This window comes from Erythrolamprus reginae, unplaced genomic scaffold (assembly GCF_031021105.1).
Source record: "Erythrolamprus reginae isolate rEryReg1 unplaced genomic scaffold, rEryReg1.hap1 H_2, whole genome shotgun sequence".
NCBI lineage: Eukaryota > Metazoa > Chordata > Lepidosauria > Squamata > Dipsadidae > Erythrolamprus > Erythrolamprus reginae.
In genome coordinates, this window is record NW_027248473.1 from 1,295,214 (window position 1) to 1,367,302 (window position 72,089).

The 72,089-nt window shown below is 43.6% G+C and overlaps 1 pseudogene; it reads right to left on the reverse strand.

Moving 5' to 3' along the window:
* Positions 1-13,615: 13,615 nt before the first annotated feature.
* On the reverse strand, positions 13,616-29,747 carry LOC139155467 (mucolipin-3-like; annotated as a pseudogene).
* Between the last annotated feature and the right edge of the window lie 42,342 nt (positions 29,748-72,089).

The window sequence follows — 72,089 nt, forward strand, 5'->3', positions numbered from 1 at the left end:
TAATATTTGTTTTAATTTTAATCAAATTAAGGGAGACTTGGGGAGGGGAGTGTGGGGTTTTATTTCCTTTTTTAAAGAAAGGGTGTTAGGGGGAGAGCAACAGTTTTGGTGGAATCGTGCCCCCAGTGGTGCCTGATCAAAACAGCGGATTTCCCCCCCGCTTTTCTCTCATTGTGAGAGAAATTCGGGGGGAGGCACCTGGGTGGGAAGATTCTTTTATAAAAATGAAGAATTTAATAGAACTCTGGGTTACAGGAGGGAAAAACGTTAAATGGAAATACTATGAGTGATCGAACAATTATGGCATTAAATATAAACGGTCTTGCATCGCCTCTAAAAAGGCACAGACTATTGAAATTAGCGAAAGAAAATCATGTCAATTTTTTATTTCTTACTGAAACCCATAAGGGACGGAAAAGAACGGATAAACTGATTGACAGTAATGAATGGAAAGGTATTTTCGAATCTAGAGGAAAAATAAACAGTAGGGGGGTAGCTATATTAATAAATCAAAGGAACCCATTTCAGGTGATACAAACAAAAGGGGACAAAGAAGGAAGATTATTATTTGTAAAAGGAAAAATAAACCAAATTACAATAACACTTGCGGTAATATATGCTCCAAATGTAAATGCTAACCAATTTATTATGAATGCAAAACGTAAATTGGATTTATTTTCAGAAGGGATGGTGATATATGCTGGGGATTTCAATGTAGAAATAATGGCTAGCAACAAAGAAAAGAAACAACTAAATTTAAATAGGTTAAATATGACAGACCTACATGCTGATAATTTAAATAGAGGAACATATTATTCTGTAAGACATAATAAGTTTAGTTGTATTGACTATATATTTATGAATAAAACAGGAAATATTCAAATCAAAAAAGCAGAAATTAAGAGTAATTGGATATCTGACCATGCACCCATAACAGCAGTTATAAAAATAGACTCCATTAGTAGACAAAGAATTTTGAGATATAACACAATTGTTTCAGTAAGTGAAAAAAATAGGGAAAATTTTCAGAGAGATATTCAGGAATTTTATAATATAAATGAAAATGGTGAAATGAGGCAATCAGTTATCTGGGACACGAAGAAAGCAGTTATTAGGGGTAATTTAATCAATATGGAGTCTTATATTAAAAAAAGTTGGGGAATGGAAAGGGAAAAAAGAATAAGGGAAATAGAATTAATAAGAGAAGATTTAAGAATAACAAGAAATAAAGAATGGAATGATTTGTTAAAACTTACAAAGACAATTAAAAGATATAGAGGAACAACAATGGAATAATATGAGGATGACGGTAAAACAGAGAATAGAAATATGGGGGGGGGGAATCAGGAAAACAAATGGTGAATTACCTCAAAAAAAGAAAGGAAAAATTAATAATAAATGGTCTAAGAGACAAAAATGGAGTAATGAAATATAGTAATAGAGAGTTAGAAAGTGTAATGAGAGAATTTTATGCAAAATTGTATGAAAAAGAACATGTTATGCTACAAGATATAGAGGTTAAAGAAAGGTTGAATGAAGAAAGACAAATGTTAAATGCAAACATAGCAAGGGATGAAATAATTAAAGTGGTTAAAAGGGTTAAAACCTGATAAAGCACCAGGCCCTGATGGATTTACAGGAGAATATTATAAAACGTATATAGAAATTTTGCTACCGCATTTGGAAAGATTGTATAATAATGTCCTCACAACATTAGATGTTCCACAAACATGGAAGAACTCCAAAATTGTAACAATTCCTAAACCAGATCGAGATTTAAAAGAACCCGGTTCCTACCACCCAATTAGTCTACTAAATCAAGATTATAAAATTTTGATGAAAATTTTAGCAAACAGATTGGAAAATATACTACCAAGAATAATTGGAAAGCATCAGTATGGATTTATAAAAGGAAGAAGAATATATGAACCTATGAGAAATATAGTGAATGTGCTGCACCATGCTACTAGAACTAAAAGGAAAATGGGACTATTAAAGTTAGATGTTTATAAAGCTTTTGACAAAATAAATCATGACTATTTATTTCAATTATGTAATAGCCTGAATATGGGGAAACATTTTGTCAAGTAATAAAAGAAATATATAAGGAAAATATAGCCTATGTTAGAGTGAATGGAAATAGAACGGAGAAGATAGAAATAAATAATGGAACCAAGCAAGGATGCCCCCTATCCCTGATGCTTTTCGTGATGGCAATTGAAACATTAGCTAATAAAATTAGAAAAGACAAACAATGGAAGGGATATCAAATAGGGAATATGGAATTAAAATTAAATCTATTTGCAGATGATGCTATAATAATTACAGAGATACCAGTAGATATGATTAAGAGAATGATTATAATACTTCAGGAATTTAAAACCAATCAGGGTTAAAAATAAATATGGAAAAATCAGAAATTATTTGTTTAAATACCGGGCCTAAAGAACAAATTGAAATACGGAAGGTATCAGGTTTAAAATGGGGGAATAAGAAAATGAAATATTTAGGGGTTTGATTATTAAAGAACCCAGAAAATATGGTGGAATTTAATTATAATTTAATATGGAAAAAAATTCAGAAACAAATTAATAATTGGGGAAATTTTTTTTTGAGAAGATTGGCTAGAGTAAGAGCATTAAAAATGATGATTATCTCAAAAATGTTATACATTTTACAGGTAATGCATGGAACCTTCCCAATAAGGAAATTAAAAGAATGGGATACTAAATTAAATGCTTGGATAGAAGGTAATAAAAGACCAAGAATTTAAAAAAAATGGCTGATAGCCACGGAAGGCGAGGGAGGTTGGGGAAATCCAAGTTTGGAGTATTACAGGGATGCATATCAAATAGATAGATTAATGGAATTACAATTATTAGAAGAGAAACCATGAGTAGAATTAGAGAAAGGAATTAATGACATTAAGAATCAAGAATTATTATTTAGGAAATGGAACAAGATCGAAATAAATAGATTAATAGATCCAACTAAAGCGATTATAGAAAGTTGGATGAAATGGCAAGGCAAATTAAAAATGACAAATTCTAAATTAGCGACGCTGCATGTGATAAATATAAAGAAAGAAAGTAACCTCACAAAGATAATATGGAAATTAAAGGAAAAAGGTATACAGAGAATTGAACAGTTATATGAAAAGGATGGAAGGATCAATAGAAATGAAATAGAGAGATGCCTTGGACAACAAAATTGGTTACAAGTTAACTCAATAAGTACGTATTTAAGTAAAAGGGAAAATAAAGAAATATTCCTCAAACAAGAAACAAATTTAGAGAAGATATTAAGGGAAAAGAGTAAGAATATAAAAGCCGGCTTTCCGGCAAAGCAGCGCGCTTTTCAAATGCGCTGCTTTCCTGCAACTCTTTCCTGGGCAGGGGGGGAGGAGGCCACTTCCCCCCCAGGAAAGAGGTGCAGGAAAGCAGCGTGTTTAAAAGGCACGCTGCTTTCCTGGAAAGCTGACTTTCCTGGCCGGCACAGGGCTTTCCCGCCACTCCCCCCTGAAAACACAACGGAGACAGGCAGGGCGAAGCGGCGTCATGAGGCTCAAGCAGGCAGCCTCCGCGCTTTTCTTGGAAGAGGAGGAGAGGGGGCGGATCGGGCGAGCGGGGGCAGCGCCAAGAGGCCAGGGGCACGCGGGGGTGGGAGGCACGATGGGGAGGCAGGGGAGGCCGCAGCTCCCTTTCCTTTTACTGTTGGCGCCTCTCCGTCCCCGCCCCCCCGGCAGGCTGGCAGGGGGATGGGGAGCGTGCACCCGTGGAAAAGGGTGGGTGGGGGTATTTTGGGGCGTGCGCATGCTCACGCGCGCAGCTTACGGGGAACGGTGCCTTCTTCCCCACTTTCCTCCCTCACTTCCTTTTGCTTTCAGAGTGAGAGGGAAAACCAAATAAAAACAGGAAGGAGGCAAGGACAGAAAATGGTGCATGGCTGCAAAACAGGAGAAGGGCTGAAAAGTTGGGACTGAAAAGTTGAGGGGACCCAAGCAGGGGCGGGTTCTAAGTGAGACCATAGCTGCCCCTGCCAAGTGGTAAGAGGATTTTCTATGACATTCAGCATCCCCCCTTCATCCCCTTATTGGGTGAAATGGACTGGTCAAACAGTTGGTTCTTCCTCTAACGTATGGGGTAAGTTGAGACTAGAGTTCAGAAGGTGTGGAGGGAGAATGGTTTTGTTGGTATGATACGCTGCACGGTTTGTGATTACTATCATTTTGTTGGCTTTTATATTTTATTCTTAAGCACTGACCCGCCCAGGAATGTTGGGCATAAGATGGGTGTCCACATTAGTCTCCTAAATAAAAAGAAGGGATTACTATGGTGTGATCTGCTGCCCAAGAACAAAATCAAGCCGATCCCAATGAATGAGGAATTTGCATTCAGCTGACTAGGAAGGGAACGGGGAATAAATCTCTTTGATTGAAACAGTTTGAGTGTAACAGAAGATGGAGGCAGTTGGGAACTTCTAGGACCTCACATCATTCAGGCAATCCAACCCTGATGTGACCTGAGTTAGATCCTCCAGAGAGATTTCCCCTCAACAATGTGGCTGTTGGGAGGGACTATGCAGATTCCCTCCTACTTGGCATGATCACCTCAGTTGTGGGCTTTTCCCTTGGGAGCAAAGAAAAAAGAAGTTGGAGGACAACACACAGTAAGGGCTGAAGTCTCACTTTCTGGCATTGCCATTTTGCCAGCTATGAACAAGCTGGAAGAACAGAAATTATCAGGCCAAAGCAAAGGAATGATTACCCAGAGGGAGAGACCTTTTTGTGGTGTTCTTAGAAAAGACTAGTATGGAGGCATTTTTAAAAATAATAAATGATAAACTATTAAAACCTGTTTGAATATTTTTCACTTTCAACTCCTTGTCATCTTCCTGGCTCAGGAAACAGATCTCCACTCCACATTCTCAAATTCATCTCTGCATCACTAGGAATAGGATGGGCAGGAACTGCTACAAAACCCTCCAGTCCAGCACCTGAATTTCCAGGGTTTTTTCCTGAGTTTAGTCATTGATGTCAATGATGGTAGAGGTGGCTGCTATGTTCCCAGGACCCCTTCTGCTAGCACAACTCTCTGAAGTGGTGATGTTATAGACCAAAATATTTGATTCCTTACCTCTGGTTGTTGGTCTTGATGCTTGTCTAGAATTTCCCACAAAGCCCAAACAGAATGATTGGAATGGGGGGGAGGTTCCCACCTCTGACAGAGTGCACTATTTTATGGTGCTGAAAAGTTGCCCCAAGAAATCTCTTTGGATTTGCGCAGAGGAAAGTTCTTTCTTAAGATCAGGTATGGGGTTACGGAGGCTCGCAGCTGGCAACTGACTGCGCGTTAGTCACAAAATAAATAAATAAATAAAATAAAATAAATAAATCCAATTGAGAGAAAAAACCTCGGACAAGAAACTTGAAAACAACTTTTTCTCTTTGGCGAGACAACCTAGATTCTATTCAGGATGACCCTTTTATTGAAAGCAGACACAGAAATGCAGGCTTCTACGATGCTACATTTCACATGGGTCTGTTACACCAATTCAAATTCATAACGTATTAAGCGTACAAAATATAACCAATAAAAATCACACAACCTGGGCTACATTTCAAAGTGCAGATTCATGAGAAAAAGAAAGCGAGAGCGAGAGAAAGGTCCCATCAGCCCACCTCGTGATATATAACGTTTGCACTTTTCTTAGGCTAGCAGCAAAGAAGGCAAGACAAGAGTGCTGGGAAGGAGAATGTTGCTAGAGAAACTGGGTCATCATACGTGTCATGCTCAAGGTCTATGCTTTTCGCATGCACATTCCAAGACACTAGTTCCCGCGTTCCCACAATCAGGAATTCCTTTGACCTGCTTGAGCTCTTTTCCCCATGCAGGAAAGTAAGAAAATTTCAATTGTGGATCCTACTGATCTTTTTAGAAAAACCTTCGATGAAATGTTGTTTTGAGGAGTGGGATCAGATGGGATGCAGTTGTCCTTCTTCCTACATAAGGTAACTGGCATCCTGCCAAACACATTCCTTGCTATAGTTAGAGTTAATTTGACTTTCCTTTGAAAAAAAGGGGAAATTTTTCCAGATTTATCCTGATCTGAAAATGCCCAGCATAATCGCCAGCACATTTTTGGGGCCCCGCCCATCTGCTCTGTGCACAGGATTAATTGCCATTATTTTGGGGTAGGACTAACTTTTCTTCCAGGGTCTCTGGTGGAGAAGGGATGTCCCAACTGCGTGAGATCTAGCCCCACCTGGCTGGCTCTTTAAGACCAAGAAAGCGGCCCTCTTGCAGGTCTAAATTGGGGTCCCCAATGAGATGAATTCTGTTCTAGCTCAGGGCAGAATGGACCTTTTGGGGGCCTTTTGGTAAGAATCTGCCTTCAAACTACTGAGTGCCACAAGATCCATCCAGGATGTGCCTTTGACTAGATTGACACAGCCACCTCACCTTCCAGCTGATAGGCCATCAGAAGTCGGGGCAGAGCCGAACTCAAACTTGGTATCTCTGAATCCCATTCACTTTCACGAGGGATCCCTCAACCTCTCACTCCTGGTTTCCACCAGAGAGCTCCTAGCAGCATTGCCAGCAGTGTCTTTCCTACAGAGAAATCATCCAGGCCACTGATTGTCCATGGGGAAGACCGGGGCACCCCCATACTTGCTTGGCATGCTGGGAAGATATCTTAAGGACAAGATTCCATTCTGAGCACCCAATTTTTCCCAAAATCACTGGATCAAGTGGAAAAGAAGCCTTAAAGGAGGGCTCTTTAAACTTAGCAACTTTAAGACTGGAGTCCCCCTGGACGTTGCGCACAGGAATTGTCATGACTTTCAGCCGGTCCTGGGGCTGCTATTGATGCGCAGTGGCAACCCATCCCTGAGTACAGGGTCTCCAACCTTGGCAACTTTTAAGACTTGTGGACTTAAACTCCTAGAACTCCTCAGTCAATTTCAACTCTGGGAGTTGAAGTCCGCAAGTCTTAAAGTTGCCAAGGTTGGAAACTTCTGGTCTAGTATAGCTGTTGGAGGTTAGGCTAACTCTAATGTTCCCCTCCCCTTCTCTGTCTTTGTCTGTCTATTTCTTTCTCTCTCTCTCTCACACACACACACACACACAAAATCACAAATTGTACAGTAGAATTTTAATAACTAATAAATCTAACTGCCGAGCATAGTTATGTCCTTCTTCCACATCTGCAGGAATCCCAAAGTTTCTCTTCCTAGCTAGTACTTCAGTGGGAAGGAGATAGATGCAGTGATGGGCTACCAAATTTTTTACTACCACACTGTGGTCGTGGCTTATGCATTTTGTTTCAACATCTTTCAGTGCAAATTGGGTATTCTGGGGGTGGAGTTCCATTTTTGCTACCCCACTGCCTCCCACCCACCGTCCGGGCAGTAGCCCACCCCTGATTATCTACTACATAAAGTGTATGTACACACACGCACACACAGCTCTTCTAAAATTATACCCATTCAACCTCATTTATTGCGACAGGAAAAACATACCCAGAGCCCAGAAGGGAAAAAAGAAAAGAAAAAAAAAATCAAAATTTTGCTACCGGTACTGAGTACCTGACCATACCCGTAGGAGCCCATCACTGGAAATAGGTGAACATTGTTACAGGTAATCCTCAACTTGTTACAGTTTGTTTAGTGATCCTATGGAAAGCTAGCACACAACCCTGTCTTAGAAGAATGAAATATTTGGAGAAATATTTAAAAGGTAGAATATTATATTTCCCTAAAGGAGAAACATGCTCTTGGAAAACAGCCCCCACCTTTCTTAATAGCCCCAGCAGGACTGGACCAGCCTATCTACAAGACAAAAGATCTTCAGCCTCAGTGATGCGACTAGCCCTCACGAAAGATCTAAACGAGGGCAAAATCATTCAGCCGCAATAGGACAAGCCCCTTCATTTCATTAGCAAGCTTCAACCATGCCTGAGACTCAGATAACTTACAAAGTTAACTATGACTGCTGCATAACCTGGGAGTCTGACAAGCCAACAGAATACATTTCTTGCACAGAAACAGGAAGCTTAAGGGCAAGGCCCAAGAGAGGGTATAAATACCTCAATCTCTCTCCTCCATATGTTGCCCAGGACCTCAAACCCATGTGGTCCTGTCCACCAATAAACCATCTTTACAATCAGCCTTAAAAAAGGCATTACTGTACATAATTTATCGTACGTTTGCTTATTTTGACTATACATGTCTTGAAGTACAGAACAACACAAACCGAGAGAACATAACCCTAATCCTCGCCCAAGTCAGTTCTTTCTTAGTATGTGTTTGCGGCCTGTAGCAACAGCGGTTAAGTTCTCTCTTAATATTTAAACAATATAGTGACAGTCTATCTATCTTTCATGCTTGTTCAGAAAAAGAGCGATTTCCCTCAAGCGAGCGGTCATGTATATCGCCTCGCCTAAATTTCCTCCTGATTTGTTGAGAGGTTCAAAACAAAATCAGGGGCAAATTTAGTTTTTTTAGTTGTAACTGAATTTGAATTATTTGGATTTTGTTATACTGTATATTGTCTTTTTTATATGTTGTAAACTGCTCCGAGTCCTCAGAGAGGGGCGGCATATAAATCCAATAAACTTAAACTTAAATTGCTATTACCGTCTGCTGCTACTGGTGTGCTGCGTATGCAGCTTTGGTTGTCTTGTGTATGTGTTATGTGTGCATGTCCCCAGCATGTTTTTGCTTCTGTACATGCACAGAAAGCAAAATGCGGTGAATTCTTGTGAGGAGACACTCTGAGTCTCCGGAGAGACGGCATACAAATCTAAACAATAATAATAATAATAATAATAATAATAATAATAATAATAGTAATAATAATAATGATGATGATGATGATGATGTCTGAGGGAGGGAAAAACACCTTTCCCTCTGGAGGCCGGAAATGGCCTGTTTCACAACTTCTGGTGGGCCCAATAAGCTCTTGTTTCACTCCCCAGGCTCCAAAGGCTTCCCTGGAACCGGGGAAGGGTAAAAATGCCTCCCCATCCCCCAGGAGGCTCTCTGGAAGCCAAAAACACCCTCCTAAAGCCTCTATGTGAGCCAAAAATCAGCTGGCCAGCATACACCTGCATGTTGGAGCTCACATGCCAGCAAATATGGCTCCGCATGCCACTTGTGACACCCATGTCATAGGTTCGCCATCACTGCCTTAGACTGTCTACAGTCGACCTCACCGCATTCCTTAGAGGTCTATAAGGGGACGTGCATAAGCACACCATCGTGCCTACCATCCTTGTCTTACTGTCCTATTGTCCAAATTTACCTGTACTTACTTTGCTTTTGTTTATATTTATACCAATACCTGCTATCTTGTATGTTTAGACAAATAAATAAATAAACATCTGGAAGACAGCAGTTCGGGAAATGCTGGGCTTGATCATGATTGTGAATCTTGGGGATCTCTTTTGCACTAAACTGATGCACAATTGCGATGTGCACACACCTGTTCCACTGTCCTTTCACAGAATAATAATAATAATAATAATAATAATAATTATTATTATTATTATTATTATTATTATTATTAATTTATTTATTTATAATGCCCTTTTAACAAGGGGAATGACAGCAAGCCATATACAACTAACAAGGACAGGCAGTAGGCAATACACACACTTAGCTGAAACACAACTAATAAAACCACAAAACTTATTAAAAACATTCCCAACCGTTCCAATTTCTTCCCCTCTTGCTGATCCCCAGAACAAGGCTGTTTCAGTCTGTTGAATCAAAGAGGAATGTCTTTAGTGCCGTGGTGAGTGAGGCTACTCAGGGGCTTCTCAGCTCAGGATATTTTATCTCCCAGTATTACTGGCAGGAAAACATTTCTCTACCCCTCCCCCAAGACTAGATCTACCATATTTGAACTGTAAAAAGTTTAATTTAATTTAATTTAATTTAATTTAATTATTTAATAATTTAATTTAATTTAATTTAATTTAATTTAATTTAATTTAATTTAATTTAATTTAATTTAATTTAATTTAATTTAATTTAATTTAATTTAATTTAATTTAATTTAATTTAATTTAATTTAATTTAATTTAATTTAATTTAATTTAATTTAATTTAATTTAATTTAATTTAATTTAATTTAATTTAATTTAATTTAATTTAATTTAATTTAATTTAATTTAATTTAATTTAATTTAATTTAATTTAATTTAATTTAATTTATAAGCCGCCCAACTCCTTCGGGACTCTGGGAAGTGTACAGCAATTTAAAACAATATAATAACAATTTAAAACCCCAAGAAAATAAATCATTCATCCTTTTAGCCGGAGCTAGATGGTATAACTCATCGGCCACAGGCCTGCAGGCAAAGCCAAGTTTTCACAGCCTTCAGGAAAGCCAGGAAGGTGGGAACAGTGCGGATCACAGGGGTCAATTGATTCCAGATAGTGGTCACTAGATGGCAGCAAAGAGACCTTTTAGTATCTTGCTATTTTGTGGGTCTATCAAAAAAAAAGTTTATTGAATGATCAGAACATTAAGGAAAAGTGGTTGAAGTCTTGAAAATAATAATAATAATAATTTATTAGATTTGTATGCCGCCCCTCTCCGAAGACTCAGGGCGGCTCACAACAATAATAAAAAAAACAATATTATAGCGAAACTTTAGTATTTTTATTTAATATTTAGGTAAGGATTATTTTGCCTTTACGTCTGCAACAAAACAAGCAGCAAAGAGAACTGAGCCATATCTGACTGCAGAAATCTAGATTGACTACTAGATGATAGCAGAGAAATGTGAAAAGATTACTGTATTTTGTCCTGCCATGTGGATGATTACAGACCAGCTTACCTAATCTTAAACAAAGTAAGGGTGGGAATGATTTTGCTCCCTGTAAAAAAGACTGCTCTTCGCTGATTTAAGAGATTTTGGTAATTAGATTGAGAACTATTGTGATTTTAAAACTGGTTCATGGAATTTGGACAGTGACAGTAGTGGATGTGAAGAAGTCAGAAGTGTCCATACACATAGTGAAGACAGAACAAGCAACTGCCATGAAGATCACAAATCTCTCTCTTGCTGTGCCTTCAACAAATTTGACTGCATGGATATATTAGCTGCAAAAATCCAGATCACCACAAGGCATCACAAGAGTTACAGACCCAAGCTTTTTGTACTACCAAATAGCCGTCTCGATATTTGCAGCCTAAATATGATTCTTGAAACATAGGATGTCCTTAAGAGGCAAAATGGAAGAGCAGAGCAAAAGGAAGGAAGAAGCCAGCCAACCAGCCAGAATAGACTGTCCCATTACAAAAGACATTTTGATGCTGTGTGGTTCAAAAGCTCCAGAATCTGTCAGACAAGTCCTAGCCCTTATCTTCTCAAACTTGGAAAGCTGCTTCACAATGGATGGAAAAGGGGATTAGCCGGCTTGTTTCATTTCCCCCAGTTTTCAAATGCATCCCATGCCATCTCGTCCCATCGGATTACCATCTGGCAGGTTTTATCTGTGGAAGCCCTATTGTAGCGATCATCTATCTATGTATCTACACTAAGTTGTCATTATAGGTAGTACTTTCCACATGTAAATGTCATCTGAATCTCTTCAGTTGTATCCAAGATTCATCAGGTTTTACTACACAGTGATCCTCCATACAAGTTTAGGACAGGAAATGGCAAGATTCATTTAAGAAATGCTATTAGCTAACATTTAAAACATGTCTGGGCATTTCTTAAAATAGTAATATATTAAGTTAAGAATGTTTTTCTGGTACAAAGTACCCAGGGCATTAATAGTGGTTAAGGCACCAGGCTAGAACTCAGGAGCCTGTGAATTTTAGTCTTGCCTTAAACATGGAAGCGATGGATAAGAGGCTGTTTAAGTTCCAAAAAAGGAGGTTTTACATAAAATTAGAATAAATAATGAAGCCAACCATCTTTATTTTGGCTGAAGAACTAACAGATTCACAAATTCAACAGATTTGACAAACAATAAACAATTGGGACTCAAAAGTCCTTTAGTGATCTGTCTCAAATCACAGAGAAAAGAACTGAAACCATCTGCTCTCTTTTATTTTTAAGGTTATTTAGATACCTATTAAAAACAGAAATTCTTGTATGATTACTGTATTTTTGGAGTATAATATGCATCTTTTTCCACCCTAAAGGAGGCTGAAAATTTGGGTTCATCTTATACTCCGAATGTACCTTTTTCTGAAGCTTTTTTTCCAGCCCTAACAAGGTGCTAATGATCTTCCCAGGTCTTACCTTGCTGGCTTTTTCATTGTTACTTTCTCCGAATAATATTTTTTCCAGCCCTAAGTCTTTGCAGGCTTTTTTTCATTGCTCTACTTGCTCCAAATAAGTTTCTTTCCAGCACTAACAAGGCACTAGTAATGTTCTGAGCTCTGACCAGCTTGCAGGTTCTTTCATTGTTACTCTTTCCGAATAAGGTTTTTTTAAGCCCTAACCAGGGGATAAAATAATGTGTGAAACCGACCAGATTAAGGACGCTAGCCAGATGAATACCTGATAGGCAGATTTCCCCTCCTTATTTTCCTCTCCAAAAACTAAGGTACATGTTATACTCCGAAAAATACAGTAATTCACGTAGAGAGTTATTCATACATTGTGCCTGTTACATAACATAGCAAGAGTAATGATAGTACATCACAATATAATTTCAGTTTTCCACTGTTCTTCATAAAAAGTTTAAGATGTACATTATATGGTAATTAGGACTCAGAATTAACATAATTACCAGCACATATTTCAAAAACATTTATGACAATTTTGTGCCTCTCATGTTTGAATTTCCTCTTTGATGATTTCTTACTGAATCTGTGATGATTGTCCAGCTCCAGAATCTCCAACTACTTTCAGCAATTTTTGCCAATGTTTTTATTAAGACATAAAAAAGGAGAAAAGGTACAGAGATGTTATCCAGCTGCACAAAATATATAATAAAGAGGAAGAAATCAAAATGGTCCCATTTTATAAATCAAACAAGATCTATTGATCTAAAGAAAATAATTTTAATAAAAATAAGTCACCCTGAATAAGAAGTGCAAGATTAGAAACCGTACTGTTATAAAAAACCCAAAGAATTAGTGGGGATAATCACAATTGCTCACTTTAGAAAAGTATAACTAATACCAAAGTTATCTTATGCACCATTATTTAAAAGGTTCACTGATATCTTTATTCCTCAACCCTCAGAAAATTTAAAATAAATCAGTAATTGCTTTCACTTTTAACCATTTGCAATTCTGAAAAATGGATATCTATCTATCTATCTATCTATCTATCTATCTATCTATCTATCTATCTATCTATCTATCTATCTATCTATCTATGACCAGAGGTTCTCAAACTTGGCAACTTTAAGACTTGTGGACTTCAATTCCCAGAATTCTCCAACCAGCTAAGTTTGAAGACCTCTGATCTATGACATTGGGGGATCATGGGAATCCAGAGCAGCTTTCAAACCAGTGTAGGGTCACTAGGCTTATGAGGAAGTGCCTACAGTTTCACTAGATTCAAGACTGATGTTCTGTTAACCTGCTTTCTATTCTCACAGCAGTCAACTTAATTAAATATTGAAGAAACAAAACTGTCAGATGATGCATCTGTCACCCAGGCCTTTAGTCACCAACCTTTTACAACAACAGAAAATATTTATAGGACTCTCCTCTTCTAATCTGTATCTTCCAGAGTTTGGCAGGTCTTTGCACTGGGCTATGAATGAATGAAGTTCTGTCTCTGGAAAGCCTTCACGCTGGTAATGCTAAAAAAAAAAAGTTGTTATGTAGTACAACTCCAGTGGATTTTATATGGCTTGAAAAACACAATTTTTAAAGAGGGGTGAGGAAAAATAGGAAAGGTCAGGTTTCTCCTGGTGAGTTAGAAGCCATTAAATAAGTAGAAAAGTGAGGTTCTTGCACCCTATTTCTCATCCACCTTCCCCCAAGTTTCCACATGAGATTGGGAGATTAGGGTGGACTTGTAATCTGCATTTTATCGGTCTTTAAACCCTGGTAGAAATGACAGGGGAACACAACTTTGAGCCTCAGGATTCCAGGCAGACTCTAGTAGCCTTGGAGGAAATATTCAGATGTCTTCCAAATGATGCTGCCAAATTATACTTTTTCATATGAGAGAAGAGGAAAATTCTGAAATCAAAGAGCAAAGCCATCTTCTCTGGACTCTTGTGATTTACATGGATACATCCATTCAGTTTTATTGCCCAGGAATGGTAAGAAAGTGATGTGGTTCTGCTATCTTCCAGGATGGGTTTTCAACCTCCCACAGCACTAGATTTTTTCAACTTCCAGTATGAAAGCTAACCAGAGCCAAATCTGCTTTGTCAAATCGTACGTTAGCTACCTGAAGATGCGGACGGCTGCTCAGGCAGTAATAAAATAATAGAGAGGGAGCAATGCCTTTGAAATATGGTGCTGGAGAAGACTTCTGCGAGTCCCTTGGACTGCAAGGCGATTAAATCGGTCAGTCCTAGATATCAACTCTGACTGCCCTTTAAAAGGCCAGATGCTGCAGATAAAACTCAAATACTTTAGCCACCTAATGAGAAGGAAGGACTCACTGGAGAAGAACCTGATGCTGGGAGAGATTGAGGGCAAAGGAATAAGGGGATGATAGAGAATGAGGTGGCTGGATGGAGTCACTGAAGCAGTCAGCGTGAGATTTAATGGACTTCAGGGGATGGTAGAGGACAGGAAGGCCTGAAGGAATATTGTCCATGGGGTCACGATAAATTAGACACAACTTTGCATCAAAAACAACAAAAATCATAGGAATTGTGTTGAATTAAATATCATTGTAATTCAATATAAACATAACATTAACTTAAAATCTTGTCTTTAGGGCCTACAGAGGACATTAGGAAGTTGGAGCACCCAAACTATCTTCTGAAGAGATTCCCTCATATTATAGGCAATGGGAAGGGAAAAACAACTGTTATCATAGTACATGTCCTCTTGCCCAAGGGAAATTAAGCATAGTAGTTCAGATTAAAGTAGAGTTGGGAAATTAAGCAATAGGTTATAGCCTTAAACTTCAGTCTTGGTTGTTCTAAAGAACTTGCTCAGTTCTTTAGAACCAGATAAACCATGCTAACAAAAAAAAATTAAACACAAAAAACTTATCACTCAGCTATGGAATAAATCGAACAGATGGCCTGTGATTTGGATGCATTATGCGCAGGCCAAGCCCACCCCAGTTCTGCAAAGGGGGGAAACATCGCAATACATTATATGACGGTAACATGACTCTGTGAGTTTGACATAGACTGAATAAATGATGACACTGCATCATGATGTCATCATGCAAATGGCCCTTTTTTGCTTACTTGCAGTAAATATGAACTTATCAGAGCTCTGTGTCATTTGTATGACGATGTTATGATGTTATGCTGAATTCTTGCAAAGGTGTAGAATATCTCTGTTTGCACAAGAGACTAATGAAATGAACAAAATCATTTGATATTCAGAAAACTATTTCAGAACTTTTGGAAATTCACATTTCAAAAATTAAATGTAACATCCTATAGTGTTGTTTATGTACCTTCACTGTTTCATACGTGTCTGTAATTAAGGCAATGAAGAGGCTCAGGACCATGTAGAAAAGAGGCTAATGAAAGAGTAGAGGTAGATCCGGCTGAACAGCCACACCAGGTAGCTTTTCTGTTGCATTTTTGCAAAAGTAGCAAACATGTCATCTCCATTTATCAAAGAGAAAAGACATTCAGAAACCATATTCAAGGTATGGAACTAGAAGAGAACAAATATTCAGGAACAAACAGACAAAAGAAAATTATTTCCATTTTTGCTCAAGTTGTTTAAAAAATACTGGTCAAATACAGTAAACTGCAAATAAATGTTACATGTTTTACTCAATACCAGCCCATGAAAATCTCTGGATATTACAATATTTTATTAATGTGCATCAATGCCTCAGATAATGCAGAATATATACCTATACGTGACAACTCTATATTCTGGTGATCATGTATAGTTACATAACTAAAGTGATAAATTGGCCCTTTCAGATATCTTGGCAGAGTGCTCATTTTGTTAACATTTGCGCAAGACCCTTCAGATACAAAACTAGATGACAAACATCCAACTCACAGTACCTTAGCATGATATGGGCCCAGCACAATCCAGCCACAGAAACAATAACCCAGATAGATCATAGCCGCACAGGAGCAAAATCGAATGACATCGGGCAATGCTGCACGGAGAGTCAAAATAAGCAGCTGAAAAACAAGGCCCAAGAAAAACCCAGAGATGCTCATTAGACTTTCCAAAGACATTCAGCATTGCCAGGTAATAACAGAAAAGAATACCAAGAGCATGAGTGTTCCAGAAGATCCTTACATTATATTTCTTAAAGAAGCTGAGGTAGCGGATAACTCCAAGCCACATAAACATGGTGGAAGTTCCTAACAGGATACTGCAGACGTCATAGCTTGTCAGACTCTATATGAAGATTAAGATGATGTTCAATAAATTACACTAACGGAATTTTAGGGGGGTGCCCATAAAAAAAGGACCTTTTACAGTAGAACCTCGACATACGAGCTGCTCTACTTACGAGGATTCCGAGATACGAGCTGGGAGGGGAGAGACATTTTTGCTCGACTCCCGAGCTCACATTCGGGATACGAGCGTTCCCCCCAGCGCTGCTTCGGAAGGCGCAATGGGAAGAAGGAAAGCGGCACGGCGGGTGGCCAACGGCAGGAGGCGAGAGGTGCCTCTTCGATGTGTGCAGACCCCCCCACCCCCAGCAGAAGCCAAGGAGCCCCAGAGTGGGGCAGCAGGGGAGGCGACCGCCTCTCCGCTCGCCAAGTGCCACTCACCAAGTGCCTCTTCGCGCGCTCGATCTGCCGGAGAGCCTTCTGCTGCTAGCCGCCCGCCCTCTTTCGCCCAGCGTCGCTTCGGAAGCCGCCGAACGCCGTCAGAGGGGCGCGATGCTTTAGGAAGGCAAGCAGCAAAGCGGCACTTGGTGAGCAGCGAAGGCTCTCCGGCAGATCGAGCACGCGAAGAGGCACTTGGTGAGTGGCACTTGGCGAGCGGAGAGGCGGTCGCCTCCCCTGCCGCCCCACTCTGGGGCTCCTTGGCTTCTGTTGGGGGTGGGGGGCGTCCGCGCACATCGAAGAGGCACCTCTCGCCTTCTGCCGCTGGCCGCCCGCCGTGCCGCTTTCCTTCTTCCCGTCGCGCCTTCCAAAGCAGCGCTGGGCGAAAGAGAGCGGGCGGCCAGCGGCAGAAGGCGAGAGATGCCTCTTCGTGCGCTCGATCTCGGGGGTTGGGGGCGAGCTTGCCACCAGGCTCGGCTGGGGGGGGCTTGGCTTCTGCTGGGGGGGGGGGCGGCGGCCAGGTCCGGCTCCCGCCGCTGACGCTCCCCGCGTTCGGCGGCTTCCGAAGCACAGGGAAGGGCTTAAGCCGCCGCCTTTTCCCTTCCCCGTGGGAGCGCCAGACCTCTTGTCTGCCCGGCCCGAGGCACGAAACCGCTGTTTATGCCGGGCGGCTCGCCTGGAACGCCAGCAATGCCGCCGGGCCGATTGCCGAGCGGGGGCGGGGCGCGGGAGGAGGCAGCGCCGCACCGGACCCCTCAGGCCGCTCCGCCTGGGATGGGGCTCGACCCGGGCAGAGCGGCCTGAGGGGTCCGGTGCGGCGCTGCCTCTTCCCGCCCCCGCTCGGCAATCGGCCGGGCGGCATTGCTGGCGTTCCAGGCGAGCCGCCCGGCATAAGCAGCGGTTTTTTTGCCTCGGGCCGGGCAGACAAGAGGTCTGGCGCTCCCACGGGGAAGGGAAAAGGCGGCGGCTTAAGCCCTTCCCGTGCGCCCCTCCGGAGGATCCCCATCCCGGGCGGAGCAGCCTGAGGGGTCCGGTGCGGCGCTGCCTCCTCCCGCGCCCCGCTTAAGCCGCCGCCTTTTCCCTTCCACGTGGGAGCGCCAGACTTCTTGTCTGCCCGGCCCGAGGCACGAAATTGCTGCTTATGCCGGGCGGCTCGCCTGGAACGCCAGCAATGCCGCTGGGCCGATTGCCGAGCGGGGGCGGGAGGAGGCAGCGCCTCAACAGCAGCCACGGGAGGGGAGTTGCAATCAGCTCCCCAATCCTCCATGTTACTTCACTCCTGTCCTGGCTAAATTGTGTGGCAGCAAACATGCTTTGGGGGTTTGGCTGGGGGGGATGGAGTTAGGAAGGTGCTACTTCTCCCCCCCAGCCAAACCCCCAAAGAATGTTTGCTCCCACACGATTTAGCGGCGAAGTAACGTGAAGGATTGGAAAGCTGAACCCGCCCGGTTTCAGCTCCGCAATCCTCCACGTTACTTCGCTCCTGTCCTGGCTAAATCGTGTGGCAGCAAACATGCTTTGGGGGTTTGGCTGGGGGGGAGGGAGTTAGGAAGGTGCAAAGCATGTTTGCTCCCACGGGGAAGGGAAAAGGCGGCGCCTTAAGCCCTTCCCTGTGCTTCGGAAGCCGCTGATGCGCCCCTCTGACGGCGTTCGGCGGCTTCCAAAGCACAGGGAAGGGCAATGAAAAGGCGCGATGCTTTTCTGGGCAGCCGGCTTGCTGGCCTGAGAAGCGAGCGATCCGGGAGTCCAGGAGGGGGAGAGAAAGAGAAAGAGAGAGGGGGGAGAGAGAGAAAGAGAGAGATAGAAAGAGAGAGAGAGTGAGAGATGCTCAGTGAGCCTTTCTTTGAAGTTGCCTTTCTTTCTTTCTTTCTTTCTTTCTTTCTTGCTCTTTTTCTTTCTCTCTTTTACCTTCCCTTCCTCTATTTCTTTTCTTTCTCCTTCCCACCTTCTTCCCTCCCTCCCTCCCTTCACTCATTCCTCTCTTACTCTCCCCTTTCATAAGTTTCCTTGCTTCCTTCCTCTGTTCCTGTCCCTTCCCTCTTTCTTTCTTTCTTTCTTTCTTTCTTTCTTTCTTTCTTTCTTTCTTTCTTGCTCTTTTTCTTTCTCTCTTTTACCTTCCCTTCCTCTATTTCTTCTTTTCTTTCTCCTTCCCACCTTCTTCCCTCCCTCCCTCCCTTCACTCATTCCTCTCTTACTCTCCCCTTTCATAAGTTTCCTTGCTTCCTTCCTCTGTTCCTGTCCCTTCCCCCTTTCTTTCTTTCTTTCTTTCTTTCTTTCTTGCTTGCTTGCTTGCTTGCTTGCTTGCTTTCTTGCTCTTTTTCTTTCTCTCTTTTACCTTCCCTTCCTCTATTTCTTCTTTTCTTTCTCCTTCCCACCTTCTTCCCTCCCTCCCTCCCGTCACTCATTCCTCTCTTACTCTCCCCTTTCATAAGTTTCCTTGCTTCCTTCCTCTGTTCCTGTCCCTTCCCCCTTTCTTTCTTTCTTGCTCTTTTTCTTTCTCTCTTTTACCTTCCCTTCCTCTATTTCTTCTTTTCTTTCTCCTTCCCACCTTCTTCCCTCCCTCCCTCCCTTCACTCATTCCTCTCTTACTCTCCCCTTTCATAAGTTTCCTTGCTTCCTTCCTCTGTTCCTGTCCCTTCCCTCTTTCCTTCCTTCCTTCCCACCCTCCGTCCATTCATTCACCCATTCCTCTCTTGATCGCTTAAAGCCGGTCCCTGGTGCAAAAAGGGTTGGGGACCTCTGTCCTACAGGATTGGGTGGCAGAGAAGTTGAACATATGTAAATTTAAAAGTTTAAGAAAGTTTACAAGTTAAGTGAAAGAAACTTCATTATTCATTTATATGTACATGTACATTTCTTCATTAAAAACATGTCTTTCTGCATAATTTAGACTAACTTTGTGAGTTTTTTGAGGGCTGGAACCAATTAAAATTATTTACATTAATTCCTATGGGGAAAAGTCGTTCGAGATAAGAGCTGCTCGACTTAAGAGCCCAGGTCCGGAACGAATTAAACTCGTATCTCGAGGTACCACTGTACATTCATTTTAACTCTTGGGGATACCATATTTTCTTTTCTTTTGACACTGAGATGGGAGACATAAAGTTCTGCTACGTAGATTAGGAGACCATTCTTGGGAGGTGAGTAAACCTTATTCCATTAAAAAGAAATGGGCTAAAAATGTCAGGGCTGTTTCCTGGTGGACAAAGAGCACAAATGCATTGCACAGCAAATTAATAGACTTTTGATGATATGCACAGATACTGCTCATTTCTAATTTCTAATGATATTACCATGGATAGGTAAAATATACAGCTAGAAAAATGCCTTCTCTGGAGCAGCAGTTTTCTCAATGTGACCATTTTCCCCAGTTGAAGACTCAAGTGAACTATAAAAATAACAAAATTCAGGTTGGTCAATAAGATTTCAATTGGGACTTCCAAAACTGGAACACAGGCCATCTAATCAGTATTCAAGTCACTTACCTTAGCTTGTATCTCCATCTTTAATGTAGAACCAACTATGGTAAGAAGGTCACTAACAATGATCATGATATACCATCCATTGACAAATTCCACTAGATCAGAGAAAGATACTTCTTTCTTATAGTGATGTTGGAAAAAGTCACAAATTCCTAGGATACGTGAGAGGGCAAGAAAAGAGAAATTGCTATTGAAAAGCTGCAATTAAATTTATTAAGAGATACTGACAAACATAAGCTTACCCTTTGTAGATAAATTCCTTTAATTACAGATCGTGTGCAGAGAATCAGTGATGCAAGACATGTCAGTATGACAAAACCATCAAAGATCATCATATAATGGGTATTCTTCTGTACTGGGGAAAAAAGATTGATTTACTTGTCTATGCATAATAGTCAACCTGATACACTCATAGAACACATACTCATTTGTTTCTGAGGGGAAATTTTCTTCGTGAAATTGCCTTGAGAGAGTGCTAATAATGGAGAAGAGGCCTCCATCTTACTTAATTTTTCAATACAGGGAAAGGTGGATAATTAAAGGATTCAAAGCCATCAAAAAGAATGAATGCTTCACACTTTTGGTAGTCTAAAGAGGACCCCTCCTCCCTCAAGTTATATAGTTATTTGCACTTGGGGCAAATTTCCCATTGTGGGGAATTCCCTTCTAATATACTGTAAATCAGAAGTGAAATTCAGCAGGTTCTGACAGATTCTGGAGAACCAGTAGCAGAAATTTTGACTAATTAGGAGAACCGGCAAATATCATCTCTGGCTGGCCCCAGAGTGGGGTGGGAATGAAGATTTTGCAGTATCCTTCCTTGCCACGCCCACCAAACCTCCCCCACCAAACTGGTAGGGAAAAATTTTGAATTTCGACAGTAATGTAAATATTAACCATATAGAAAGAGACTTTTTTAAGGACTATAGGTGAAATGATGTAACACACATATTCAAATTGCATGCTCAGTTGACAAACATACTTTTAAAAATATAGTTACTACAGATCATAGCAAATACTATATTTAACTTCATGCATCACTAGGCCTTCAATAAAACCTAATAAGCACTAAATAAGTAATAACAAAAGTATGTTTTTTAAGCTTACTTGATCCAGAAACATGCCAGTCTTTACATTCCTTGATGGCAATATCATTGTCTAGGCTTATTTTAATTCTTCCACTATGAGTTTTGTTATCAAAGAGTATCTGTAGATATTGTGGAGATAGAAAAGATGCTATTATTCTTATTTCTAAACACTCGTTAGTTCAGATAGAATCTGAATAGTTTATACCTAATGCTTGGTAATAAAATCAAAATCTATATCTATCTATCTACCTACCTTCCATCCATCCATCTATTTATCTATCTACTATTCTTCTCAAAAAAAGCCATAAAGTCTTATAGTTAGCTTGAAGTATAACTTTGAAGCAGTGATGGCATATAAAAAGCATGTTTTGTAGAAAACAGAAAATGCTTGGAGTTAGTTTAGTTCTGTCAGTGTACCATTCTCCCCCAAATCTAAGCAGTTTAAAAATAAGGTGGAGAAATAGAATAAAGGAAGACTATATCTGAATAATCCTCGAACAAAACTTAACAAGAGAACATGACCCAATGTCTTCATCTTTTTAATATTGTTTCAGAAATATTGCTATTCTTATCACTATGTGGGTTTTATTGCACTTTTCCATTTGAGGAGTATTCAAGTTGATCGCCAGCCACAGTCAACCAAAAATAAATAGAAACAAATTTTAAAATGTACAATTACAATATAGTTACACGCATAATAAAAGTATTAATATTATTGTTAATATTATTCTCAAAAAGCTAATACTATACAGAATTATGTTTTGAACTTAACTAAAAGAAGAGTAGGTGAGTTACCGCGAGAATTAATGTGAATTGTAGGACACACACACACACACACACACACACACACACAAAGAATAGCTGATTTACCAAATGGGTATTTGCAGCTGTGGGCAGGCAAATCTCTGGTAGCAATAAATCATTGGTGCCTGCCTCTTGATTAGCTTCAGCGTTATCATTTCACTTTATTCTCTACTTCTAAGTTGCTAATGTATATACTGCAATAGTCCACTTTAAGAAGAAGCTGACACAATCTAGGCCCATTTCTCCCATCCCAAACCTGCCCTTCAGAAAATGACTAATTACAAGTCTTCATCAGTTCAATTTTTTTTACTTGCTTCCTAGTTTATCTGTACATAAACAACCAAGCTCAGAAAGTTCCAAGGACTCCACCTCTGTACTTACTGTTAGTGTGAAATCATAGCAGTCTGGGAGTTCATGTTGTCGAACGGTCTGGAGATTAATGGCCTTCAGTTTGAACGTGAGTGTCAGAGTTACAAGTCTAGAACAGAGACCGGAGCTTTATTTCACCATTACCAAAAATATTCAAGAATGCCAGCAACTTTTATTTCTCCTCACCTCTGGAAGTCCAAAGTGAAATTGAAAGGAGTCTTCCTCAGTGTCCCATTTTCCAGAGGTAGTATTGGCTCCACATAAAGACACTCTGTGGGAAGACAGATGCTTTACGGCATATAGAAAATACTCAATATTTAATAAGATGAGGAAGACAGAAAATCAGTAATAAGGAAATTAAATCCAATCTGGTCACTAGTAGTCTTATCTAAATAATACGAGATGTAAAATCTTTCTTCATACTTGCAAGAAAAAAGCAGCTATATTTTTTCATTAATTTAATGCATATATTTACTGAACTTCTGCCTTATGGGAATTCTTATTTGATAAAGAATCCCTGAAAATATCTGCTTGTTAAAAATAAACCCAAAAAGGAAATTTTATACTTGATCCACAGATCAGTACCCTAATACCCTAATTTCTATGGTTACAGGCCCTTCTACTTATGACTGTAGAATGATGTTTCAATGCAGTTATGAATTACTTCCATCTGAATAAAATGAAGAAACAGTAATTCAGAAAGTTCTTGTACTGTAATTATTTGTATATGTTACACATTGGTTCATGTAATTGCATACATATATCAAGAAAAGACCCTCAATCTTTCAACAGTCCTTTAATATCTTTCATACCAAAGAGGTTTAAGCTAAGATATCCTTACAGAATTCAGCTTTTGGTATTGTTTGGAAATGTTGTGCACATATGTTTACTATATTAGTTCGCTAAGAGATTATTATTTATGTCACTATTTCCAAACTCCAAAAATAAGTCACAATGCTTCTGAATTCTCATAACAGACACTACCAATAATTCCATATGTTCAGTAATCAATATTCATGTTGAACAGTTAAGACTGTCCACTCAAATTTATTCACAAAGTTTCAGAGGCCAGTAGAGTCAGCCAATATATTTCGGTATTTGCCTAAAGCACATAAACATGAATGGCTCAGGCAGGTAAGCTAACTGGATTTGTAAGTGCATTGTAAGGTGACATTTTCTTCAATACTTCAGGGCAAAAGTAAGAGCGCAAAATAATCCACACAGCAAACATTTATGTCATCCAACAGGTTACTAATGCTTTCTATCACATGTCTACAGTCTGAGGGGACTGCCTCACTTTTCCTAATAGTAAAGTTCACCCTGAACCTGAATCACCAATTAGTGTTGGTGATGTTTGCAATGTTGAGTTGGCAAGACACTTTTGTGGATGAGGGACATCAATTGCTTCAATTTTGATTATACTACAGTATCTTGCAAGTAGATGCACCCTTAACTCTGTTCAATAATTACCAGTATGAAGAACCTGCTTCAGATACAATAAAGTCAACACACTGGGCTATGAGTCAGCCATTTTTATCAGCAGGGTATCAGGCCACTTGGAAACTAAACCACGTACACCCTAAAGGTGCTTTTTCAAGAAGCACCTGGACTTTCTGTTTTTTCTTTCAAGATGTTCTGTTTCTCATCCATGAAGCTTCTTCAGCTCAGAGTTGAAGAAGCTTATTGGATGAGAAGCAAAACATCTTCAAAGAAAAACCAGAAAGTCCAGTTACTTCTTGAAAAAGCACCTTCAGGACAACCATAACCTGGATGACTGAGAATCTCCATAGATATAAACAATGTACATCTACTGTATATGGAATATATTAGGCCTGACGGAAGCTGACATCATTTGAGTGAAATGGGGCAAGGAATTAAATGAAGCACCACTACTGCAGTTTTCATGACTTAAACAAGACTCTAATGTACAAGTAGTCCTCACTTACTAATCACAGTTACTAAGTGATATAGTCATAAAGTGAAACATCCCATGACAGTTCCACTGCAGTCATTAACCAAATCACCTCAGGTTGTTAAGCAAAATGGCATGTGACTTTTGTGACTTCCTGCCATTTTCCACAATGATTCTGCTTGTTGGAAACAAGCTGAGAAGGTGACAATGGATGTTGCAATAGCTGCAAGTTCAGGGATTGGTCTTAAATATACCTTTTCACTGTTGTCGTAACTCTGAACTGTTACTGAATGAAACAATTGCTAAGTGAGGACTATCTGCAGTAGTTGAATTTCTTCCTGTACAAATAAAACATCTGAAGTGTCTACCCATTATATTGTAATGATACTGGAAATTACTATGTGTTTGCTTTTAAACACTATGACTTTGCTCAAGTTGTCTCTCTTTCTGACCTCCGCCCACCGCACTCTCATTCTCCTTTCTCTCTCACACACAGAAACAATCTATCTGATTTGAGTAGTTCAGTATATCACCAGTTTCAATTTCTGGGTCAATATCGAAAGTGTCATTTCCAGGGCTGATAATTCCTCTCTTGTAGAAGTACTGACATATTGCCATGGGCGTCTCTTCTGATCCTTTCTTTTCGTAGGCGTGATTTCCAACCGAATTAGCACGCAGCTGTAAGAACTAAGCGACAAGGTACAACCAGTTAATGGAGCTGCCCGATAATTAAAACTGAACTAATTGGAGACGCAAGAGAATGTCTGCGATGGAACATACTGTTTTTCAGATTTATTGATCTCATGAATAGAATTACAAAGACTAAGGTTCAAATAAAACTCGGTGAAATGGATTCAGTCATAGAAAACCTCATTTTTATGGGCCAATTGCCTGTGTTACCTTTATCTCATGAGGTTACTATGGAATTAAAAGGTCTGCATCTCTTGCCTCATTAGAGCCAATGCAAGCTCTATGGTATAGGAAACCAATGTGATTTTCCTTCCATTCATATCTGTTTACATATACTGACTTGGCTTTTTCAAGCTTAGTTTAGGTTCAGTGTACAATATTTTATAAAATACTAGCTGAAAACCCAGCGCTACACGGGTATTTATAGACCTCAAAGCATTTGTCTGACAGGGAGCCATTGAGAAGGGTCTTTTGCCCCCTACTCCCATGCCTATCACCCCTGCCCTCCCCTTCCCATGTGATCTTCTTTCCGCTCTTTCTACAATCTTGGCACTTTGCCCCAAATCCACCAGGGGGCGGCATCTGCCTCTAACAGGGAGTCATTGAGAGGGGCATTTCTTCCCCCTACTCCCATGCCCATCACCCCTGCCCTGTCCCTCCCCCCTCCAACGCACTCCTCTTTCCCACCCTTTCTACAATCATGGCACTTTGGCCCACCTTCTGTCAAGAGAAGGGAATATCAAGTGCTTTCCCATTGGCCCAGTGGAGGGCAAATGTCATGGCTGGCTTTCTAGAGGAAGCTGTGACAGAAGTGAATCATAGACAATGTCCACTCTAGGACGCTGCACTCGCTCTCATTAATGGCCCAGATGTTTCAGAGTTATGCTGGAACACACACACACACTAAGGGGTACTAGGGTGTCTTACTCCCACAGTACAGTGATCCCCCGCTCGTTGCGAGGGTTCCGTTCCAGGACCCCCCGCAACGAGCGGGTTTTCGCGAAGTAGCGCTGCGGAAGTAAAAACACCATCTGCGCATGTGCAGATTGTGTTTTTACTCCCACAGCGCTAGCGAGGAGCCGAAGATTGGGGGCGGCGCAGCTGTTTGCCGCCGGCATGGGGGGCTTCCTAGCAGCCCCCCAAACCCGGGTTGGGGGTCCAGGGGGTGCTGGCAAGCCCCCCATGCCGGCGGCGACATTTTAAAATAGCCGCGCCGCCCCCAATCTTCGGCTCCTCGCTAGCGGGCAGGCAGGCGGCGGACAAGCCGTTCGCTGGCGCTGTCTCTCGGCGCTTTCGAGCTAAGTCCGGGAGCGAATTCGCTTCCGGACTCAGCTCAAAAGCGCCGAGAGACAGCGCCAGCGAACGGCTTGTCCACGCTGTCTCTCGGCGCTTTCGAGCTGAGTCCAGGAGCGAATTCGCTTCCGGACTCAGCTCAAAAGCGCCGAGAGACAGCGCCAGCGAACGGCTTGTCCACGCTGTCTCTCGGCGCTTTCGAGCTGAGTCCGGGAGCGAATTCGCTTCCGGACTCAGCTCAAAAGCGCCGAGAGACAGCGCCAGCGAACGGCTTGTCCACGCTGTCTCTCGGCGCTTTCGAGCTGAGTCCAGGAGCGAATTCGCTTCCGGACTCAGCTCAAAAGCGCCGAGAGACAGCGCCAGCGAACGGCTTGTCCACGCTGTCTCTCGGCGCTTTCGAGCTGAGTCCGGGAGCGAATTCGCTTCAGGACTCAGCTCAAAAGCGCCGAGAGACAGCGCCAGCGAACGGCTTGTCCATGCTGTCTCTCGGCGCTTTCGAGCTGAGTCCGGGAGCGAATTCGCTTCAGGACTCAGCTCAAAAGCGCCGAGAGACAGCGCCAGCGAACGGCTTGTCCACGCTGTCTCTGGGCGCTTTCAAGCTGAGTCCGGGAGCGAATTCGCTTCAGGAGTCAGCTCGAAAGCGGCGAGAATGAACGGCGTGGGCGGGCGAAGGGCGGGCGGCAGCGAGGAGTTTGCGTGGGCGGTGGGGAAACTCCTTGCTGATGCCCGCTGCTCGCCCTCCCACCAGCAAGAGGGGGAAGACCCAGGGAAGCCCCCCAGCAGCTGATCTGCCGGGCCCCATCTACGCATGCGTGCCCATAGAAAAAAAAGGGCACGCATGCGTAGATGGTGTTTTGACTTCCGGGTTCAAAAATCACAAATTACCCTGTTCGCAGTGGTTGGGGACGCAATAACAGGGGGATCACTGTATTTGTTTCCAGAGGGTAAATCATCTGTGTACCAAGTTTGTTTAAAATTGCTTGAGTCATTCCAGACTTATGCTGGAACATACAGCCGATAGATGGATGGATGGATGGATGGATGGATGGATGGATGGATGGATGGATAGATAGATAGATAGATAGATAGATAGATAGATAGATAGATAGATAGATAGATAGATAGATATTACCTGGTTTATTGCGAAAGAGATCTGGTCATAGACCTCTGTTTGCGTGTACACTGCATAGGTGTCATCCATGCTGTCCATATAGCCTTTCAGGAATAGATGCTTAAAGGATACCGTGTTTTCTTCTTTAAATGTAACCACCATTTGATTGCTTAAACCAAAATCTACAAGCTGAAAATATCAATAGAAAGGGAATTCTTCAGCTAAAATACTCAAAAAGTCAATTCTGACCACAACTACATTACATTTTTTAATTGATGGAGCATTCGTAGCTACCGTATCTTTCAGAGTATAAGACACACTGGAGTATAAGACGCACCTTAGTTTCGGGGGAGTAAAATAGAGGGGGGGAATCTACCTACCAGGTATTCATCTGGTTAGTGTTCTTAGTCAGTTCAGCTCGAACACATTATTTTATCCTCTGGTTAGGGCTGAAAAAGCCTTTTTCAGAGGGGGTAGGAATGAAAGCAAGCCTGCAAAGACTTAGGGCTGGAAAAAACCTTCTTCGGAGGGCATAGGAAGCAGAGAAGATTGTCAGCACCTTGCTAGGGCTGGGGAAAAAAACTTTGAAAAAGTAACATTCAAAGTATAAGTCACACCCAAATGTTCAGCCTCTTTTAGGGAGGAAAAGGGTGCCTCTTATCTGTATATTCCGAAAAATACAGTAGTTCTACCACCATTCCCTACTCATTCTCTTGGTAGTTTCATTTTACCCTGAGAGTGTGAAAGGTAAATAAATCAGGAATTGAACATATAGGAAAAAAGAGCTGGGTATCATCCCTCCGATTTACAACTTTTATTTTCATTCAGTGGTCTAAGACTCCTCCTATATTTATGTAACTATGTTACACTTATAATTTAGCCCAGTTCAATATCATGACTATTTTATTCTTTTTGATCTTGGATCTGTTTTGCTAATAAAAACATAATATAATATTAGTATAGTTCATATTGGACATTTTCATACTATATTCTGAACATACAGATTTCCTTATAGTTGGTGAACAATGAGCATTTAATTAGTAGAAGGCTGAAGAGTGACATATATAATAATGAAATGAAACTGCAACTATAATCTTGATATTGTTCATTGTCTCCACTTGACTAATAGCCTATTCTGTTCATTACCCCAATCCAGCATCCATCAAATATTTGGACTAAAAGTTCTATAATTCCTAAACGAGATAGCTATGTTAGCTGGTGCTTATGAAAGTTCTTTTGCAACAGAGATGGAGAACATATGATGAAGATACATATAATATTATTAAATTTGTCAATACTAAATACTTGACAAAAATATTTTCTTCCAAAATATTCAGTGTGTAAGAACACAGGTCATTTCAATACTTACAGATGGTCCTTGATTTACAATCACAATTATGACCAACATTTCTGTTGCTAAGCAAGGCAATTATTACATGAGTTGTACCTGATTTTATTTTTAAAAATGGGGGCGGGCATGGTTTTTAAATGAATCACTGCAGTAATTGATTGAATTATGCGGTTGCTAAATAAACCCCGCTTTCCCTATTGACTTTGCTTGTTGGAAGCCAACTGGGAAGATTGCAAATGCAGGTCACATGTTTCTAGGATGCTGCAACCATCATTAGTATATGCTGGCTGTCAAGCGCCCAAATTCTAATCATACGACCATGCCCTTGTAACTTTAGACAGTTGCTAAACAAATGGTTATAAGTCGAGGACTGCTTGTATTAAGGTCTGAAAGTTTCAAATACCAACCGTACAGATGGTTCTAAAAACACAAGTCTCTAAAGAAGCAGTAAATCAAAGGTTGTCACTCAACTGGTTATAATTTCTTGAATTTATATAGCAGTAGCTAAAAATGTGTAAGTAATAATTGTACTGCAGCTGTGTATCTCACCTGGATAGTGACCATAGCTATTTTCAGAATTTGTATGCCCAGCTTCCACGGTTTCCTTCCTCGGGCCCAGAATTTTTCACAGGGATTCATAAAGAAAAAATTAAGTTTTCTTCTTAACTGATCTTCCAGAAGCTAGCACATTGATGCATGATGTTTTACACTGTATAAATGTTCATCATCCTGAGTACTGCAGCTGCCTACAAGCACTTCAGGGTTTTCCATTTCTGGAACAGAAAAAAACATTAGCAATATTGGAATGATTAACCAAAAATGCTACCGTGTTTCCCCGATAGTAAGGCAGTGTCTTACTATCTTTTTACCCCCAAAAGCCCCACTGTGTCTTACTTTGGGGGTATGTCTTATATTGTCCTGGGCACCGGGGCCGGCTCGTCTTCGGGCTTTGGCCCGGGCGAGGCCTCTTCTCCTCCGGGCGGGCGGCGTTAGGCGTCCACCCACCCCCAGCCCCGTACCGCTTTACGGGCCGGATTTGGGGGGGCGGGGGGGACGCGAGGCAAAGGAAGTGAAGGGAACTACGGGCGCCGGGAAGGCACGGAGCCAGGTGCGAACGTCGCGGCGCGCGTGTCCTTTCAGACCCCCCCCCCGCCGTTTCCCGCCTCCACTCACCAAATTGACAGGGTGAAGGTAGCCGTTCCCAGAGGGCTCTTCTTGCCCGGGGTTTTTTTACGTGCCTTGCCCGCCGCCGCGCCCCGGCCTTTGCCCGGGGAGCGCCGCTAAGCCTTCTGCGCCTGACTCGGCGAGGCGAGAGGGAAGAAGGAGAAGCGCAAGTGGATGCGGAGCGCCTGGGAGGCATTTATCCGCCCGGGAGGCATTTATCCGTCCTTCGCTTTGACGGCGCTGGTCCGAAGCGAGCCGAGCGGGCGGACCAGCGCCATCAAAGCGAAGGACGGATAAATGCCTCCCGGGCGCTCCGCATCCACTTGCGCTTCTCCTTCTTCCCTCTCGCCTCGCCGAGTCAGGCGCAGAAGGCTTAGCGGGGACCAGCGCCGTCCTTCGCTTTGCCAAGCCGGGGAAGAGGCGGTGGCGCCGCGGCAAGGCGAAGGACGGCGCTGGTCCGAAGCGAGCCGAGCGGAGGGGAGCGCCGTCCTTCGCCTCGCTGCCACCGCCTCTTCCCCGGCTTGGCAAAGCGAAGGACGGCGCTGGTCCCCGCTAAGCCTTCTGCGCCTTCTGCGCCTGCGGCTGGGGGCATTGCCCGGGCCCTTCCAGTAGCGGCTGGGAAATAAGGAACAGAGCAGCCCGCCCAGTCCCGAAATGATCCCGTCGCTGCCGCCTGCAGAACCTCTACCGCCGTCCAACCTCAGGGAAGGAGGAGGCGGGCTCCCTCTCCCCTCCCTCCGCCTCCCTCCACTGTGCTCGCAACTGGCTGCCCTCCCGTCGGCAGCCGGGTTAACGAGAGGCTGGACTGTCAGCCTCTGGGAAACCCGGCGTGCCCGAAGGGGGTCTGCATCTCGGAGGCATATGCAGAGCGCAGGTGGCTGAGGGAGGCGAGGCGAGGCGAAGCGAATTCAGGGCGCGCGAAGGAGAAGCCGGCTCTCAAACCGATCGGATTACCTTCCGCGCCTTAACATTTATTTATTTTTTCCCCACCTGAGCGGATGCACCGGCACTCGCGAATCCGGTCTGCTCAAAAGCAATTTGGATCGGGAGATAGGAGCCTAAAAACACTCTTCTTTTTTTTCCTTTTTCTTTTGAAATACTGGGTTGTACAGACCCAACCTATATAGCTGAGCAGACGAATCCACTGCTGAATTAGCATTCGGCATCAAAACCTTTCTCCTTCTTCCCTCTCGCCTCGCCGAGTCAGGCGCAGAAGGCTTAGCGGGGACCAGCGCTGTCCTTCGCTTTGCCAAGCCGGGGAAGAGGCGGTGGCGAAGGACGGCGCTGGTCATCGGGCTCCCCCCCGGCAATACCCCCGTGTTTCCCCGAAAGTAAGACATATGTCTTACTTTCGGGGTATGGCTTATATTAGCCAACCCCCCTGAAACCCCCCATATGTCTTACAATCGGGGGGGTCTTACTATCGGGGAAACACGGTATGCATGTATTTGTGAGCATATCTAAAAGTCAAGGTGTGATTGTCTCCTTTAACAATGAGAGTTTCAACTCCAAACTACAAGTATTACAGCACCTTCCATGCCAACTTATAGCTCATCGATGTTATTTCATCAACTAATCACAGCAGTGAAAAAGATATTAACAGTGAAGAAAAATGAGTTCTCCCACAGTTCTCATGTTCCTATCATAGAAAGCACTATTTTTTGGAACCAAACATAAGGAGGTTTTTTCCATAAACACATTATTTTGTTTATCAGTTTTCCCGTTAAGATTTTACAGGATATTGTTTCAAGAGTTATTTCTCAAAAAAAATTTCCACATTTCTCCCATCCTCCCCCTCTCTTACGTGCACATTTATCCTTGGCTCTTGCTTGATTTCTGCGCTATCATAAAATGGCTGAGAATCACGGCTTCTGAATGGTCTAGAAGTCCAATAATGAATAACTGTGGGTTCTTTAAGACATGTGTATTATATGGAACTCCATTCTATGTCTTACCGTCATACAGATCACACTTTCAGAGAAAAGTCACAGAACCAATTTTTAAATCCAATTCCTTGAAATGCTGTGAGCTAAGAAACTTTAGCACATTGAGGGAGTTCCATAAACTTCCTGGGCTTTTTAGTATTAGGAACCCTAGAAATTACAATATATTCTGTTTGCTCTTAGAGTACGAATGTCACAGAATCTGCTTAAACTTCCTTCTAGTTCTATTGACCCTCTAGTTCCACAGAAGGCATGTGAATTATTTAGTTCTGTATTTGCAACATTGGCCTTAATGTATTACAAATTGTTGGTAGAGAACAACAATGTTAAAAGCAGGTGTAGCTCCATTCCAAAATAAGTGTGCTTAGAGGCAGGTCTCTCATCTGAAAAATGGAGCTTTCTTCCATTCATGTCTGGGTAGAAAGACAATAGATAGGAAGTAGATCCACTGTGAGAATGAAGACAAGATATTATCAACATCTTCAATACTGAAGATACCAGAAAACCAGGTTAACTAAATTCAAAGAATTTATTATTGAGAATTGTATGATGCTCAAGAAATATAATTGCATTACTGGTATTGCTATGAAAAACAAAAGAAGCAATATTTGGGGAACAGATTCCTGTCCATACGAAGGACAAAAAAGCTAATCTATAAAGCAGTAGCTCACTTCCCTTATCTTTCCCTCCTCTTCCCTCCTCTTCCCTGGTCCAGGATCTATATTGTTGTGAGCCGCCCCGAGTCTTCGGAGAGGGGCGGCATACAAATCCAAATAATAAATAAATAAATAAATAAATAAATAAATAAATAAATAAATAAATAAATAAATAAATAAATAATATTATATGTGGCAGATTCCTCAATTCATCTCTTTCTCTTTCAAAAAGCACCAACGCACAGTTGATATATTAAGATAAATGGGAGGAAAATCATTGTTATCTCATTTGACATTGGCATTTAAATGGGACATAATGTTGTGCTCATTTTAAAGCAGTACAAAAATATTTTCATATATAAATTATTTTGTGGGACCTATCATATTTGTACAAGGTGACTGTCTATTCCACAGGATTATTAATGTCATATCGATCCTGTAATACTGCCAACCCAATAGAGATGCTCATAATCTCACAAGATACAGTAAAACCCATGCAAAACCAAATTATTTATATAAATGTTGCAGTCAACTTATCAAATATAATGCTAAACATTCTCTTTATTGACTTCAATTGCCAAATCAGAGCCAGAGGATGTAAATGTATGCATAGAGTTAATTAGTGAATATACAGTCCATTTTTGGTATCATCATTTGAAAGTAATACGCCGCCTCCGAACTGATTTAACTATTGCTCATAAAATCATACATCACAATGTACTCCGTTGGCAACTACTTCACCTTTAACAACAACAACGCAAGAGCATGCAATAGATACAAACTAAATGTTAATCGCTTCAAACTAGACTGCAGAAAATACAATTTCAGCAATAGAGTGGCCTGGAATTCACACTGTTGTTTCTTCCCCCAATCCCAAAATCTTCAACCTTACCTTATCTACAATAGACTTCTCCCCTTTTCTAAGAGTGCATAAGTGCCTACCGTTCCTGTCCTAATGTCTCTTTATCTTTTCTATCTCTACTTTATACTTATATTATGTTAAACATACTACAGTACAATACTATATTTGTATGATAAATAAAATAAAATAAAATAAATAAATAAATAAAATAATCAGAATTCAGAAAAATCTTCAAAGAACGGGAAGGCAATAATGTACCGGTAATCAAATCCTTGAGTTGAATTTTATTCCTGATGACAACATAGGTAGATTCATAAAGTGGGTTTTTTTGCGGGGGTGGAGGGCTACAATCAGTGAAGGGCTATCAAACTTTTTACTACCGCACTGTGGGTGTTGCTTATGCAGGACACCCTGCATTTTCTTTCATCATCTTTCAGTGCAAATTGGATGCTCTGGGATGGAGCTCCATTTTTGCTACCCCACTGCATCTTCCCCCCCCCTCCCAGTCCGGGCAGTAGCCCACCCCTGGCTACAATATGGAAATGGTCTTGCCATTGCCTTCTAGGATTTTTTTTCAGCTAGTCTACACATGAGATCCTTCACAGACCAAGTGTTTCTAAGTGCTAAATACGCCCTACTCCACTGTTCAACTAGACAAGATTTGTTGAAATTTTGATTTAGTTGGCCAGATTTTTAAATTCAATACAATTAGTATATTTTTCATGTATTTATTAGATTTGTGTTTAGGAAGTTCAGAGTAGGTTTATAAATTAAATTAGAGTGGTAGATTTAGCTGGCCATCTATGGTTTGCCAACACTACTATACGAGTGTCTCATAGAAGCAGAATCTAAATTTCTCACACTGTCTCAATACTAGCCACTGATGATTATTATATCATACCCTATAACTAAAATCCATTTCAAAAAACTGAACTGTTCCAAGCTAAAATTAAAAAGCCAGATGAATTTGAAAAAGGGGCTATGATTAACTTGCACCACTCAGCTGAAGTTAAAAACAAAGTTCTAGAAAGCTTTTGTTCATTCACTTAGATATGCAAGTACAGTATTTTAACTTTTTCCACAATTTTGAAAATTATTCAACTATCCTTCAAATAAAAAATAGCCTCCAGAAAGATGTGGATTTTTGTTCTTTGTAGTTATTTAGCATCATCATGTTTGTGGGAATGATAAATAGCCATGATTCATCTGCATAACCAATAACATAGTGTCATTCATTAAAATGATTTCAAAGAAAGGACATATAAAATTAACATTACCTCTATAAGGCAACAATAATTCCATAACAATTTTAATCTGAATGGAAGGAACATATTTTAGCATCATCCAGAGGTTTTTTTTAAATTTAAGAACTCTCTAACTTCTCCAGTTGAAGAAACTTAACATCATTTACCTACTGTAAATCTACTGTACAAAGAAAGGGCACATAGATTTAATATTACCTCCACAATAAAACATACGACAGCAATACATTCATATAACTTTCATATAATTTGAATGGGAAGGAAGGGATTTGATTACAATCCAGAAGACTTCCAATTGAAGAAACTTTTTAAAATTTTCATTTATGTAAGGAGGAATCGAAAGCAATGCCCATCTATCTAAGAACTTAACCTTAATTAGAATAATGAATATTTCCATTAAGTCAACATAGGCTTCCACTGATGAATTAAATTAGTTTTTAACAGTTGATCGCTTCTATACACATTGCTATTGGAGTGAAAGTATAATTTCTGAAGGAAAAAAGGATGCCACCTTCATGTTTAGATGGCATATGCATTTATGCCCAGAGTCCTTCAGGAGTTGGGCATCATATCATTTATTTCTTATTTATTAATTGGACTTTTATGCCACCCCTCTCCGAGGACTCAGGGTGGCTCACAACACATAACAGAACAGTCAATCAATCAATCTATCAATCAATCAATCAATAGGCATGCAATTTTAGAGAAATCATTCCCTTCACGTAGCAGCAAAAGTGGGAGGATGCAAACTTAAGAGTTTGTCCCAAATAAAGCATCCCTTTTGAGAAAAATGAACAAACGTGATATTAAATAAATATTAAATTATTATTATTCTTATTTTAAAAATACTCAAAAAAATCACCCAAGAGGGAGAATAGCTTTTTTAGTTCAGCAGAAAGGCTTAGAAAAATTAAATTAAATTCAATACGTTGCTCTCTTCCTCCTTCCAGCCACAGCTCTCAGTCCTGGAATTTTACCGCTTCGTCCTTTATCGGTCCTTCATTGAAAGATTATCGGGGCCACCACAAAAAAGCAAGCTCCGTCGCCGGGAAGGGTCTGCCTTAAAAACACGGCCAGACCGTCTCGATGGCCTAGTTCTATAATTCAGAAGCGGATCCCATCCGAAGCAGCCCATTTTTTTCGCCTCTCTCTGTACTCAGGAAGCCCCTTCCTCCCGTCATTCCAAGGTAGGACAGAAGCGCCCGCCGGCCCCAGACCCACCTTTCCAAAAGAAAGTGGCACCGCTGGTGACAGGGCGCCCCTTGAGCCCCTAGAGCCGGGCAGGGGAGGGCATTTAAAAAAAAACCTCCTACTTCAGGCCCAGCAGGTGAAGCTGGTTCCTCGAAGCGAGCGAGGGAGCGAGCGCCGGGGTTGCCTTACATCGCCGCCGGGCAGAAGAGTCACCTGACTCTGCTACCACAAAGCCGCGCCTGGGGAGCATCCCCAGAAAAAGCCGGGTGATGAGCAGCCGGCGGAAAATTGCAGGCGGCAAAAGCTGCTCCTCTGCGCCAGCACCACGTGACCGAGGCTGGCTTCTGCCGCCCGCCTCCTCGGCCGCCTCCCCCTCCTCCTCGCCCCAAAACAAGGAGAAATCCGAGGCCAGTCAGCCGCCCCGCCCTGCGCAAACCGCAGCAGGCCTGAGGGGTTTTTGGAGAGAAGGCGGCATCTGAGTTCCCTCGCCCCGATTCTCAGTGCCTTTGTCTCTCTCCAGACCAAATCTCAACCAACAAATGCTCTGTCCTACACATTGGCAAAAAGAATGAGATCACCAAATACAAGCTGAATAAACAAGACCTTGCTGACAACCCTCACTCGTTAAGGACCTTGGAATATTCATATCAAATGGCCTAAGTGTCAAAGCCCACGGCAACGACATCGCCAAAAAGGCTTCAAGAGTTGTTAAACTAATCCTACATAGCTTCTGCTCAGGTAATCTCACAATACTAGCCAGAGCATACAAAACTTTTGCCAGACCAATCCTTAAATACAGCTCATCTGTCTGGAACCCGCATCACATTTTGGACATAAACACTCTAGAAAATGTCCAGAAATACTTTACTAGAAGAGCCCTCCATTCCTCTACTCACAACAGAATACCCTACGCAAATAGATTTACAATCCTAGGTTTAGAAAGCTTAGATCGATGTCAGCTAAAACACGACCTAAGTATAGCCCATAAAATCATCTACTACAACATCCTTCCTGTCAACAACTACTTCAGCTTCACTCTCAACAACACAGGAGCACATAACAGATACAAACTTAAAGTAAACTGCACCAAACTTGACTGCAGGAAATACGACTTTCATAACCGAGTAGTTAATGCATGGAACTCACTACCTGATTCTAGTATCATCATCTAACCCCCAAAACTTTACCCTTAGACTATCCACTGTTGACTTTTGATTCCTAAGATATCAGTAAGGGGCGTGCATAAGTGCACCAGCATGCTTTCTGTCCCCTATACTATTGTTTCCTCTCTTATTAGTATCATGTATATAAACATTGTTATATCTTTGTATACTACCAATATGTACTTGACAAAAACAAACAAATAATAGAATAGAAAAGAATAGAATAATAGAGCTCCACAAGAAATGATAATTAGTTAAAAAAATTAAGCTATAGCAATATTTTAAGAATAAAAATTGAATTAATTGGTGGTTGGCCCAGGAGACAAAACTAGGGGATTAGGTGACATTAGAGTCATGTAACATATGCCAAGGTTGTAGAAATTATAAACATAGCAATGAAACAAAAATAATACAGTGGAACCTCAAGATACGAACTTAATTGGTTCCAGGGAAAGGTTCGTAACACGAAAGGTTCGTAAGACGAAACATTGTTTCCCATAGGAAACAATGTAAAGTCAATTAATCCGTGCAACAAAAAAAAAACAACCGCAAAAAACCGCTGCCGCCCGGCTGTCCTTCCTCCCTCCTCTTCCTCTTCCTCCTCCTCCCGTATTCCACCTCCCTCCCAGCCTGCTAGGCAGGCCAGTGGTCCCCGTCACGGCGGCCCGATTGAGGGGCCGGCGGTCTCCGCCAGGGAGAGCTTCCTGGCTTTCGTTCTTGTTGGATTCGCGCGTTTTCATGCCCAGGAAGCTCTCCGAAGTGAGGAAAACCGCCGCTGTCGCCGCTCGGCCGCGCCTCCTCGCCCGCCGCCTGCCCGCCTGCCCAGGATGCAGACCTGCTGCCTCGCCCTGCGCCTGCTGCCAGCCCGATCCTGCGTCTATTGCTTCTGGGCTGGTTCCATTCTGTTCCCTACCGGCCCGATTGAGGGGCCGGCGGGAGGAAAGCGAATGCCTCTCTTCGTTGCGCTGCCTGGCTGGCAGCGGAAGATGTAAACGAGCCCACGGGGCCGGTCTCCGTGGCCGACAGGGAACGGAGCCTTCCATGGCGGCTGCCTGCTGGGCTGGTAAGAGGGGGAGCCGAGCCCAGCCCCGTGAGCTCGGTTACATCTTCCGCTGCCAGCCAGGCCATGCTGGTGGAAGCGCAACAAAGAAAGGCATTCGCTTTCCTCCCGCACGCAGCCATCTGACCGTGGGCTCCTTCCCGATCTCGGAGAGCTTCCTGGCTTTCGTCCTTGTTGCATTCGCGAGCTTTCATGCCCAGGAAGCTCTCCGAGATCGGGAAGCCGCCCACGATCAGTCGGCTGCGGGCGGGAGGAAAGCGAATGCCACGGGGCTGGGCTCGGTTCCCCCCCTTACCAGCCCAGCAGGCAGACGCCACGGAAGGCTCCATTCTGTTCCCTGCCGGCCACGGAGACCGGCCCCGTGGGCTCGTTTACATCTTCCGCTGCCAGCCAGGCAGTGCAACGAAGAGAGGCATTCGCTTTCCTCCCGCCGGCCCCTCAATCGGGCTGGCAGGGAACAGAATGGAGCCTTCCGCGGGGAGAATCAGGAGGCTCCTTTGGCGGCTGGAGGCTGCCTGGCTTTGTGTTTTTGGCTGGGGGAGGAGACAGTAGGACCTTCCTAACTCCCTCCCCCCCAGCCAAACCCCCAAAGCATGTTTGCTGCCACACGATTTAGCCAGGACAGGAGCGAACTGACGTGGAGGAATGGGGAGCTGAAACCGGGCTGTTTCAGCTTTCCATCCCTTCACGTCACTTCGCCGCTAAATCGTGTGGCAGCAAACAATCTTTGGGGTTTTCGCTGGGGGGAGAAGTAGGACCTTCCTAACTTCCTCCCCCCCCCAGCCAAACCCCGAAAGCATGTTTGCTGCCATACGATTTAGCAGCAAAGTGACGTGGATGGATGGAAAGCTGAAACAGCCCGGTTTCAGCTTTCCATCCCTTCACGTCACTTCGCCGCTAAATCGTGTGGCAGCAAATATGCTTTGGGGTTTTTGCTGGGGGGAGAAGTAGGACCTTCCTAACTTCCTCCCCCCCCCAGCCAAACCCCGAAAGCATGTTTGCTGCCATACGATTTAGCAGCAAAGTGACGTGGATGGATGGAAAGCTGAAACAGCCCGGTTTCAGCTTTCCATCCCTTCACGTCACTTCGCCGCTAAATCGTGTGGCAGCAAACAATCTTTGGGGTTTTCGCTGGGGGGAGAAGTAGGACCTTCCTAACTTCCTCCCCCCCCAGCCAAACCCCGAAAGCATGTTTGCTGCCATACGATTTAGCAGCAAAGTGACGTGGATGGATGGAAAGCTGAAACAGCCCGGTTTCAGCTTTCCATCCCTTCACGTCACTTCGCCGCTAAATCGTGTGGCAGCAAACAATCTTTGGGGTTTTCGCTGGGGGGAGAAGTAGGACCTTCCTAACTTCCTCCCCCCCCAGCCAAACCCCGAAAGCATGTTTGCTGCCATACGATTTAGCAGCAAAGTGACGTGGATGGATGGAAAGCTGAAACAGCCCGGTTTCAGCTTTCCATCCCTTCACGTCACTTCGCCGCTAAATCGTGTGGCAGCAAACAATCTTTGGGGTTTTCGCTGGGGGGAGAAGTAGGACCTTCTACGTCACTTCGCCGCTAAATCGTGTGGCAGCAAATATGCTTTGGGGTTTTGGCTGGGGGGGGAGAAGTAGGACCTTCCTAATTCCCTCCCCCCAGCCAAACCCCGAAAGCATGTTTGCTGCCATACGATTTAGCAGCAAAGTGACGTGGATGGATGGAAAGCTGAAACAGCCCGGTTTCAGCTTTCCATCCCTTCACGTCACTTCGCCGCTAAATCGTGTGGCAGCAAACAATCTTTGGGGTTTTTGCTGGGGGGAGAAGTAGGACCTTCCTAACTTCCTCCCCCCCCCAGCCAAACCCCGAAAGCATGTTTGCTGCCATACGATTTAGCAGCAAAGTGACGTGGATGGATGGAAAGCTGAAACAGCCCGGTTTCAGCTCCCCATTTCTCCACGTCACTTCGCTCCTGTCCTGGCTAAATCGTGTGGCAGCCAACAATCTTTGGGGGTTTGGCTGGGGGGAGGGAATTAGGAAGGTCCTACTTCTCCCCCCCCCAGCCAAAACCCCAAAGCATATTTGCTGCCACACGATTTAGCGGCGAAGTGACGTAGATGGATGGAAAGCTGAAACAGCCCGGTTTCAGCTCCCCATTTCTCCACGTCACTTCGCTCCTGTCCTGGCTAAATCGTGTGGCAGCAAACATGCTTTGGGGATTTGGCTGGGGGGGAGGGAATTAGGAAGGTCCTACTTCTCCCCCCCAGCCAAAACCCCAATGATTGTTTGCTGCCACACGATTTAGCCAAGACAGGAGTGAAGTGACGTGGAGGAATGGGGAGCTGAAACCGGGCGGTTTCAGCTTTCCATCCATCCACGTCACTTCGCCGCTAAATCGTATGGCAGCAAACATGCTTTGGGGGTTTGGCTGGGGGGAGGGAGTTAGGAAGGTCCTACTTCTCCCCCCCAGCCAAATCCCCAAAGCATGTTTGCTGTCACACGATTTAGCGGCGAAGGGACGTGAAGGGATAGAAAGCTGAAACCGCCCGGTTTCAGCTCCCCATTCCTCCACGTCACTTCGCTCCTGTCCTGGCTAAATCGTGTGGCAGCAAACAGGCTTTGGGGTTTTGGCTGAGGGGGAGAAGTAGGACTTTCCAGCAGCCTCCGAACAACGCGGAAGTTCGGGTTTGGCGTTCGGCTTCGGGAGGCTGCTGGAAAACCGCCCGGCTGTTTTAAAAGGTGACCGCCGGGCTGGGGGGCTTCCCAGCAACCTCCCGAACCCCGGACTTTTGCCGAACTTCCGGGTTTGGGTTTCGGGGGGTTGCTGGGAAGCTCCCCAGCCCGGCGGTCACCTTTTAAAACAGCTGGGCGGCTTTCCAGCAGCCTACCGAACGCGGAACCCGGAAGTTCGGGTTTGGCGTTCGTAACTTGAAAAAAGTTCGTAAGAAGAGGCAATTTTTTTCTGCACCCCGGGTTCGTATCACGAGTTGTTCGTAAGACGAGGGGTTCGTATCTTGAGGTACCACTGTAATTTGAGAAGTGGCACCGCTAGTATGAAAATAAGGAACATAATATCAGTTTGTCAAATATAAATTGAGTGAGGATAGGAGACACTCAGGGAACAGTATTAGAGGGAGGAAGAAAAAGTAGAAGGGGAAGTTAGAGGAGTGAAAAGAAGTAGAAAATATAGAGTGTTAATAGAGGATGAATGGAGGGAAGGAGAAAGGGGAGAGAAGGAATAAGAAAGTAGGAAGGGGATGAAGGTTGAGAGAGAGGAGTGTTGGGTCAGACTGAAGAATAAGAGTTGAAAAAGATATTGGTTTATGAAATATTGAAAATGTATATATATCTTATTGATATATTTTAAGGCGTATATGTTTTGTTATAAAATGGAATTTGTGAAGAGAAAAAATAGAATAATAGAGCTGGAAGGGATCTTGGACGTCTTCTAGTCCAACCTCCTGCTTAGGCAGGAAAGCCTACACCGCTTCAGACAAATAGTTAACAAATCTCTTATTTGAAACTTCCAGTGTTGGAGCATTTACAACCTCTGGAGGCAGGTTGTTCCATTGATTGTTTTAGGTATCAGGAAATTTCTCCTTAGTTCTAAGTTGCTTCTCTCCTTGATTAGTTTCCACCCATTGCTTCTTGTCCTACCGTCAGGCCTTTGGAGAATAGCTTGACTCTCTCCTTTGTGACAGCCTCTGAGATATTGGAACATTGCTATCATGTCACCCCTAGTCCTTTTCATCAGACTAGATATACCCAGCTCCAGCAACCATTCTTTGTATGTTTTAGCCTCCAGTCCCCTAATCATTTTGTTGCTCTTTTTTGCACTCTTTCTAGAGTCTCAATATTTTTTTTAAATTGTGGCGACCAAAACTGAATGCAATATTCCAAGTGTGGCCTTACCAAGGCATTATAAAGTGGTATTAACACTTTGTATGATCTTGATTCTATCCCTCTCTTTATGCAGCCTAGAACTATGTTGGTTTTTTTGCTCACTGTAGCGCACTGCTGGTTCATATTTAAGTGATTGTCCACTAGGACTCCAAGATCCCTCTCACAGTTACTGCTGTTGAACAAGGTACCACATATACTATATCTGTGCATTTTATTTTACTTGTCTAAATGAAAGGCCAGGCGAAATATCGCCTGGACGAAAATTGCCGATGGCGGGAACCAACTCGGCTCCCCCATCAGCTGGGGGGCGTTCCCTGCGATAGCGCGGGAACGCCCCTGAGCAATCAGCGGCCGCTCGGGCATTCTGGGAAAGCCGAGGGGTGGGGCATGTGCCCTTTATCAGGGCTTGCTTGCCCCCCCCGGCTTCCCTTGCCGGCGAGCTCGCCGCAAAACGGACCAGCGAGACCTTTCTCCTCGATGCATCCTTTTTCCGAGCCCCTGGGATCGCTGGCGGTCGCCAGGGGCAGCTCAGGTTTGCTTTGCTTGGGGAGAGGGGGAAGGTGGTAGAATGGCTTGCGGGGGGCGGCGGCTCCGGCTCCTCCCCCCCAACTTGTGTAGGTGGCGGTGGGGAGCGCAGGGGCTTCGCCGGCTTGGATTGTGATTTCCGACGGCCCGGCTGGCGACGGTCTCGGAGCTTTCCGGTGCCGGGCGCCCAGAACGAGCGATGGGGAATGAGCGGCAGCAGCGGGGAGCCTTCCCCCCCTCCCCCCACGTGGTTGGTGAGCCGAATGCGGGGGTCTCGGGCGGGGCGCACACAGGGCGACGCCGGGGTGTGTGCCACATGGTGAGCCTCTCGCACACACACCGTCCCCAGCGTGCCTTATTTTCATTTAGAGTTCTGTTTAAAAACAAACAAACAAACGAAAAAACAACAACCCCGAAGAAATATATAAAGCAAATGAGGACCAATAAACCTCCCTGTAAAAAATGTACAATGTGGTAGAGAGATCTCTTCCAGCTCTGTTTAACTTTTTAAAAGTCTGGCAAGCGCATGGGTTTTGTTTTTGTTTTTTCGCTGAAAGACCTCCCATACATATTCCCTTATCCAGGGGGAAAGTGCAGAGTTCATTCTATGTTTGGGGTGGTTTTGGCCAACAGGGGGAGGGGGGCTGCCTCATGGAGTAGGAATTTAGATTTGTGGTTATATTGGCAGCATTTTGGGGGCTGTCAGAGCTACCACCTCATGTTGGGTTGCAGCTTACCTGGAGGAATGATTTCCCAGGGTGTGCAGATGAGCTGTTACATTCAGTAAATGGGTTGTCAGATATATTGGAGTGGATGGATGTTGTCATGGTGGGGAGGCTGCCACGTGCGCCGTGGGTGACACTCAGGGCTGTGTCTGGGGGCACATGAGGCATTTGATACATGTGGTTTTTTTCAAAGGCTTGAATGAGATTCAGGAGGGAAGCAATTTTAATAGGAAAGTGAACACGGGAACAAGGGGCACAATCTGAGGTTGGTTAGGGGAAGGATTGGAAGCAATGTGAGAAAATGTTGTTTTACTGAGGGAGTGGTAGATGCTTGGAACGAACTTCCAGCAGACATGTTTGGTAAATCCATAGTGACTGGATTTAAACATGCCTGGGATAAACATATATCCATCCTAAGATGCCTTAATTTATTTAAGTTGGTTTACTTGATTTGATTGTGCATAAAATGGCGGAATTGAAATGTTTCAATCTTGTAAAGTTAAGTATACTTGAATTGCTTGGTACAAAAATGGACAAATTAAAACGATTTAATTTATTTAAGCAGGTAAACTTGAATGTGCTTAATGAATTATCAAAATGATTTAATTTATTAAGTTAATATATTTGAATTGAGTGAGCTTAAAATGAATTAACTTGCAATTAAACTAATTTACTGGGGGGGCACAACACATGGGCTGGGATATGACAGCGGGGGTGGTGGGGCAAACTCACCCCCCCTCCGTGCGCCCCACCAATTCCACAGGGCACTCTGAGCATCCCTTTAAGGCAATTTTTAGCGAGAAATAATGCTCCTGTAGGCCAAACAGGCCACTAGGTTTTGAGCACTGGTTAGAACAAGATTTATAATTGAGCCATAATGTGGACATAGAAATGGTAAGGGGATTAAAACTTTCATATTCAGAAATGCTTTTCAGCAGCCCATTTGTTAACAGTTCTTTCATACCTAGTGGATAATGGTGCCCTCCTATGGCATTTTCTCACAAGAGGGACAATATCAATCAGGGATAGTAGCCATGAAACCAGGTTAGGTGGGGTTTGATCAACTGGGTCTATGGAAAGACTGCTTTGTCAGTGAAAATGACTTTTAGTGATCAAAAGACGGTAGCATTACTATAGACCTTGGCCCCTTTTGTTCATCATAGCTTCAGGGGACTTAGCTGGCTTCTGACAGCAACTTTGCAGTTAAAACCTTGGCTTCTGCTCATAAGCGGGTTTAGCAGAAACACTACAACAAATGATGAAGGCTTTCTGCTACTTGGGAGACTGTTAATCTTTATTACACTTTTATCAAACATATACCTCTGCACTCCATTTGGAACAGCGCTGCTGAATATAAAAGGATTTGTTTCTTCCTATGTAAGGATCGCCTAATGAGAGCACCGTGCAGAAATATATCTTGGCCTTTCTTTGAAGCACGGTGGAATGGGGACCTAAGAAGCTATTTGGCAGATAGGTCTGGCATATGTTTCTTTACCACATTGAAAATAGCAATTAGGTTATTAGGCGGTAAGTAAATATAGCCTCATGCTGCTCCCTTACCCTCAATTTAAAATAAATACATAAATAATTGCTCTCACGCTTTAATAAGGGTCAATTGTTATTATAAAGTGTTATAGGAAGTGGAATATAGTGAGCTATGTTCTACACCTGACATAGTAAAATTTGCTTATTAAAGCTTTTGTCGAGAATATATACGTGTTATCAGGCCGGAGGTTTACTTTTGTATGTTTCCTCTTCACTTTCAAGTTGTCTTAATGGCAATCCTCCTGGTCAAATAGGCCCCATCCCCTTTTCCTGAGGAATTATCCTTGTTAATTTGATGGCCATACTTAACTAGTGATGTACTGCACTAAGGGATTACTTGGTAACAGGATTTTATGTGCTTGCTCCTGGGTAATTTTATTATTATTATTATTATTATTATTATTATTATTATTATTATTATTATTATTTTCATGATGTGCCGGAGCCTGGAGCAGTTGCGCATGGAAGTCATTATGTCTCCATGAATGGTGCTACTAATATTCTGAATTTTGCCACATTTCCAAATGTAAAGTTGTACTGAGGTCTATAACAGTACGGGTGCAGTTGGTAGCAGGCCTTTTTCTGTACCAACGAAACTGAAAGATACTATTAATCATAACTACAGCCTGCAGATCCCCATGTCATTGCCATGCTGAAGGTTGGAAATCTCCTAATTTCTGGTTAATCCCCTCAGGATTAAGACAATGGGGAACCGGATTGTGGGGGCAATTGTCTGGCTCTGTTTGAAAAGTGCTATGGCTGACATGTTGTGAGCCGCCATGAGTCTAAGGAGAAGGGCAGCATAAAAATTGAATAAATAAATAAATTAGTCAGTTTATCTCAGCCCCTTTAGTTTGTTCATAAGAAATGGGGTAGTCACTTACTGGAATGGGGGGCTTGCAAGAACGCTAAGTCATCTGAACCAAATTCACGCTTGAGTTGATTTTAGCTTAATATGAGTTATTAAGCATTATATTAATTGTTTTAGTGAATAATAATTTAGAAAATGTTATTATCATAAACAATATGGAAGTCGTGGTGTCAGGATGGTACCATTAATATTATGGTTATATTGATTAAGTCATGTTGGTAAAGCTAATCCATGCGCTAACAGTAAAGAAATCATTGGCACATGGGCCTTTGCTTATCTTCATAAATTTCTTGCAATTATTCTACTACCAGGGTGAGCAGGCAGGGCCACGCAGCATATTGGCTAATTTCCCTGGCATTTTAATGCTGGAGGAAGAGTATTATGATTGCCTGAGAGGAATACAGGAACATGGGCCTGCGACTATGGTGTACAACTGGCCCATCGGTGGAAGGAAGCGAGGCAGCAACAGGAGGCCCAATCCGTTAACAGGGAGTATGTGTGCACGGGCAGGCGGTTGGCAGCCACACGGCATAGGCTGGGGCGCAGGGTACCCGGAATTGGTGGACGGTGCCATCGCTCAAGCGAAGGAGTGCAGGTTGGACCACTGGTTACATGCCATCATATGGGGGCAACAGGTGGGCTTAGCTCTCCTAACAAAAGACCTTGGTGTATAACTATTTGAGGATAGGGGGAATAATCAAGAGATGGTCCAAGGAAAGGACTCAGATTGGGGAGAAATTAGTAAGCCGCTATACATTACCCAGTTTCAGGGGCAGCGGTCATTGGATGAGACCCAGGTCCTCACCCAACGAGCTGAGGCTGTTTCACACGACAGCCATAAAAATGGCCTTTGGACATGGTAGGTCTGCAAGGTGCTATCGTGATCGCATAGTAGGGGACCATGCAAGGTTCCCTGGGACAGCAAGCCGATGTTAAATGGAAGCTGTGGCAGCCGCGTTGGTTACGCATGGTGGCTGACCAGTAACACAGATGGTGGATTGAGCACTGGCCGGGTATATCAACCAAGGATATATGCCGGGGTATGATGGACTCAGTGCAAGTAAAACGATGAAGCCAAGGAATGGTGCCTTTTTTACCATAAGACAGACCTCCACTGAATAAATAACAGTTAGGGGCCGTTACAGGAGGATCGGCAGGATATCGGGGGGTATTCCCTCAACAATACTGAATGCAGGTTTCAACAAGTTCTCAGCAAAGTAATGAATCCGGTGGCAGATGGAAGTCAGTGGCTTTCATGAAGTAGATTCAAAGCACCTGAGTACAAGCGCTTTTGGGATCGGGTGGCTAACACTGTCTTTGTATCCTTATTGTTTCTCTAGGTCCCGGCCCTGCTCCACTTTATTACGTGCGAAGTGCGAAGGAGCTCCCCTTCCGTTGCCCACAGTAGCGAACTGCGGCCACAGCGTGGCTTGGTGGCTGAACGTTGAGCTGCAACATTATTTTCAGGAATGTGGAGGTTGCTGAGTCGCTGGGGCTTCAGCGGAAAGGCTTGAGCTCGGAGGTCTTCGTTTGAGACGAGTCTCTTCCGTTGTGAAAAGTCAGGAGCAGTGATGGGCCGGACCCAGATTGTTGGTGTTGCACACGGGTGGCAACGACCTGGTGATGGTGAAGGACTTGGCTCAGTGGCGTCAAGTCATGGCAGTCCCCCGGGGCTGGCAGAGCATATGGAACAGATTGTTGGTCTTGCACATGGGTGGCAACGACCTGGTGTCGGTGAAAAACTTGGCCCAGTGGCGTCAAGTCGTGGCAGTCCCCCGGGGCTGGCAGAGCATATGGAACAGATTGTTGGTCTTGCACACGGGTGGCAACGACCTGGTGGTGGTGAAGGACTTGGCCCAGTGGCGTCAAGTCGTGGCAGTCCCCCGGGGCTTGCAGAGCATATGGAACAGATTGTTGGTCTTGCACACGGGTGGCAACGACCTGGTGTCGGTGAAGGACTTGGCACAGTGATGTCATGTCATGGTGAACCACCGGTCGTACGGGGCCTACGGCCGTGGTGTGTGGTTCTGGTGTATGGTTCTGATACCCCCACATGGAGGGGACGTGGAGTCGCCATCACACCAACAGCTGTTGACGGGACCAGGTTATGGGTTAACATGGCAGGGGGAGGCAAAGTGATCTGACACACGGGCATGTGTTTTTAAACCCCCCCTAGCTTTCACTGGGTCAATTTAGGAAGATGTCAGGAGTGGCAATTTTTACACAGACCTGCAGTGGTGCCTGCGTGAGCTGGGGCAGGCTTAGGCGGGGAGCAGGGGGCCAAGATAGAGATCTGACCCCCTGCTGTGGCAGAAACGGGGCGGAAAGGGTATCAGTAGCAACTGTGTGTTCTCCTTTGGGCATCTTTTGTAAGATGATTGGCACCCCCATTGCACAACTCAAGCTTCCTCCACGGACAGAGAGGTGTGAAGGGGGTGCCCTTGGGGCTCACCTACGTCATTTCCGGTTCCGGGTCATGCAAGGCGAGCCCTCCCACATGCTGGGCGTGGCTTTCGGGTCGGGAGTAGGCGGGACACGCCTCACCCTGACCAGGCTTGGAGTAACGCCCATTTAAGTTGCCCAAGTATGTTGTGTTCAGGAAACTCCGCCCCATTTAGTGACCCCTGCAGGTCTTTCTGTTAATATTTAATAAAGTGACCCATTTTACCCAGCTTGGTGTCCGAGTGTTCATTTCCCGTCCAAGGCAAATGAAAGGCCAGGCGAAATATCGCCTGGACGAAAATTGCCGATGGCGGGAACCAACTCGGCTCCCCCATCAGCTGGGGGGCGTTCCCTGCGATAGCGCGGGAACGCCCCTGAGCAATCAGCGGCCGCTCGGGCATTCTGGGAAAGCCGAGGGGCGGGGCATGTGCCCTTTATCAGGGCTTGCTTGCCCCCCCCCGGCTTCCCTTGCCGGCGAGCTCGCCGCAAAACGGACACCCACCCACCCTCCGCTCAATCCAGGATGTTTTTATAGGTCGCCTGGTTTGGGGCCGAGTAGGAATTTTTGCAGTCTTAGGGCATTTGCTACAGATTGTTTTTCGCCTACTCCATCCTGGACGAGGGTAAGGATTTGTGGTTACGGGGTGCATCTGTATGTAAATAGGTTCTGATTCAGCAATTGGATGTTTATATTCTTGGTCACTATATGGCAGAAACGGGGTGGAAAGGGTATCAGTAGCAACTGTGTGTTCTCCTTTGGGCATCTTTTGTAAGATGATTGGCACCCCCATTGCACAACTCAAGCTTCCTCCACGGACAGAGAGGTGTGAAGGGGGTGCCCTTGGGGCTCACCTACGTCATTTCCGGTTCCGGGTCATGCAAGGCGAGCCCTCCCACATGCTGGGCGTGGCTTTCGGGTCGGGAGTAGGCGGGACACGCCTCACCCTGACCAGGCTTGGAGTAACGCCCATTTAAGTTGCCCAAGTATGTTGTGTTCAGGAAACTCCGCCCCATTTAGTGACCCCTGCAGGTCTTTCTGTTAATATTTAATAAAGTGACCCATTTTACCCAGCTTGGTGTCCGAGTGTTCATTTCCCGTCCAAGGCAAATGTAGAACCTTACTTTTTTCATCTTTGAATTTCATTTAGTTAGATAATGTCCAAATTCAAATCTATCAAGATCCTTCTATATCTTAATCTTATCTTCTGGAGTGTTGGCTATTCCTGCTAGCTTGGTGTTGTCCGAAAATTTGATGAGTTCTTCATCTATACCCTTATCCACATCATTGATGAATATGTTGAAGAGTACTGGCCTTAAAACAGATCCATGGGGTACCCCACTGTATATGTCCCTCCATGTAGATGCAGTTCCATTGAGGACTACACGTTGAGTGTGGAGTACAGTGATACCTCATCTTACAAACGCCTCGTCATACAAACTTTTCGAGATACAAACCCGGGGTTTAAGATTTTTTTGCCTCTTCTTACAAACTATTTTCACCTTACAAACCCACCGCCACCGCTGGAATGCCCCGCCTCTTGACTTCCGTTGCCAGCGAAGCACCCATTTTTGCACTGCTGGGATTCACCTGAGGCTCCCCTCCATGGGAAACCCCACCTCAGGACTTCCATGTTTTTGTGATGCTGCAAGGAATCCCAGCAGGGGAATCCCAGCAGCGCAAAAACAGGCACTTCACTGGCAACGGAAGTCCAGAGGTGGGGTTTCCCAGCGAGGGGATTCTCAGTGAAATCGCAGCATTGCAAAAACAAAGGTCCGGAGGTGGGATTTCCTATGGAGGGGAGCCTCAGGGGAATCCCAGCAGTGCAAAAACAGGCGCTTTGGCTGGCAAAAGGGGTGAATTTTGGGCTTGCATGCATTAATCGCTTTTCCATTGATTCCTATGGGAAACATTGTTTCGTCTTACAAACTTTTCACCTTAAGAACCTCGTCCCGGAACCAATTAAATTTGTAAGACAAGGTATCACTGTACTGGATTAAAGTGACTTGTCATTAAACATGCTGCTAACCCTGTTTGGCTAGCCTTACTAGTGCCCATCTGAAATTTGCCCCTGGTGTTTATGGGTTTTCTGCTGTATTGCTCAGTGTTGGTAGACTTACACAATCTACAACAAAGGAGTACACTTTCAAGCAACTAATGAACATGACATAAATCAATAAAAACAAAGCATAGGTGCCGTGTCATATTTAATAAAACAGTTAAGGTCATATAAAGCCTAGGTTTTTTTTAGAGAAGCTGTACCCAATCTGGTGACCTCCATGTGCACTGGACTTGTAACTCCAAGACACATCATACATGAAGGGAATTCTCCATTGTAGAAGCCTGTTCAAAAATATTGAGGACTTTCATCTTCCTGAAATGTCCAATGAGCCATTGAGGCTCTGAGCTATTTTATGGATGAAACATCCCAAAAAGGCAGATCAGAGAAATGCAAGGTAAATAAGGCCAACCAACAGAGTTGACTTTTTCCTGTCCTGTCCTGGATTATAATTCCCATACTCAAATGAAAATACAAATTATAAAAGTGGAATTCTTCAGGCAAAATAGATGGCTTTTAGGACTATTTAACTTGCTCATATTGCATTTTAGGAATTGAATATTTGACTCATCGTGCACACAAAGTTCCATATAATTCCAAGAAATTTTATTTTATTTCAGATCTTTGGAGCTAGACTTCACAATGGTTATTGAATGATAATGAAAGACACATTATATTATAATTACAATTATTTTCTTTGGATTATCACATTAAACCAAACCAATATCTGTGCCAAAGAGCTTATAAACGTTCAATCTTGAATCTTGGCAGAGTTAAAAATTGTACAAAGATTCACTTCAAATAAATCCAATAACTCATCAACAACTTGACCCAGAACTGGGCATATCATCTGCTCGGATTAGGATTGATTGATAGATGTGTTTAGTGAAGGGCTACCAAATTTTTTACTACCACAATATGGGCATGGCTTCTGCAGAACACCCTGCATTTTCTTTCAACATCTTTCAGTGCAAATTGGGTGCTCTGGGGTGGAGCTCCATTTTCACTACCCCACTGTGTCCGTCCTCTCCCCGTCCGGGCAATAGCCCACCCCTAGATGTGTTGCCCATCTCCTTCCACTCTGTTGTGCAATCAATTGTGCAGACTGGGGGCACTGTTAGATTTGCTATAGCTTCTGGGTGTTCAAATGATAGCATTGTCTATTTTATATAGCAGATAACTCAACATAATCTTACACTTGAAAACTATAGTTATTACAAGGCCTGTGAATCAAAGCCATATATTGTGAACTGTCATTTTTCCATTTTTTTCTAAATCCAATTGAGAATTCTAGTTCTTACCAATACAATTATAAATATTTTATGACTAGAATTTCTGAAAAACTGTTTCCACACATTTGAATCTGAATGTAATTTGGAGCCCAGTTGCATATATCAATTACTAAACTGGCTAAATTGGGATTAGTGGAAAACACCTTGTTGAAATTTCCTTCTCAGAGATGATAGATAATTAATGATAGGCAGCCCAGTTACTTCCTGGCTACATAAATTTGATCAATCAATCAATAAAATAAATCAGCATTCTCCAAAAGGACTCTTGTATCTTGGCACTTTAATTTCTCAATTCCCAGCATCAATTTCTGACAATGTGTAATTTAGCCTAGATTATTTGAAGTGCTAAATGAACAGAAAAGCATTTTTTATAACAGCTCAAACATTACAAAAGAGTTTAGAAAACAGCTTCATTAGCATCACAAATCATCTTGTTAATAAGGGCTATGAATTTTAAGTATGGCTACTAAATGCGGTAAGAAAAGTATCCTAAAATTTACTGATGTTATACAGAGGCTGCATGTTGCAGTGTTAAGAAATTATAAAGAGAATTTGCCAATCTTGATTGATCATTTATCAGTGATCTCTTGTGGCTGTACTATGTTGCATAGCAATTTGTGAGTCTAATGAAATCTTGTTTTAGCACTGAGAAAGATCTACTTGTACTGTACTATCTTTGACTGTATCACTACAAGTGAAGCCAAAATAGAGCCAAAGTGTATTTAAGTTATTAAAGTGATTAGATCGGTTTAAAGGAAAAAGACAGCCATGTATCTGAAGAGATTTCACCCCCCAAAAAATAATTATTAAAAAACCTATTATAAAGTTTTTTTATTATAAATTATAATTAAAAAAAAAAAACACCAAAAAACTTTAAAAGTTTTTTATCCTATATCCTATATCGAGGGCTGGCAACAGAAAAGAGGGAAATGATTACTGGAAAGCAACATCGGTACATTCATTTCGCACTTAACAACCAGTGATCCGAATCTTACATGGATTCAGGATCCAACAAAAGCAAGTAAGCACAGTTCGCTCTTACACACCGACCGTTCATCGGCATGCTAAAGGCAAAAGCATGCTGGAACCTGTAGTTCGTTCTATGCTTTTGGCTCCGTTCTGCAAGTGTCAAACAGCTGAATGAACCCTGAGACTCGCTGGTAGTATTTTTGCAGCATTGTTGGCTTTTTGTCAATGGGACCGTAGGGCAGTGTTTCCCAACCTTGGCACCTTGAAGATATTTGGACTTCAACTCCCAGAAGGAAGGAAGGAATTCTGGGAGTTGAAGTCCAGCTGTCTTCAAGTTGCCAAGGTTGGGAAACACTGCCCTAGGGCATATAAACTGCTCAAAAAATAAATAAATAAAGGGAACGCTCAAATAACACATCCTAGATCTGAATGAATGAAATATTCTCATTGAATATTTCATTTGCACAACTATTCCATTTGCACAACAGCATTTGAAATTGATTGTAAATCACTGTTGCTTCCTAAGTGGACAGTTTGATCTCACAGAAGTTTGATTTACTTGGAGTTATATTCTGTTATTTAAGTGTTCTCTTTATTTATTTATTTTTGAGCAGTGTATAAGAAGCTGAAACAAAATAGTTGGTTCACCTTGATCAGGACCATCCTAAGTCATTTTGCTACCTAAAGTAGAGCCTATATGTCCTTCCTTTGCGGATGGAAGGAAGGAAGGAAGGAAGGAAGGAAGGAAGGAAGGAAGGAAGGATGGATCATGGCATTCTAAACCAGCTAACACTGTAGCTTATTAGGTAAGCCACCTCGAGTCTTCGGAGAGGGGCGGCATACAAATCTAATAAATTATTATTATGAAGATTATTATTATTATTATTATTATTATTATTATTATTATTAAACTAATATTTCAAATTCCTGACTTAAAAGTGTTTCTTAACCATGGCAACTTCAAAGTAAATAAACTTCAATTCCCAGAATTCCCTAGCCAGTATATTCTGGGAACTGAAGACCATCAAGCTTAAAGTTGCAAATATTGAAAACCACTGATTTAGTGTGATGTGTGAACCCAGGTGTTATCTGGCTCTGACGGAGTTGAATAAACTGACAATCAAGTGGCAATATTTAGCTGACTTGGGGCCTGGTGCGTATTTGGATGGTAGCCCACTGGAAAATCCCAGGGCTATATGTTTTTTCTAGGAGGTGGGAAAATATCTTGGAGAAGACAGGAACAAATCACTTCTCTATTACTGATGAGACCATTATATAGACATTTTCCTGGAATCATCAGGAGTCAAATGTGACTCAAAGATGACTTTACATTTTCCTTAATCGAATGCAATTGATTGTATTAAAAGTCATTTCCTTCTGATTGCTTATTACCTCCAGGATGGAAAGGACTTGTGCAATTCTAGATTACACTTTCATCTTCTTGAGGAAATATCTGGAGACACAGATGAGGGAAGAAATATGAGGAATTGGGCAAATTTTGCAGCATTTTATAGCATATTGAAAGCTACATATAATAAGAAGGAACAGTAATTTTAAGGTAGGAGACTAGAGTAGCATCCATAGGTTCAGGGGCAGGCTACCAACCACAGTCCTACCGGAACACACTGGGAGCACACCACTGCAAGCGCACCCGGCATGCACCCGTCCCTGGTGCACAGTTTGGCTTCTGTGCATGTGCAGAAGCTAAATATTGTGCAAAGACGTGTGCATTATTTACGGGATTTTTTGCTTCCATGCATGCTCCCCTCGCTGCAACACTCGACCTCACTCCCCCGCTGCATTGCTCACCCTCGCTCGCTGCGCCACTCATTCCCTCCGCCATGCCCCTTGCCCTCACTCCCCTCGCCAGGCCCCTCGCCCCGCTTACCTGGATCACCTCCTGCAGGGGCTATGGCACAGGGAGCAGGGTGGGTGGCCCCAATTCTGGCCGCACGGCCTATTCTGTGCTCTCCCACACTGCAGGCATCTCTCCTGTGGCCCGGGAGATCAAAGAGCAGGCCACATGGCCGGAGCTGAGGCAGGACGCTTTTGCTGCTGGCCCCAGCTGCTGCTCTAGGCGTGGCAGCGAGAAATCTCCTTCTGCATGCATGGAAGGAAAAAACCCGTTAATTTTTACCGCAATCGCGCCATTGCGCATGCACAGCGCATGCACATCCGACGGCAATGAAGTGAGCCTGCACGCTCCATTTCCGTCAATGGAATGGCATGCCCCCCGTTCCGCCTGGGTAGGTTCTTCCCGGTTCGGACCAGATCACCCAAACTGTTAGCAACCTGCTGGTAATGTAATTTAGGCATCATAGATCAGATTCTGTCTTTGCCGGTCTGTGCTTTCCACCATCTCTCTTTTTTTGGAATTTTCAGTGATTTTTTTGGTTGTTGTTTGCATGGCTTCTTCTCCTCTACTGTGGAAAAAGTCACCCCTCCTGCCCGCACATTATTACCCACCTATATTTCTTCATCCGAAGCACAGCTGAGTGGGTCCACAGCTGTGTTTCGGCCTGAAACCACCTTCTGAGCATGTCCGGAAGTGAAATTGCAGGAAGGGACACGCGTGTACGAGTGTGGCACCTGCATTCGTGCAACATCACGATGCGCACCGGTAGCAAAGGTAAGTGGAACCTGCGCCTGATCCATAGATATTCTTAGTTTTCCCTTAAAAAAATAATACAGTGGTACCTCTATTTAAGAACTTAATTCGTTCCATGACCAGGTTCTTAAGTGGAAAAGTTTGTAAGTAGAACAATTTTTTCCCATAGGAATCAATGTAAAAGCAAATAATGCGTGCAAACCCATTAGGAAAGAAATAAAAGCTCAAAATTTGGGTGGGAGGAGGAGGAGGAAGAAGAGGAGGAGGACAGTCACTGCCCAGAGTGAAGGGAGCATTTCTTTTCCCTGGGCGCTGGCAGAGGTTTATTCCCTCTCCAAGCGCCCAGAGAAAGGAAAATGCTTCGTTCACTCTGGACTGCCAAAGCCTCCTTAAGCGCCACCGAAAGGCTCCTCTGGCAGTCCAGAAAAGCCCGAGATGGCAGGATTAAAGGGAGAATGGCAGGAAACTGGCCAGGCCTTCGTGCCGCTCTCAAATTCCCTGGGAAACCTTTCCGGGCTCGGGTTCTTAAGTAGAAAATGGTTCTTAAGAAGAGGCAAAAAGATCTTGAACATCCGGTTCTTATCTAGAAAAGTTCTTAAGTAGAGGCGTTCTTAAATAGAGGTACCACTGTACTTAAGTGTTGGCATTTACTGAACGCCCTAGTAACCTCTACAGAACAGTTAAAGTGAACCCACTTACAAAATTGCCACCATTTAGAAACAAAGTAAAAAAGTTTTTAAAAAATGTAAATGTAACAAAAAGCAATAATTAAAAGAACTTAATACTAGACCCTTTTTAGATTTGGCCCAAGAGCAGGTGGCATCTATCCAGTGGAACAAACAGGGAACCCTAAAGGCTGAAACATCTTTTTTTTAAAAAAAATTCTGATGCTGTTGTAACTGGATTTTAGGGTTAAGACGGGATTTATTTTACACCTGTGTCTTTTGATGATTCAGGGTTTTTTTTGCCCCAAAACAAATTGCAATCTTTAATCTTTAATGAGTAAAGTGCCTACATGGGAGATTAAAGCATTTCAATCTCAGTGCTAATTTATCATTCTTCCTTCCTGGAACAAACAACATTCATGTCTTTGCTGTTAACTAATTAACTATCCCCATCCTTGCATACTTAGCAACATGCTGGTTCAGTTGTGTAAGGTTAAATATTTTGCCCCATTAGAATGTGCTCTTACTCTATTTCTCCCCCCTCTTTCTGGCCTAAGATAACTGTCAGTTTTCTAGCACAACAACCATCTGTCAGTCATTTTTCAACAATGGAATGAGGGAAGTTGAGTGCACAAATCAGTCCATACCACTTTACAAAGAAAACCAAAAAGATATTTATTATTTATTTTTATTTTATTTATTATTTATTATTTAGATTTGTATGCTGCCCCTCTCCGCAGACTCGGGGCGGCTCACAACAAGACACAACAAATCGTAACAAATCCAAATAAATTTAAATATTTAAAAAGTTTAAAAAGAGTCCCAATATACTAACACACACACACACACAAACATACCATGCATAAATTGTACATGCCCGGGGGAGGTGTTTTAGTTTCCCCATGCCTGACGGCAAAGGTGGGTTTTAAGGAGTTTACGGAAGGCAGGGAGAGTAGGGGCAGTTCTAATCTCCGGGGGGAGTTGGTTCCAGAGAGTCGGGGCCACCACAGAGAAGGCTCTTCCCCTGGGGCCGGCCAACCGACAGTGTTTAGTTGACGGGACCTGGAGAAGGCCCACTCTGTGGGACCTAATCGGTCGCTGGGATTCGTGCAGCAGGAGGCGGGCCTCGGAATATCTCGGAGATATTCTGGTCCAGTGCCATGAAGGGCTTTAAAGGTCATAACCAACACTTTGAATTGTGACCGGAAATTGATCGGCAGCCAATGCAGACTGTGGAGTGATGGCGAAACATGGGCATACCTAGGTAAGCCCATGACTGCTCTCGCAGCTGCATTCTGCACAATCTGAAGTTTCCGAACACTTTTCAAAGATACCCCCATATAGAGAGCATTACAGTAGTCGAACCTCCAGGTGATGAGGGCATGAGTGACTGTGAGCAATGAGTCCCGGTCCAGATAGGGCCGCAACTGGTGCACCAGGCGAACCTGGGCAAACGCCCCCCTCGCCACAGCTGAAAGATGGTTCTCTAAAGTGAGCTGTGGATCGAGGAGGACGCCCACGTTGTGGACCCTCTCCGAGGGGGTCAATAATTCCCCCCCCAGGGTAATGGACGGACAGATGGAATTGTCCTTGGGAGGCAAAACCCACAGCCACTCCGTCTTATCCGGGTTGAGTTTGAGTCTGTTGACACCCATCCAGGCCCCAACAGCCTCCAGACACCGGCACATCACTTCCGCTGCTTCGTTGACTGGACATGGAGATAGCTGCCTTTGGGCCAAATAAAAGGTGATTGGAAAAGTGGAATTATATTTTTGTTGTTCCAAAACATAAAACGTTGGCTTCTAGCTGATGTGGAAATTAGCCAGAAGCCATGAGCTTAATGATCATGTATTTATTCAGTTTGTATAGTAGTGTAGCTCAACAAATCACTCTTAATGGTGAACAAAATTAAAATAAAAACATTGCAAAAATTAAAATACAAAGCAGTTGAAAAACATCCAACACAAATTATTAGTACAACAAAGAAGCTGATTCCCTGAGCCCAGAACCAGGCCTTCATGGCTTTATGAAAGGCCAACAGGGTGTGGGGCCATCCTGATATCTGGAGGAAGAATGTCTGCGGCTCGTATGTTCTTCTACCTTTGGAGGTAGCAAAATTGTGCATGGGCCGCAGGTGTGCCTATGTTTCGGTGAGGGTTTTTTGCTTTCACGCATGCCAAAACACGGGTGCACCTGTGGCTCCATGCACGATTTTCCCTCTCACAGTTCCTGTTTTTGAGCCAGGTTTCACCTAGTCTGTACTTGTACCTTTGGGATTTTTTGTTGACATTAGCAGTGGTGGATTCTAAATGGTTTTGTTACCAGTTCACATGCTCACTTACGTGCACAATCCTGGGTGGGTGGGCGGAGTCTCCCACTGCTACTGCTACCAGTTCAGACAACCAGGCTGAACCGGGAGCAACCCACTGCTGGACATTAGACCAGTGAAGGGCCGCACTTACCTTCTTTCCCTACCGTATCAATCCCGGATGCCGATGTGGGTGCACACACTCCCGTGCAAGAATTTGCTTCTGTGCATGCGCAGAAGCAAAGAAATCAGTGAAAATTGCCGAAATCTCAGGTGAGGACAGTCACATGTGAGAGATTTCAGCTATTTCTTTGCTTCCGCACATGCGCAGAAGCAAAGAAAGGTTGAAAATCGCCAAAAATCGCCAATTTTTGCCAATTTATTTTGTGCTTCAATGTGATCGTCTTTGGAAAAAGCAACTTTGAAAGGCAAATAAGAGTAGAAGGCAATAAATAAGAGTAGAAGGCAATCAAAAGAGAGATAAATATAGTCATAGAGGGGGGAAATCAACTAATGACTTATTTTTGTAATGACCACATAAAACCTCCAGGATTAGAAGAAATGGGATTTCAAATATGGGTATGGATTGCAAATATGGATTGATGGAGAATATCAGCAGATGGAACCTGTTGCTTCTGTGTGCTGCTTACACAATACATTGAGAGGCTTCTGACTGGCCATAATGGAAACACGACCCTGGGATAAAAGTGCTTTTAGTCTGATCAAACAGGGCTCTTACGATTCTTTTTCATTTTCTATCTGTCTGCCTCACAGTACTGTAATATAGAGCAGGTCTTCAGCCAGAGGTAATATTCAGATGTGAGCATTCTTCCAACATTGTTGCACATGATGGTGACTCCAGGATTGCTGGGTTTACTTTGAGACCACAAGTTGCACACAAATGCAGAGCATTATATCTGTGGAGAAAGTAGCAGATGTTTGAAAATCACATGTACATGATCATATATCTTAGAGCAGTGTTTCCCAACCAGTGTGCCGCAGCACACTGGTGTGCCGCGGGACATGGTCAGGTGTGCCGCCAGCCCGGCCTCGCTGGAGCTTCCCTGGCAGTGATGGGAAGTGAACTTTTGGGGCCCAGTGGGAGAGCGCCGGCCACTGTTGTTTCTAAGCTGTGTGGGCATGCGCCCACACAGCCATTAGGAACCCCCGCCCCCGCAGAAATTTTTGAAGTGGCGCAAAGCCACGTAGTCCTGAATCGCTTCCTTCTCCGGCCAGCAGAGTCGGCTGCCCAAGAAAGCGCCGCATTTTAAAAGCGCGCCGTTTTCCCAGGCAGCCGGCTTGCTAGCCGGAGAAGGAAGCGATTCAGGACTGCGTGGCTTTGCGCCATGATGACAACGGTGCCGTGGTGGCCTCCAAGCGCCGCCCTTCGTGGCGCCCCACCACCCGTTCCTGCAGGTAGAACTCGGGCGTGGTCCCGGGAGGTGAAGGCGGCACGTGGCCAGGCGCTGAGCACCATGGACACCTGGGAGGGTGAAGGGTTGAATGTGGCTGCTGCCTCTTAGGCGGAGGCGAAGGTGATGACGGAGTCCGCGCTGGGACCATGCGGGGCCGCTGATCCAGGGGGCCGCGGACCGGCAAGCCGCCCTCCACTCTCTCTCCGCTCTCTCTCTCTCTTTCTCCCTCTGTTGCCGGCGTGGTGCATGAGAGAGAAAGAGAGAGAGAGAAAAAGGAGGGGAGAGAGAAAGCAAGAGAAAAAGAGAGAGAAGGAAAGCGAGAAAGAGAGAGAGAAAGAAAGAAAGAGGGAGAAAGAGAAAGAGAAGGAAACAAGAGAGAGAAAGAGAGAGAGAGAGAAAGCAAGAAATAGAGAAAGAGGAAGAGAGAAAGAAAGAAAGAGAAGGATAGCAAGAGAGAGAGAGAGAGAAAGCTATGGAGACAGAAAGAGAGAGAAAGAGTGTGTGAGAGAGAGAAAGCAAGAGAGAGAAAGAAAGAGAGAGAGGAAGAGAGAGAGAAAGAAAGCAAGAGAGGAAGAGAGAAGGAAAGCAAGAGAGAGAGAAAGAGAGAATAAAAGAGAGATAGCAAGAGAGAGAGAGAAAGACAGAGAGAAGGAGGGAAGGAGAGTGAGAGAAAGAGCAAAAAAGGAAGGAAGAAAGAAAGAGGGATGAAGAGAGAGGGAAAGAAAGAGGGAGAGAGAAATAGGGCGAAAGGGAGGAAGAGAGGGTTTTTTTGTCCAAACTTTTTTAGCCCCCCCCCCCGCTACCCCCCCGCTACCCCCCCGCTACCCCCCCCCCCGCTCCCCCCCACACACTCAATGTTCCCCAGGATTTTGTATGTGTGAATAATGTTCCGCGACTCAAAAAAGGTTGGGAAACACTGTCTTAGAGACTCCAGGTGCAGTCTATGATGTGCTTTGTGATAGGAGTAAACCTATTTTTGTTAAATACGTAAGCAAAAAGTTCCAATGCAGAAAAGTAGATATATGTTGTGACACGCACATACCCAGCAGCTTGTGCAGCTGGTAGCGGATCCCATCCGAGATGACACCAATGAGATGATGCTGGCACACAAGTTGGATAGTGAGGACGCTGGTAAGGATTTGGTGCCAGTGGCAGAGGTTCAGCCAGGACTTCTGAACCTCCAGCACCTCACTGCAGAGATGAGGACGAAGAGGAGGAATCCCTTCTTAATGCACATGTGCTAAGTTTTCTCTGGTCTGTAGTTGAGGCGGAGCAATATAACAATTAATTGTGGCACCACAATACTTGGTTTTTTAGGTTGCTAGCCAGTACGGGCCACACTGCGTACCGGTAGCGAAAAATGGAGCTGTGCTTGCAGCTCTGTGTTGCCGGCATGTGTGCGCCCCAGTGAGATTTTGCTTCTGCGCATGCGCGGAAGCAAAAAAAAATACTGAAATCTCACGCGCACATGCCCTTTCATGAGATTTTGCTTCCTTCCATATGCAGAAGCAAAATCTCGCTGGGGCATGCGATCGTGCACACTGGCGATGCAGATCTGCGCACGCATCATACCAGTAATGGCGGTAAGTACCAACCCCACCTGCACTGCAACATTGTTTGAGCTAGGAAGTAGGCAAGGTAGGACCTGGTCAATACTTGATTAAGAAATTTCTAAAAAGCTCAGGATCTAGTTTAGGATCTAGTCAGAAAAAGATTATAATGGTAAGAATATTATAAATACATAGAGTAAATCCTATTTTCCTCTTGTTTCATTTCATTTACTAGATTTTATTATAGACCATAATCATCTGCTACTTAGTAAGTTTATTCTAATTTGTTATCTAACTTGACTCATGTAAAAGTTTTTACGTGTAACTTAAGTTATTCTGAAAATAATTCATTTTAACTATGTGAGAGCAATCCCGTAGGAATAAGTAGGAACTTTCTTCATGGTTTTGCAAATTGCTTTCTAAAAATAGCTCGGTGATTAATCTCTGAAACTATAGTGTTGTCCATGTAACTCAAGTGTTTGGATGACTTGATAGAAGCAATCATATTTTCCAATCTGTGGGTTATTTCAGTTCCTTATTGTCAAAACAATAATTCTTGTTTCTACAATATCCGGTTTTTTATTTTCTATTTAGGAGCATTGAGCATTCTTGTGCGTTTCTCCCATTTTCTGAAATCTGCTGTTACATCAAATTTAGTACTTACTTTGATGGGATGTCTGTCCTGTAATATGCAGTTTCAGGAATGAGATCCGAGCAAACCTAAGGTCTTTTAATTAAATGAATGCTAATGCTAACCTCAAAGTAAGCTAATGTCATTCCTGGGAAACTTTGGAAAGAAAACTTGTTTCCGTCCTATTTATTTATTTATTTTGTCCAATACACAATGAGGGTTTTAGTGAGTATATATCAATATACACATAGTAAAATACATGATGAAGGTTATAGAGGAGATACTCATAGTAAAATATATCTAAGAAATAATAGAAAAGAATATATAGGAATAGAATATATAGGAATAGAATATAGGAATAGAATATATATATATATATGTGTGTGTGTGTGTGTGTGTGTGTGTGTGTAGATTGTTCTGAGTTCGGGTTTTGCCCCGTATAATATTTTGAGTGTCTATGCGACGTTTCGGTGAAATCACATTCACCATCATCAGGCTGAAGTTTCAAGCTTCGTGCTGTTGTAAATATGGAATGGTATGGGTTTTCTTTTGGTAGATAGTGTGTCCTAGGGTGCCATTGGGTTTTTTATAGACCAGTACATCTAGAAAGGGAAGTTGATCATTGATTTCTGTTTCCATAGTAAATTGTATTTTGGGGTGTAGGTTATTGAGATGTGTGAGGAAATTGTCTAGTTTTTCCCTTCCATGTGGCCAAATTACAAAAGTATCATCAACATATCTCAGCCAAAGTTTAGGTTTGTGTTTGGATTGCTCTAGTGCATTATTTTCAAAATATTCCATATAGAGGTTGGTGATGACAGGTGAGAGGGGTGATCCCATGGGGGCTCCCTCTATCTGTTTATATCTTTGTTCGTTATAGATGAAGTATGTATTAGTCAGGCAGTGGTTGGTTAGATCTAGGATATATTTGGGGGGCTTGTGTTTGTCCTGGATAGCTGTTAAGGCTTCTTTGATGGGTATTTGTGTGAAAAGGGATACGACGTCAAAACTCACAAGTAGGTCACCAGGTTGTAGGTTTTGTTTTTTAATTATTTGTATAGTGGAATGAATTTTGTACATATGAGGTGATAGTTTCTGTATATGGTTGAAGATATTTGGCTAAAAATTTGGCAAGGTTTTGTAGAGGGGAGCCTATAGAACTGACTATTGGCCTGAGAGATATTCCTTCTTTGTATAATTTTGGAAGGCCATAGAGTTTTGGACATATGGACACACTATCTACCAAAAGAAAACCCATACCAACCGTTATCTAAATGCACACTCCCACCACCACCCCGCACAGATCACCTCAGTGGCCAAAACTCTCCTCACCAGAACCAAACGCCTAGCTGACCATGAGCACTTAAAAACTGAATTGAACAAACTCAAAGATGTATTAATTTCTAATGGATTCGAAAGGAAAACAATCACAAACCTAATCAAAAAAGAGACACCCCCCAAAAATCAAGATCAAGAACAGGACAATGGTAACTGAAGTAGACCCAGAGACAGGGTTAGGTGAAAGACAGTTCCTTTATTCAGCTCAGAAAGGTAAGTGACATTCAGCGGATACTGTCTGCTCTACCTGGGAGAAACCGCTCCTTTTATACATTTGCGGTTCCCGCCAAAGAAAGAGCAGCCGCGTCTGAGCCAATCAGGAGCGACTTCCTGATTCTTGCTCAGACAGCGTTTCCACATGGAACTAACTATTTACAAGGATACAAAGTAGCCATTGCGGATACAACACCCCTCCCTCCTTAGTCTGGATACATCAATCACGAAAGCCACGTGACGAAGTCCTCCAATCTGCTGGGTCTCCGCGAGGCTCGCTCCGACCTGCGCAGTTCAGTTGAGTCCTCGCTGCCGATGGTGGAGGTTGGTTCGCTGATACTTTCCCGGCGCGGCTGGGGCCTGGTTTGGGCTCCGCCCTGCTGAATCGGTCTGGCAGGCACAACGCCAACCTCGGAGGATGAAGATGGTTCGGCATCGCTGGAGGATCCTCCCTGACCCGATAAGTCCATTTGAATGTCTATTAAATCGGGTTGCGTGTTACAGTCTGTTAAAATGGGAGAGTCTGTGTCAGCGGTTTGCTCCAGGGAGTTTTCCATGCGCTTTCGTACGTGGTCAATGTGCCGCTTCCACATTCGACCATCTTCCAGTTTTACAATATATGTTTTAGGAGCAGTCTGTTTTACAACAATTCCCTTCATCCAATTTACACCTCCATCAAAATTTTTTACAAAAACATTTTGTCCCAAATACATTTGTCTTTCAGGGTTTACATACATAGGGTTATTGGTACAAAACCTTGGGTGTAACCTATCCAGTGGGGACCTCAGTTTCCTTCCCATTAGTATCTCAGCAGGGCTTACGTGCGTGTGAGAGTTTGGGGTAATGTGCTGGGTTAACAAGAACTGGTCCAAATTCTGTTGTACATCTCCAGGGCCTGACCTGCGCAATGCTTCCTTAGCCACCCGAACGTAACGTTCTGCCAAACCATTAGCCCAGGGCGAGTAAGGCGAGATGAGTGCATGTCTGACTCCTAGATTATCTAAGAACAATTCAAATTGTCTGGCTGTTAATTGTGGACCATTGTCAGACACTAAGATATCAGGACAACCATGGGTAGAAAACAAACAGCGCAGAACCTTAATGGTGGCACTTGTAGTTATATTGTTCATTGCTATGATTTCCACCCATTTGGAAAATGCATCAACTACTATTAAGAAGTATTGTGACCCCACTGGCCCTGCAAAATCAATATGGACCCTGGACCAAGGCCCTGCAGGTTGTTCCCACTCTGCTGGAGTTGTTTTGGGGGGGTTAGGCCGTGACTCTTGGCATGGATCACATTTGGCTATCCAGTTTTCTATGTCAGTATCCAAACCTGGCCACCATAAGTGCCCCCTAGCTAGTCCCTTCATCCTGACAATCCCAGGATGGCCCACATGTAACATTTTGAGTACTTTGACCTTTAGACTTTCAGGAATGATTACTCTATCACCCCACAACAGGCAACCTTTCACAAATGACAATTCTAGTCTTTTGGTTTTGAAGTCACACAATTCAGATTCCACAGAGTCATTCTGCCATCCCTTAAGTACACAGTTTACCACCTTTTTTAGGATTGGATCTTGCTGCGTGTGTGCAGCCACCTCCCTTGCAGTAGTTAGTGGGTTGTCTTCGAGTTCTATCATTAGGACATCAGCAGATGGGGCAGGGTCCTCTACTAACTCTGCCATGGGGCACCTACTGAGACCATCTGCATGGTTGATGGCTTTACCCCCTTTATGAATGAGCTCGTACTGGTATCCTGAGAGGAAAAGGGCCCATCTGATTAACCTTGGAGACATGAATGGGGGAGTAGGCTTGTTGGGGGCTAAGAGGCCTAGTAAAGGCTTGTGTTTGGTAACCAATTCAAAACTCCTGCCAAAAAGGTAATTATGAAACTTCTTCACCTCAGCCACTAAAGCTAGAGCCTCCTTATCTAGTTGGCTGTAATTTCTTTCAGTATTGGTCATCGTTCTGGAAAAGAAAGCAATTGGGGCCTCTGTATTATTAGGCAAAACGTGTGCCAAGACCCCTCCCACGCCATATGGGGAAGCGTCGCACGTAAGCCTGATGGGTAGCGAAGTACTATACTGGACTACCACACTTTTAGAAGTTAACAACTGTTTTATTTGTACAAAGGCTTCGTGTTCAGTTCTCCCCCATGTCCAAGGGGTTTCTTTCTGGAGCAAACGGTGTAGAGGCTCTGCTGCTGTTGCCTTCTGTTTTAAAAAGACGGAGTAAAAGTTAAGAAGGCCTAAAAAAGCTTGCAATTCTGTCTTATTCTGTGGCTCTGGGGCTTCCCTAATGGCTCTCAGTTTTTCAGTAGTGGGGTGGATACCTTCCCCATCGATTTTATATCCTAGGAATTCTACACTGTTGGTTCCCCACACACATTTGTCAGGTTTAATTCTTAACCCTTTGTCCTGCAGTCTCTGAAGTACTTCCCTTATTCTTTTGTTGAGCTGTTCTTGGTTTTCCCCTGCAATTAAGATGCCATCAAAATAGGGAATGGCCCCTTTAATCCCTGATAACAAACGTTCCATTATGCTTTGAAATATCCCTGGGGCTATCCCTGGGGCTCCAAACTGTAATCTGCTACATTTAAAGGCACCCCTGTGGGTTACAATTGTTTGTGCGCGTGCTGTCGGTTCATCGACAGGCAATTGCTGATAAGCTTGTGCTAAATCGATCTTTGCAAACCTTTTCCCTTCCCCCAGGGAGTGAAGGAGCTGTTGTACCACAGGAATGGGGTAAGGGTGATGTTGGAGGGCTTTATTGAGCGTAGATTTATAGTCAGCGCAAACCCTTAAAGAGCCATCTGGTTTCATAGGCGTGACTATGGGTGTTTCCCATGGCCCCTGCTCTACAGGAACTAAAATGCCTTGGCTTATGAGCTTATCCAGCTGTAGGTCAAGTTTGGGGAGGAGCGGAAGGGGTACCCTGCGAGGTTTGAGCCGGACAGGCGGGACCCTGGGGTCAATAGAAAATGAGATAGGGGGCCCTTTATACGATCCCAAGGTGGGGCTAAACACTTCTGGGAATTCTTGTAAAAAGTTAGGCATGCTATCAGAGTTAACAGTACAAATACCAGAAATTTCAATCCCCAAAGGTTCCATCCAAGCCAACCCCAGGAGAGAGTGTTTGGCCCCTGTAACAACAATCATAGGCAGGGTACATTTAACATTCTTAAACACGATAGGTACATTCACTTGGCCTAGAACAGAAATTATTCCCCCTTGAAAATCTCTAATCACCAATGAGGTTTGTACTAGCTCAGATTTAGAGAGACTAGGCATGTACATTTTAAGCTTTTCCCACGGCATAATGGTATATTTAGACCCCGTATCAAGTTCCATAGAGCATGGCTTGTTGTTCAAAAGTAGTGAAATTACAATTTTGCCCCCATTTTTTGTTGCCGTGTTATTCACGGAAAATTGATTGTTACCTCTTCAGTAGTCGCGGTTAGTGGTTGAGTAGTTTTTGCGGCCGGAAAACCGGAAGGACCGGTTTTCCCGCAGTTGAGGTGTTTGATTCTGGAAACGCTGGGGGCGAGGAGTGGAGAAGGTTTCTTCCGGCACAGATGCTCTGCAGGCTTCGGCGATATGGCCGCGTCGGTTGCAGCGGCGGCAAATGGCGTCCCGGAAAGGGCATCGTTGGCGCGGATGGTTTCCTCGGCAGCCGGCGCAGGGGGCGACGGGGCGAGGGTACCTGGGTTGTCTCGGCTGGTCCTGTTGCAGCAGGAAACAACTGTCCTCATTGAGAGCTGGTGGGCTGAGGTCGTCTGGGGCCTCGGCGCGGAAAGACGTGGAGTTGATCTTGGCGATGACTTCTCGTTTGTCATGTTCCTTCAGCTCTTTGGCAGCAGCGTCGGCGACCTTCGCGGTTTGTGCCAGCTTGATTACTGCCTGTAGGGTCGGCTTGTCTTCGGTGAGTTGTTTGTTACTGACCGTGGCGTTTCTCATGCCAAAGATTAAGGCATCGGTGAGGCGAGCTTCCGGGTTATCAAACTTGCATTTCGCAAGCACCGTTTGAAGTCGCGTTGCAAATTGATTGATGGATTCCGATTCAAGTTGAGCCATTCTGGAAAACTGGTGCCGCAAAACGACGGCTGGTTTCGTTGGCTTGAAATGGCTCGCGAGCTTGGCTTGCAGGACGTCCCAAGCGACGGATTTGGCTGGCAGCGGATCGGTTAGAGTCTGGGCGAGGTTGAAGATTTCTGGACCGCAGTAGTTCAGGAAGATGGCCCGTTTTCGTTCGGCGTCGGCGTCCCTAATTCCCACTGCCTCGAGGAAGATCTCGAACTTGGCTATGTAGGCGTCCCAGGATGTTTTCTCCGGATCGAAGAACTCAGGAGCCCGGCCGATTTGAAGGTTGTTCATTGTGCACGCGTTGTTCTTCCGTCCGTCGTCGCCAGTGAAGTAGACCCAGAGACAGGGTTAGGTGAAAGACGGTTCCTTTATTCAGCTCAGAAAGGTAAGTGACGTTCAGCGGATACCGTCTGCTCTACCTGGGAGAAACCGCTCCTTTTATACATTTGCGGTTCCCGCCAAAGAAAGAGCAGCCGCGTCTGAGCCAATCAGGAGCGACTTCCTGATTCTTGCTCAGACAGCGTTTCCACATGGAACTAACTATTTACAAGGATGCAAAGTAGCCATTACGGATACAACAGTAACACCCTCCTCCCTTACATCAAGGGCACCACAGACAAAATTAGTAAAATTCTGCACAAACATAACATCAAAACTTCATTTTTCAGTAACCAAAAAATATTAAATATCCTAAGGAACCCAAAAGATAAAATCCAATTAGAAGGAATCTATGAAATCCCTTGCAAAACATGTGCAGCCACATACATTGGACAAACCAATCGAAGAGTAAGTGCACGCATTGCAGAACATAAGAATGCAGTTAAAAAAGAAGAAAAGACTTCCTCCCTTGTCCAGCACATTAAAAAAACAGGGCATGAAATTGACTTTGAAAAAACTAAATTACTTTCCAAAACAGAAAATTTATATAGAAGAATTACTTTAGAAGCTATAGAGATTGAGAAACACCCCCTCTGCATGAATAAAAGGAATGATACGTCCCGCCTACCAGAGATTTGGAAACCAGCCTTAAACAAAAAAAACACTTCATAATAATCACGATGTCAATCCTTCAAGTAATTATGATTCCACCAACCAATCAGATCACTAAAACATAGTCACCCAATCTATTTGCTACATTCAAACCAAATCTCCACCCCTAACACTATATACAAGGAAGAAATGGCAGTTGCAAACATTCCATATTTACAACAGCACGAAGCTTGAAACTTCAGCCTGATGATGGTGAATGTGATTTCACCAAAACGTCGCATAGACACTCAAAATATTACACGGGGCAAAACCCGAACTCAGAACAATCTACATATATATATATATATACATACATACATACATACATACATACATACATACATACACATACACATACACATACACATACACACACACACACACACACATATATATATATACACATACATATATATATATATATATATATACATATACACACATACATACATACATACATACATACATACATACACATACATATACATATATATATAGGAATAGAATATATCAATGAAAGAATAGAATAGGAGATATAGGAGATATAGGAGAGTAATAGGACAGGGGACGGAAGGCACTCTAGTGCACTTGTACTCGCCCCTTACTGATCTCTTACGAATCTGGATAGGTCAACCGTAGATAATCTAAGGGTAAAGTGTTGCGGGTTTGGGGATGACACTATGGAGTCCGGTAATGAGTTCCACGCTTCGACAACTCGGTGACTGAAGTCATATTTTTTACAGTCAAGTTTGGAGCGGTTAATATTAAGTTTAAATCTGTTGTGTGCTCTTGTGTTGTTGTGGTTGAAGCTGAAGTAGTTGCCGACAGGCAGGACGTTGCAGCATATGATCTTGTGGGCAATACTTAGATCTTGTTTAAGGCGTCTTAGTTCTAAACTTTCTAGGCCCAAGATTGAAAGTCTAGTCTCGTAGGGTATTCTATTTCGAGTGGAGGAGTGAAGGGCTCTTCTGGTGAAGTATCTTTGGACATTTTCAAGGGTCTTAATGTCTGAGATGCGATATGGGTTCCAAACAGATGAGCTGTATTCGAGGATGGGTCTGGCAAAAGTTTTGTAAACTCTACTGTAAGTAGTGTGAGATTGCCAGAGCAGAAGCTACGTAGGATTAGGTTTACAACTCATGAAGCCTTCTTGTCTATATTGTTGCAGTGGGCTTTGGCACTTAAATATTTTGTTATTAGTATACCAAGGTCTTTAACTGAGTGGGGATTATCTGTTATAATTTGATTATTAAGTTCGTATTTGGAGTTTAGATTCTTCTTCCCAATGTGTAGGACAGAGCATTTGCTAGTTGAGATTTGGAGTTGCCATGTGTTAGACCACTCAGAAACAGCGTCAAGGTCTTTTTGGAGAGTAATTTTGTTATCGGTGGTGTTGAAGAGTTTTACATCATCGGCGAAGAGGACACAGTTGCTTGTGATGTAATTGCAAAGGTCATTGATGTAGAGAATGAAGAGCATTGGTCCCAGTACACTACCTTGGGGAACACCGCTTTTAACTGGGACAGGGGTGGATATGGTGCTTCCTATTTTGACCACTTGTTGTCTGTTTGACAGGAATGCTGTAATCCATCTGTGGAGGGATCCTGAGATGCCATAGGATTTGAGTTTTAGGAGTAGTTTGTCGTGGACCACTGAATTAAAGGCTTTGCAGAAGTCAATATAAATTGCATCTGTAGATTTCCCTTGATCTAGATGAGTTGTCCATATATTTTTGCAGTGGAGGAGCTGCAGGTTGCAGGATAGTTTTTTTCTGAAACCAAATTGTTTGTTAGAGAGAAAATTGTTAGTTTCTAAATGGAGAGTAATTGATTTGTTTATCATTGATTCCATAACTTTGCATGGGACGCAGCATAGTGAAATTGGTCTGTAGTTATCTACAAGAGAGGGGTCTCCTTTTTTGAAGATGGGGATGACCATTGCTTTCGACCATAGCTTAGGAAGTGTGCTGGTTCTGAAGGATTTTTCAAAAATTATGCTTAGTGGTTCAGCTATGGCAGAAGAGAGCTTTTTTAGGAAGTATGCACATAGACCATCTGGTCTGACTGATAGAGAAGGTTTAAGGTCTGCCATGTGATGTAGACCATCTTCACACGATGGTGCTACAATTATTCTTTACTCTTATTCCCCATTAATCTGGCCATTCATTTACTAAGGAACAAAACAACCATCTCAACAGACCTGTCATTTCTGACCCTGACATTTAAATAGTATTAAATGGCTATTACGGTATATAGGGCCACGTTAAAAAAAATAAATCCTTATCCACATAACAAATACAAGCAGGCTTCCACAGCCCCATAACTGGAGACCAAAAACGATCAAGGGTGTTTGAATCTTCATAGGAAGGTTGTTTATAAAGCAGGAATCTTGAGACAGAAAGCACACTTCCTAAATCCTATCTGTAAGCCCTGCGTGGAAACCAAAACTGATGGGACACAGAACTTATCCACCTTGCCTGATAGAATAAAATAACAATGAAGTGGGGGGGGCAGAGCGAATCTCCAGGGGGAGCTGATTCAGAAGCCCCCACAGAAAAGGCTCTTCGCCAACGCACCACCAAACGACATTGTCTAGTTGATGGGACCTAGAGAATGCCAACTCTGTGGGACCTCACCAATTGCTGGGATTGATGCGGCAGAAGGCGGTCCCACAAGTACCGCCAAGTACCGATGCCATGTATGGCTTTATAGGTCATTACCAACACTTTGAATTGTGTCCAGAAACCAATCAGCAACCAATGCAATCCATGTAGTGTTGGAGAAAGAGGGGCGTGTCTAGGAATGCCCATGACCGTTTGCACGGCCGCATTTTGCACAATTTTAATTTTCCAAACACTCTTCAAAGGTAGCCCCATGTAGAGAGCATTGCAGTAGTTGAATCTCAAGGTGATAAAGGCATGAGCGACTGTGAGTAGAGACTCACGGTCCAAGTAAGGCCGCAACTGGTGCACCAGGCAAACATGCCCCTTGCCACAACTGAAAGATGATGGTTTCTTCCCCCCCAGAGTAATGGACCAGCAGATGAAAGTATCCTCTGAAAGCCCTCTGGGTCCATCAGGTGCCTGGGAAGGAATCACCTAATCAGTTCCATCTCCCTGCAGAGGAGGATTGAAGTCTTGAAATCAAGCCGTAGCAGAAAATGAGAAAGGCAAAATATTTAAGACCCTTAATTTCAGATCATTGCTCAACTGCTCTGTGGGGAATACCATGTCAGGAGCATGCCCCCCTCATGAGTTGCACCCTAAATTACTTCGGTCAGGTCCATGGTTGCCATGGTGGCCATAAACTCCTGCACCAATCCAGAGGATTCTCCGAGCAACAGGTTAATGTCCACCAAGACAATAAGCTTGGGGAACTCCACTGCCAGCCCAGCTACCTCCTTGAGTAGCGCAGGCAGGGCTGTTGACACGCAGCTGGGAGGCAGGTACATGAGCAACAAGCCCACCTGAACCCCTAGGTCCAACTTCACAAAGAGGGACTCACAACCTGTAATCTCAGAAGCAGCGAGCCTGCGTAGGCTGAAGGTCTTTTTCGCTATAATAGCCACTCATCCCCCCACCCTCCCTGGGGTCGTGGCTGGTGTCACACCTGAAACCCAGCTGGGCACATTTCAGAGAGAGGGACTCCTCCTTCTGGGCCC